The sequence below is a fragment of the Tetrao urogallus genome, assembly GCF_951394365.1.
Source record: "Tetrao urogallus genome assembly, chromosome: 14".
Classification (NCBI taxonomy): Eukaryota; Metazoa; Chordata; class Aves; order Galliformes; family Phasianidae; genus Tetrao; species Tetrao urogallus.
In genome coordinates, this window is record NC_136827.1 from 6,713,054 (window position 1) to 6,785,142 (window position 72,089).

The 72,089-nt window shown below is 37.5% G+C and overlaps 1 protein-coding gene across 1 annotated transcript; it reads right to left on the reverse strand.

The window, feature by feature from the left end:
* Positions 1–1,302: 1,302 nt before the first annotated feature.
* Positions 1,303–40,693, reverse strand: GABRA1 (gamma-aminobutyric acid type A receptor subunit alpha1; the record flags this gene model as incomplete). The annotated part of the gene is made up of 10 exons (XM_079542151.1): positions 1,303–1,611; positions 4,661–4,863; positions 7,452–7,604; positions 12,812–12,955; positions 18,137–18,219; positions 19,834–20,054; positions 25,565–25,632; positions 34,151–34,263; positions 38,074–38,161; positions 40,636–40,693. The coding sequence occupies 10 exons, from the start codon at positions 40,691–40,693 to the stop codon at positions 1,303–1,305; spliced, it is 1,440 nt and encodes a 479-aa protein (XP_079398277.1).
* Positions 40,694–72,089: the final 31,396 nt, after the last annotated feature.

The window sequence follows — 72,089 nt, forward strand, 5'->3', positions numbered from 1 at the left end:
TATACAGATGAACTTCTGTCTTAGCAAATATTTCACCATTTCTACCTACCAAATATAATCCCATACTTTAGTATTTATGCATGACCTGAGCAGACCAGTCATTAATCTAATAGTAAACATTGGATGACATTGTCAAATTGCAAGTTACTGTACACTTAACCACTTTACAAACGGAATTAAATCCAAGCACTTCCTATCTATTTTTTAGACTTTCCAATGCCAATGATTTTTTTAATCTAGGCTCTAAATATGTTTTATTGAGCGTTTAACAACATATTAAGAGCTAAGAGGTGACGTCTAAACAATGTTTTAAGAACAAAACTTTTAAAAAGTTTTTAAAAAAAAAAACAAAAAGAAAATAAGAAAAATGTACAATCTCATGCTGCATATTTACATATATTATTTAAATACTATATTTTGTCTTTCTGCTATCCATAAATTTCATCCTAAAGCTTTTTTTAATGTATCATTTTATAAAAGAATACATTCAACATATCTAGAGCTTGCAAAATTTGTGTTTTGGTTTGTTTTTTTTTTAAACTCTATAACAGTGATGAGTAAAAGCTATCTGTAAAAGCATCTGGGATTTGTTTGGATTACACAGGAGAAAGAGGGACTTGGGATCTGCACTTGATTGTGCAACTGGTTTGAAACCTAGTCTAGTAACAACTTAATGCTTAGAACAAGACTGCAGTAAGAGAGCAGATTAAAGCATTTTTCACCATTAGATCTTATGTGCTATACAGTGATGAACTGTATCTACAGCGAGTAATTTTTCTTTAACAATCATTTAATATTTTAAGTTAGGTCATTTGGAATATAGAAGGGAAAAAGGAATAGGAAAATAACTTATGGGATCCAGCAAATGGAAAGCTTTAAATCCTTGAAAAGATTATAAACAGTGACTGAAAAAGTGGTGCAGTGTAGTATGTGCAACATGGACATCAAAAAGAATATTTTCCTGCTCCTCACAATCCATTGAATAAAAATATCTTTTTCATGTACATGTACAATATATCTTGGGGACATTCAGTATTAAGCTATCTACAAATGCTTGCCTTTTTTTTTTTTTTTTTTTCCATTACTAGAACTTTCTTTCCCTTTTAAAGAATCAGTTTCCCAAAGTTACATAGCTTATATTGTTCTCTCCCTTGTATATAGGGTTCTTAAATATACAGATATATTTTACTTCTGGTTAAATGAAGAAACCTTTATGATATTCCAAATGGGAATTACTGTATGTGAAAACTGGAAGCAATTCCCAGAGCAAAAGACAAAACAGAGCTAGATGAATAAATGAGGTTATTGATGTGGAGTCGGGGCTTTTAACTGAGGCTCCCGGTTTAAATAGGTAGCCCAATAGACTAAATTAAAGATTCCAAAAAGCAGTGGGAAAGCTATTCTTGATAGTCGATCAATTTTGCTGACGCTGTTAAAAGTTTTCTTGGGTTCTGCAGGCTTTGTTTCTGGCTTAACTTCTTTGGGCTCTATCGTTGCACTTTTAGCAATGGTTGCCAGCCCAGGGTCCCTTGCAATATTAGGGGTGTAGCTTGTAGCTGCAGCTGTGTACGTGTTATTTTTCTTAATGAGAGGATCCTTCACCTTCTTTGGCTAAAGAAAGAAGAAAATATTTTATTCCTATTGGCTTCTCAATAGATAACATACTAAAAAAAGCACAATCAAATTTTGCTGTAAGTTAACTTTATTTCACAAGTTGTGACAACCCGTAAGTAAGAAGGTAATGCTGGGGTACACGACTCATGCAAAATACTTAGATGAAGACAGGGGCAGAATCACTCATCTAGATTATTTGTATCACTTAAACTGAAGTATATGATGGATAGTGAAGACTTACCCTGGTAGCTAGGCTCACTGTTAGACAAAATTATCTTTAATGGTAACGAGCAGTGATGAACCATTCATAACTCAACGTTCCCTTAATCAACTCTGCTACTTGACCAGCATAAAAACCTTAGAAGATACTGAATTTCTTAATGTAATTTTCCAATATTAAGACAAACAGTGTTTATATGATTCATTCCAACACAATTCTTACATAAAAAATATACAATAAAAATATGTAACCATGACACAAAGAAGTGTATTATTTGGAAACACACCAAACCAGTCATTTTTATACTAAGGATATACACCAGAAGCATATGAATTAAAAAGAGAAATTTTCAGTTCCTACTTGAATGTTGCAATTGGATTGTAATGGCTGAAATTACATTCTGAAGAAAGGGTCTTAAGCAGCCACATGATTTTTGCAGCCACTCATGTTGTAAAGCAGGTCTATACTGAATGTTTTTCAGTGGGAGGTGTAAAGAAAAACTACTTATCAGGAAACAAAAAGAGATAACAATGCCAACAGCTTGGAAAATCATTAGGATTCCATCATAGTATTTGCTGAGGGGGGAAGAAAAGGGAATGTTGACCATGTTGTCCTCTAGAAGGAAGATGATAATACAGATCAAGAAAAAATAGTAGGAGTGGCTTTATTGCATCATTTCACAGAATAACAAATAGAACTATCTGTTAGCAAGATGCACCTGTCCCAGAGAGGAAGTACTTTTTAAGATAGTTACAGTGCTATTTGTCATAGATTGACTATAGTTTAATAGCTAAATGGGCAAGGCCCTGGGGAGGCAGGAGGGCTTTAGTTTATAAGTAAAAAATTAAGGAGGTGAACACAAAGGTTCCTGAAGGACACCTGAGAACGTGCAGGAAAGCTGCAAAAGCATGAGGGCATGTGGGAAGAAGCGTGTTAAAGCATGACACTGAGCCCCAATCAGGAAGGAAACATGTATTGATGAAATGTTAAATTGGTTCCTTCATAGGAAAGGGATTCGGATAGTGCCTGTGGTGCAGATGCTCTTTGTTTCAAGACAATAATATTCACCGTAGCTTGAGGCTCAGGAAAAGCTTCAAAACATCTTAGAATTTCTATCTCTGCTGAGTAAGACAAACAACTGGAAAAAAAAATACTCAGAAAAGAAAAAAGATGAAGTCAGAAGGCTTTTTGGTTGCCTGTCTTTTCTCTCCTCCTGAGCAGGAGGGCTGCTGATGTGCTTGGTATGAAGCCTGTACTGTTTCCCCATCGGCAAGACGTGCTAATGAGCAGCTCTAAATCCAGCAGGTCGAAGAACCAGATTGCAGAAGTGTCAGGGGACACTCAGCCTACAGATACAAATTTCATGAGGAATCTGATCCACAGGAAGCCCTGACACCAATCAGGGGCCTGACACTTTATGTCAAATTTGAATTAATGAAATCATAACAGCCAACAGGAGCCCTAAACTTTATTAATCTGTGATGCTTTGTTCGCTGTTAGCTTGCTTTGCTTGCTTTCATGTCTGCAGATAACACGCTTTACTGGGTAGTGGCATATCTTTGTTGCCCTAAAACGAAGGCAAGAATGAAGACCCTTACCTGCTAGTGAATGTAAAATCGTACATCCTCCAATGTTTCAGACAGCATTTGAATATTGTGCTTTTACTGCTCTGGTTTGTCTTTTTTTTCTTTTTTCTTTTTTTTCTTATTTGGTATGAAAATTTAATTTTCTTTGAAATAAATAGCTGGTTATAGTTACTTATGTTAGTAGGTAGACAGTATTAAAATAGGAATAATTAATATTTAATATTTTCTATTAAAATAACTTGTTCTTTAAAAAATAGCTGTAACGTGGATAAAAGCACAGAGAAACAGAAAAGAATGACTTTCAATGGAGGTATTATCAGTAACTGAAAATATTGACCAGCAGTAACACCACTCAAATCGGTAAGTTAATTGCTTCATTTTGTTCTACGATGCTTTTATGGTTGGTTGTCACTGTGTAAATGTTCAGAGTTTATTTCTATTTTATCACTGAATGACTTGCACAACAAAAATAGAAAAAACAGTACAACAAAGAATATTTATATATCCTATCTGTACATTCCTGAGTTAAACACATATATTCGCATACCAATGAGTAACATCTGCTTCTCCAAATATTTATTCTGCTGATTCTCTAATCTGTGAATGTTCATAAGCAATTAGGCGATAAGCAATTAGGCAAGTTAAAAGTCTCTTTCAAGATCTCATAAAAAATAACCAAAATGAGCTTCCTCACAAAAGGAGCTCACATGATATTTCATAGGAAATAGGAAACTCATTCCCTGTACATCTGCAACAATTTGTTGATGCATATGTGACTTACAGACGTTCTGATCCCTACAAGGAGACAAATTGATGTCCTCCTTTGCCCTGAGGGAGATGTGGATCAGGGTTACTGACTCCTGAAACAACCTAATTTCATATATAGGATAAGAATTAAAAATAACAATATTTCTATTTTTAAAAAACAGGGAAATGATAGTAGGCAAAGGCAAGAAAAAGCCCTGCGTTGATTGATTGATTGATCATTATCATTGGCAATCCTCTTTAAGTTGAGGAGCAATGTACTCTGGAAGCTCAAATACAGCAGCCACAAGATTTTCCTCCACATATATACTAAGGCATGGACACTTTATCTTGCTCCAGCCCTACAGAGTGAATTGGCTTCCCTCAAAAAAACAAACAATCAAACAAATTATATTAAAAAAACAGCTATTAAAAATATATGGAGATAGTGTGTGACAAAATGTGAATTGTAGGAGTAGATATTAAGTGGCGTTACCTTTTCAGGAACAACACTTTTGCCATCCCATGCGTAACCTCTCTTTGTGAAGTAATTCACTGTTGCAAATTCGATGAGTGCAGAAAACACAAAGGCATAGCACACAGCTATAAACCAATCCATGGCAGTGGCATAAGCCACCTTAGGGAGTGAATTCCTCGCACTGATACTCAGCGTGGTCATTGTTAGGACAGTTGTCACTCCTGCAAAACAAACAGGTTTTGTCCTCGTATCAGCAGTTTTATTTTGCACTTCAATTCTCAACTACTATGATAGCTAGGAAACCCTCATCTGCACTCATCATTCTTACGGACCTCTCCACTTAAATTCAGTTGCTATCTCAGGATATCAGGTTTCCAATTCTGTAGAAGTTGTGGGATCTTTGAAACATCAGTTTTATACGTTTTTTTCAAGTTGTTTTAGTACAATAGTAATTTTTAAATGGGGATGTAAATTATTTTTTAAGTTTTGGACTGGATAATACTTAAAGCTTCATGGAGCATAAGGTATCATCATTGCTCTTCCTTACCCAAACTGTAAATTGCCCTAAAAATACATCGACTCACATGTGTACTTCTCCTGGTAGTTTTAATATATTTAAACATAAAACTTAAAAGCTTATTGGTTTTGTGTTTCTTAGCCTGATTATTGTTAATACTAAAATTGTTTATGAAGTATATGTTCCTTCCTAGATAAATTCTCTAAGCTTTATGTAGCATTAAATTTATTTAAATTCATACTATTGCAGATATTCCCTGATGCTCCAAAAATAGCACAGAATTTACTTAAGAACAATAAGGATGTTATCTGCATCTGCGATATCAGAGCTCCCATAGCTGATGACACTTGAGCTCCCCGTGGAGCTTTCACTGGCGGTGGTAGGGCTGTACTGAACTCACTCTGCAAAATCTGCAAGCATAGGCTGGACATTTACATCAAATCATGTGTCCACAAGTTACCTTGACAATTGCAGTATCCTGTATTGAATGTTTTTTGCAAGTTTGCTGCACTGAGTGTTAGTGAGAATGTGCAGTGGTCTAAAATAGGCCAAATAATGAACAGTGTATTTACATACTAGTGTAAAGAGCTTGAAATTCTAGTGCCTAGTGAAGAAGCAATTTCCCATCCCTGAGAGACAACCTAATCTCGTATCTGACTCAGTATTAGCAAGCTTATGTTTCTCTTGTGCAAAGCAGGATTTATAATTTATATTATCTGTGATAGTAAGTGGGCTAAAAGATGTAAGATGTACTTTTGTATGCATTTGTTCATGCGAGATATCCTGAGATGTTTTTTTACTGCCATTAGGAAGTGGAAAAATCACCTATCTTGATACGTAATGATGGAGTAAACACAACACTGTTTACTAAATAACTGTCTTCTAAAAGGAGAACTTGCAAAAGTACATGGGTTCTTGAGCTCTCAAGATAGCAGCTAGAGATCATGGAGTATTATGTATTATTCATTGTAAGACTAGGAAATGTTGTCCTCTATCTAGGGACAATGAAGTATGGCACTGCAAAATGCTGACCTGACATTTCCTTTTAAATGGCATGTGCAAAGAGAGATAAAATAGATACAACTTCAGTAGTTTTGAGTACACAGGCTCATAAAAGTCCCAGATCAATTCTCAGTGCAGTTGGTGATAAAACTTCTGAAGTAATTTTAGACATTAATTGAAATCACATTATGTAAATAAAATGTAATTATCTTGTGCTTTAACCGTTCTTCTGTAAATGCACATCCATATATCTACAAAAAGTCTTTACTTGGTTCATGAGGTCTAAGGTTATGCAAGCTGTGAATTATTTCCAGAGCCTTTGGGAAGCGAAAGTATATCTATGAAATGTGCCTGAGAAAGGTCAATAAAAACAGCTTTTGATCAAGAAGAGTTTCAGTGTCTGCATGTTTCTCAACATCAGGCCTTGTAACTCTCTCCAGCTGCGTCACTGGGAAAATTCCCTCATGCAGAGCAGGAGGGCCCATGGCATCCTTCTGCCCTAAGACAGTCAGCTTGGCTTTGTGCTCTTCTGCATCCTCCCGTCAAATGTGCTCAGGTGTCCCATCCATCCATCACAAAAAAGACTAAGTCACATCATAGAAATATCAGGTTCTATTTTCCTTTAAAGGTACGTTACTTCTTTTTTTTTCTTCTTTTTTTTCACAAAGTACTTGCCTTGGATTCTTCAGAGATTATGCTAGTTGTTTGTTTCTAATTTTAAAGTAAGTGTTTGCCAGCAGTGGTTAAAGCACTGGGGACGAACTGTATAAAGTTAGAGTCCTTCAGATTCCCTTGTTACTGCGTTCATTGAGTGCATCTATTCACTGCTGTAAGCACAATAAATCATCGCTGATTTTAACAGGAGATGTTTAGTAGCATCCTACTAAGGGGATTTTTTAGCTAAAGATGTTCAAAGAGGCTGAGGGTGTCAAGGACATCAAGTGACAAATACCATTAATTAAAACTTTCTGACAGTCCCCACCATGGATATCATGGATGTCACATGTCATCATCAGAAATGTTTCATTCATATACATACTGTTTTGGAAAAGTAGGACTGGAATAGATTGTTCAAGATATTTTCAGGTCCAATTTTACTCTTAATTTAAAAGGTTTGGAACTTGTATAGTTTTCTGGTGCATCTTCACAACGAAACATTATCTCTTGAGCCTGTACTAGTGCAGCAGACATGCTCTTCTCCAATATTACTCTGCACATATCACTTTTACCGTAAAAATTTTTACATTTGCTTGGCGTGTCATTGCCAAGGAGTTTATAAGTCTTTCTTACCAAATACAGTTCTTGCTGGAACAGATTCTCTGTTGAGCCAGAAGGACACCTGTGACAGTATCACTGTCATGATGCATGGCAGATAAGTCTGAATGACAAAGTAACCAATCTTTCTCTTCAAGTGAAAATGTGTAGTCATAACAACATATTCCCCTAAAAATAAATTAAAATAAAATTAAAAAAAAAAACAAAAAACAAAAAACTGTAAAGATTTTATAAATACAAAAATCTGGAGACTTTAAATGAAGTCACTTTTCATTATATGTACAACTCTGATTAAGCAAAAAAAAACCAACCTCAAATTATACTGGGTCAGTTCCGAAGAAAACATTTAAAGCAAATTCTGAAGTTCCACTAATAATAACAGAATTAGACAGTTCTAGGAAACACTAATTACATTTGCATCTTTTCATCTCCAGTGAGTAGTGAATGAACGTCTGCATTAATTGGAGGCTGTTTAGGCCTCTTGTGAAAGATTTCATTCCATTAGAAGCTGGAAAACTGCTGTAATATGCACATGGAAACACCATCCAAAGACGAAGTGATGACAGCAAGTCAGAAATGTTTCAAGCTTAAACTGTAATTTTTGATGTGGTTATGTTTCTATTATCAATATGTGTGCTTTATCTACTCTGAATATTAAGCACCCCTACCCTACTAAATTCAGTACCTTACTAAATTAATATTTTCTTGCCTAGTAAATGGCCGATGCAGGAATAGTATAGAATATTTTCATTACTGTTAGCGTTTAGTGCTAGAAAAACATATGATTTGTGTATTCCAGTTACATACAAAAGGCATTGTTAGCATTTATATAACTCTACAATTCTTTCTTTCCAGACGGTAGCAAATAATGCCTTATTTTCGGACTATTATTTACAACATCATTGAAAACATATTTTGAAGAACAGTATATTCCTAAAAGATTGGAAAACCTATAGCTATGACATTTCGTTCAGTGTAGATTGATTCTTTATACAATGGATGTTATCTTAGCAATGAAACAGGTGGAAATATAACTGGATGAAAACCTCTGTCTAGATTAGAGATGACGTGAAATCACCATTATTCTCTTTTAAAATACAGGCATTTGAAAAGAGACTGTTGCTCCTGAACAGTAATAGCTTAAATTGGATTGAAAAACTATGTCTAGACATTGACTGCTTATACACTGAGCATGTTAAATGCACTTTTCTTTAAAAGAAAGTCTGGAAGGACATTCATTTGAGCAATTGCTCAATGTATAATCCTGAGGAAATCTTATAGATAGGATGTGGCAATACTCCTGATCTGTTTCAATATAAAATATAAGTCAGTAGCAAATGGGCAAAAGAGAATCAATTAAAAATTAAAGGTAAAGCAAAGGCTATACAAGGAAAAAATTCTATCAAAAAAATAGAACTTTCAGAGCAACATGGTGGTTGTTGATGTGCTTTTTACCCATTGTTCTTTAATTTTCACCGAAACAACCCACAGCAATGATCGTAATCTTAGGAAGAATGCCAATCCTAGCTAGAAAAAACAGTAATTTAATTTTATCGCTATAGCTATTTTAATGCAGTCTCATATAGAATGCTTACAATGGTTTTCCAGAATTAATTCAGCAACCATAGAAGGCAAGCTAAGAATACAGAGTGAACACATTGCTCTGCTCTAAAACTTTATTTAGCTGCTTAAATTATGAACGTATTTTTAACCTCTAGAAATGAGAACGGGATTCAAAGCATGAAGGCAATTAAAAACTCCAGGATTACTCCCATCAGTTCAGTGCTACAACAGGTCTGAGTTAGAAGGCAGATAATGCCACAAGAAGTGCATGAAGCAAAGCACGGGGCTAGAATAATGCCTACAATTCAGTTAGAAATCAAAGATGTTTCTTTAGGTCCTCAAAATGCGAATGGACTTGAATCATTCAAATCAATCAGTCAAAATATTGTAGATCATTTAATGAGACTTATTTAAATAACTACAGGACATATAATTTACACATATTATACAATATGAAACCTTTGAAAGTGGCCACACAACTCCTGCGTTTACATTAACCCAATGTTCTGAACCATGTTCACATTTCAGTCTTTCCAGTGCTCTGAAACAGTTTGTGTCTGTGCTCAGCACTTTTGCTGCAGTATTTAAGCAGCCCTTAATTCTATGATGTTTCACAATTAAGAGTCAATGTTCAGATATTGTAAATTAACCTGTGTCCTTATAATGAAATGGCTGATATTCAGTAAAGTCAGATCAGACCTATTTATGTTCTTTAAGCTATTTTTAATAAACCCAGTTAATCAGCTGGGCACCTAAACTTACTGTGCATCACATTAATTTTAATGACATGCAGACATGAGGTTCGATGAGGGAAATGAGTTTACTGTAATAATACTTATCCTATCACTGTGGGTAGAAATGAGGCTTTCCTTGACATTAGTTTAAAGCAAAATATCTCTCTTCTTATGCTGTGTAACCCAAGAGAAATTAGCCCCTCTTAAGAAGTATTCTCTCAGCAGGTTTTTAGAACAAGAGGAAAAGAATATATCAATTAGTGAGTACAAACCCTGCTGTTTCTCTATGCAAAACAATGTTTTCAAGGTGGCAAAATAATTCTGTGCAAATGGGGAATTTTCCCAAGCCCTTTATGCATCTGTTCAAGCACTTGCAAATAATGTGATTTTAAAGTCCATCTGAATAGGACTTGATAGTTGAAGAGTGACAGAAACTGCACATGCAACTTAAAAATGATTGGCTCCCTGCTTAAGCAAAATGGCAGCAACAGTACTAGTTTGCTTACTGAATGCTATATTTAAGCTTGCGGAACCTGCACGTGTAAGGAAACAGAATAGATTCTTCCATTGGTGGCATGAGTGAATAAGTAGACTGAAAAAAACAGGGTTTTTTTGTTTTGTTTTGTTTTTTTTAATAGTAGAAATTGCAGATCTCTTTTCATTAAAAAATCAGGATTTTGTTCTAGATCCAGAAATGAGCATAGCAGATGGACCACTATCAAGGGAAAAAAAAAAACAAAACAAAATAGCAGTTTCATCAAATCATTTATACTTTCAATAATACCTACCTAAGGTTCTGCCGAAATTCTTGGAAAATATGTGTCTAGAATTCCAGACAATTATCAATATCTTAAAATCACTGAAGTGTTTGAAATTTCCCTTAATGAACCATAGAATCAGTTGTGTGAGAGCATCGTTTTCTCGCCTAACAGAGATGCTGAGAATTCTTAGTGAAGACTGACTTCAGCTCCTTTTGTCTTTTTGTCACATGAGTCAACCTCCATAAATCTGGAAATGGAGGGATTTCAGAGTTTTCATTACATACAGAGTGTCTTAAAACAGATGATGAGAGGATAAAGATGTGCTGGAGGATTGTGGTGAGATAGCTGCCCAGCTGTCTTAGTGGGGCAGAAGTTGACTTCTGATCCCCACCACTACTTTGGTGAAAACAAATGTCAAGAAGTACTTTTAAGACACTGACTTTTCAAACAAGTTTCTTCCGACACTTTTCTTAGTTGGTATTAACTAAAGAGAGTTGCAAATTTGGTACTAAGATTATTTATGGGCTTATTTTTAGCTTTTATCCATTGTATTCTTTATAAACCTGTTCTGCATCTAGACAATAGAATTTTATTTAGGCAAGTATTAATTATACTGCTTTTAGGATGGGAGTGGTAAAGAGTTCTATCAGGCGCAAAAATGAGACAGAATTCAATCCTGTGAAATATTATGGGCAGAAGAAATATAGTCTAGTTTTTTATTGAAGATGTAACACAAGTTTTTACATTTCTTAGGTTTGCCTTCAGTTCTGTTTAAAGATTTATTATCTGTCTTCAGAATTTACATGGTGCTTCTCGCAGTACTGAACTATATCTGGTATTGTACATTCCCAAGCTCATGAGTCTCTTCTAACTGTATTGCTGCCATGGTAATGCATCTGGTAAGCAGAGAATTGGTGGTGAATGCAAAAGGACCATGAAGGTGCCGAGGTCTGAGCGAATAGCTTCAGAACAGGAAGAACAAAGGGCTCAGGATCCGTACAGTCCCTCACAAATTAGGCTGCCTGTTCAGGAAGGGGCAGGTGGGGTGAATTAATGGCTCCACAGACATCAACAGGAACATTTCTGGATGTGCCTCGCCCAAAAGTTCTCTCTCCTTTTATTTGCCTGATGGGCAAATCGTTGCTCAATAATGGAAGTAACAAGTCTATGGAAGCAGTTCTGTTGATATTGTTCTTATGCAAAGTCCTTATTTCTGCCATTCCACTTTTAAAATTACATGTACTGAACAGAAGCTTCCAAGCAGTAACTTGAAAATTGGAGCACTGGAAATATATTATGCTTATAAGATAAATTTTATATCTTAGGTGGACTTACAAATAAATACTGACAAGCTAAATAACAAATAAATTAGACACTGATTAGGGTTAATATTACATTAATTCATTTTCTCTTAACTGTCTGCTTACTTTACGAATGACTCATTAGAAAGTTAAGTTTAGGCAGGCGTGCTTTTCTTGAGCTCTGACACAACTGCATGGGCTCTCAAAGCCATAGTTACTTGTAATGGAGTTCTTTTCTCTGGTCCATTGAACATGCAAGCCAGACAAGGCTGTGAGGTCTTGTTCATCCTCAATGCTCAGCTTATGACTGTGTTTAGATCTTTGTGCCCTTCCAAAGTAATTAAAATAAAATCGCAAGGATTATATTTTGAAATGGAAATGGCAAAGTGGAAAAAAAAAAATTAGCCAGCTTCAGAGGTATAGATATATAGCATGAAAACGTGCGTTATTTTTTTCTACCACACTTCTAGTAGTTTTAGATTTAAAGCTGGTGGCACAAGCTAAGATACACAAATCCTATGTTTGGATGTTCCAAATGTTTCTTCTTAATTCAGTGAATTTTTTTTCACCCTCTAAATACCTTCATGAGAAAGTACGTGCTTACTTTCAGCATCTTATTCCACTGTCTCCAGAACATGGTTTTTGAGGACTTACATTCTGATGCTCTTATATATAGTAAGCAGACAATATGATAAAGATATGAGGAACTTTCTGGTTAGATATATATATATATTTCTGGAAGATATGAGCACTTTCTGATTAGATTCGCCACTCTAGGAAGCTTTGCAACTGTTGAAATATTTTAACAACCAATTAAAGTAAGAAATAATCCCAGGATATGTTATCTTTTCAGAGCTGTGTTTCCCTAACCTAAAAGCCATATATTGCAATTTCTCTCTCTCTTTCATCTGTTGTTTTTTGAATTTTTCTTTTTTTGCTCTAAATTCTGCTTTGATGTTATAGATCTTCCATTAAAGCAAAACCACAACCCTTCCCAGCAAACCTTTTTCACAGACCTGTGCTGGACTGAACGATTCCAGAGTCCACAGTTTGTCCAAGCAGATCATATTGGTTCAGTCGAGAGCCATCTTCAGCCACCACCACTGACCTTGCTGGTTCTCGTGTCCATTCGTACACAACCTCTGCTCTGGTATAAGCATCTAATTTAAAACAAATACAGCACATTTCAGCCATTCACCTTCTGTTGCCATATGACTTAAACAGACCATTGTTTTGAGCAGTAGATTGAACGTTAACTTCTCTTTCACCGCCTACAGAAAACACAGTTGCTTACTGCAACATTTTGTCTATGGCAAGTATTATGCCTGTTGTGATGATCAGATAAATAGATGCTGTCAGGCAAGTTTAAGGTTCATCCTCAGTGGTACGAAGGACTTTATCTTTCTTACATTGTTCCTAACTGTATGAAATCTAAATAATCATTAAGGAGAGTTAGGCATGGAATTTCAGGGGCACTGAAAAACTCAAGTTCTTTTTGTAATTTTTATCAACTATCGAGAAAGATAAGCCTCAGTATTTTCAGTTTGTGGTGGTGTGGTGTTGCTTGAGCCACTGTAATAAACTAAGTCCACCTCAGAGTAGTTTCACAGACCTCTTTCTTAGCCTGACCAGAGCTCTCCACTTTGGCATCACCCTCTTACACTGCCTTTGCTCTATAACAGGCATAACAGATATTTCTGAGGCTGGATTTTTGGAATCTCCAATCTCAATTCATCAAGCATGTTACATAGATATTTAGTAGCATCCTACATATGCCATCCAGATGTTATGTGCTATTTTTAGTTTATTATTTATATTGTTTCAGGAATTAAACTATATACTGTTTTTTACCTCAGTCTTGCAATACTGTTCTGTCATTTTTTGTAGTCTGCGGTCTGACAGCTCTCGCTTTGAGCAGTTGGGGTGGGAGTTAGCTGTCTACATAGAGGCACTGAGTGTCGTTCTTGACACCTAGGAGTATCCAAGACATGTATGGGACTGAATGTGTGATTAGAACCTACGTAAAGCTTGCTCCCACCAGAGGCAGCTGAAAGCCAGATGGGACATCTTAGGGCATCTAAAATGCCACTATAAATGTATATTTAAATGACTGACTGACTCCTACCTCCTAGATGAGATTTTCCCCGTACATTTCAGACCTAGTAAGCAGGAAAGGGAAAGGAGGAATCTGATTCACTTGACCTCATTTGTGAGTTAATAATTTTATCTTATCAGTGTAAGAGATAACAGTAATTGAAGAGGTGGTTTTAGATGGAGCATACTGGTAAATTAATTGCATGGCATTTGATCCTGCATTACTGAAGTGCAAGGTTGCTTTTGCCCTCAGACTTCATATTCCCCAAGCACTGTAACATATGCATAGTTCTTTTGGAAGCAACTGTAAATGCAAATGTACTTATTTATAATTCTGACCTTAAAAATAATGGCCACAGTAATTACAAGGGTTTGTCTGCTATTTTAGCCAAATAAAGAAAAGGGGACTGAATCAGCTTAGAAACATTTTACTTGTTCTGGAGCACGCATGTAGTCCGTGAGAGGGGGCTGATTTCTTGAACTGCTGAGGACCACTGAGTGAGAACTCAAAGGGAAGGCAGTACACTCACCAGGGCTGGAAATGGGCCCTATCCTGCCCAGTGGCTGCCATCCAGCCATGTTCGGTTCACCATTTTCACCACGGATGGTGTGTTCCCCCTCCTATCTTCAGGATCCAGTTGACATATTGCATAAGTAGCAGCATATTCTTTTTTTCCTTTCATTATTGCTTTGCAGAGTTGCCTTCGTTTTATACTGACAATCAGATTTTTGTGGAAAGAATTGAGAACAATCAGATTTTTGTGGAAAGAGTTGAGGACAGCAGCTGCCTTTCTGATTTTGTTACGCCAACATATGGCTTTTTGTTGTTCCAGAAGCCTCTTTAGCATTTGTCACATTGAATTTACATTGGAATAACCTCTAGCTTAAGCTGCTATTTTGGCAAATCATTTTAGCCTTGGAGCTGGGTCAAGCATTTACTGGCCTCTACAGTACAGGCAGAGTCCATGGGAGATGTGGCACTCCTTCACTATTAGGCTTCTCTGAATCCAGTTCCAACAAGAGATGGGTAACAGTGGAGGACATGGAAAAACTCTTATCCAATTTAATTCAAAACAAATACTGCTGGGCTGAGCAAACACTACCTTGGGGAGCTACTAAGTCTAGTATTGCAATTTGCACATAAAAAGTGGCTTTCATTACAATTAAAGGTCTTTTTCAGTAAATTCTTCAGTCCATTAAGATTAATTTCATGAATTACTTTAGTTGTCTGAAGGGAATCTCCCAAATGTATTGGAAGGTGGCTCTCACTGAAAAAGCAGCAATTAAGTTTAAGATAAAATATATTCTATTTGTAAGAGTAAATTTATTCTCTTTTCATATGTACAGCTATGAGACCTGTTTCCATAACTTGTCCAAGTCTAGCCACTTGTCCAGTGAGAGAGACTTCTATTTATGAATAACCAAATATTGAGACAGAAATACTTTATAATCTGGTAATTATGCTATATAATCTAATGAGACGGATGGGGGAGGTCCAGATTTAAGGTTCTGTTTTGGATAGTGGATTCCTCCGCAGTGTTTGCAGTACAAGCATGCTGCAGAACACACTACCCCGCATTATAAGCTCCTTTAAAATTATTAGGAGAATACAGTTTCCCTGAAAATGCTTTGATCTTGTCTCACAACACTTCCCAGCATTTGGAAGCACTTGCTTTGTTAGCTCCCGTTTGGGACAGCTGGTATGGTAATAGCCAGTTTGTGTTCAAAAAGGAAAAAATACTGCAAATAGTTTGTGCAATAAAATAGCCCACACTCTGAGACTGGAATACTAATTATCATCGATGAATTTAGGGTAATTAAGTGATATTTCAATTAGAAATAACACTCACTGATTGTCCTTTAGTTTTAGTTCAGAGTATCCTTTAGTTAATTTAAGGGAAATAATATATATTATGATAATAAAAATGTATTGTAGAATAAAATGGAAACAAATTTAGATACAAATGATATTCAGAACTACAAGCACATATTTTTGCTGTCCTGTTTTCACCTTGTGATTCCAGAACTGTATTTGCATCCGTATTATCCATCCTTTGCATAATTTCTTTATCTCTTCATCATTTAATCAAGGCAAGATCCCTATAATCTGGAAAACCACGCACTCATTGAGCCAAGAGTACTCTAATCTGGGACACACTGAGCCAAAAATAGCTGAGTATAGGAAAAGAATGGAAACTATTGTTCACACTTTAGTGTCTGATGTTAGAGGCTGCGGCTAAATGATACACAGATATGCTGACAGACATCAAGTATATAAAAATTCAGTCTGCTAGTTCACATTTGTTCAAAAACTGTTGATGGTTTAGCTTTCTATCAGAAGGTTTTATGCATGCTTATCCATCTTTCTGTCTTCCAGATCCAGCATACATTCAATCTGCATTTCAAAAGAAATTCAGTCCCGTGACTGCTTCTAGTATAAGTGGGATCCCAGGTGATCCCAAATGCACAGATATGCTGTTATTGATCACAGATCCATTGCAGCTATCTATATATAATTCAGACTACGACTTCTTTTCCCCTTTCTGATTTACAGGAAACTTCAAAAGGTTTATTGTAATTGCTGTAAGAAAGGTTGACATTCAAGTACTAAGCTATTCCTGTCAGTTATACTTCAAGTTTGTATAAGATTCTATTCTGTAAATTGTATCTAGGAGGCTAGTAGCTCTTTAAAGAGAAAACACCAGTGCTTTCTCATAGTAAGCACAGAGGTAGCCAGTCTAAAGTAAATCATCATCCTGTCTGGGACCATGTGAAGAATGAATTGGGTGTTTTGTTTGCTGGCTTCTAAAATAGATCAAGTCACTAAGTACCCATTATCAGTGAAACGACCCATTTCTACTAGAAAAAAATTGCCACTGAGAAAACAATTTGTACAATATTGTATTTTCCACACATTTTATCTTCCTAGTTTGTGTTGAACTGAGTGAAATAAAGCAGATCTTCACTTTTTTTTCCCCTTTCAGAATTTAAGCAGGGGTTGAAAGTAGGTCACTTCAAAAGTAATGCCTCCTTTTTATTTCCATGGAAACTACAACAGATACAAAGACCACAATAACGCTATTTGATAGAGCAAATTCTCAACTATAAAACAATGTTTTTCAATGTAGTTGCTACCATTAGCTATCCATTTATGCCAGTGATGAACAAAAGCCTACTTGCTTTGCTCATAAAGACCTGCACCTGTGCAAGTGACCCACTGACACTGTTGCCACTGCTGACATGCTGCCTCACTGTGCTCACATCACTATTTGGTCTCCAACAACATTCAGCAAGTGTCAGTGAACATCAGTGGGTACCATTTATTCTGCATGGAGGAATTCACTGACACAACTTTGCTTCATACATGCTTCCATGTCAGATGCCATTTTGTCAGACTGCCCCTGTGCTGCCATCTGTCACATGGCAACAAAATGGAATGGAAGGTTTGTAGGAAGGTTCAACCTCTGCTGCCATCTCACCAACATCTATCTCTGACATTTCAGGTGAATGAAGTAAAAGAGGAAGCATTACTTTCAGAGCAGACCCCTTATTTAATTTCTGGTAATAACAAGTTTAGTAAACTTTTAACCATCAGCGTCATGTGGGCTGCTACTCCAATTCAGTTTTGGGGGAGAAATTCTCAAGTTATCTGAAGTGCTGTCAGCTATTACTCTGATTTCAATTATATTATGTTTTGTTTAGTGCATTCTCTAATGTAAGGTTAAATCTGTTGCAAATTGCAATCTCTCTTTGGAATTTTGTGACATTTTCCACTTTGAGAAATGCTGCATGACTGAAATATGAATGGTATTGTAATCTTAGATGAAATTTTGTTCTAAACATACAAAATCATGGTAGGAAAATTATTTTTACCTATACCAGTTGAGTTATTCACCGTCTGTATTACTTATCTTTAAAACTGACTTTGTGACTTTAAAAAAACAATAAAAAAGTAACCCTAATATTAACAACATCTTGTGTGTGACAAGCTACTTCCCTAGAAGTTAAGGATGATACCATTTTTCTCCTTTGTGAATGTCCAGGCATGATACTGGAACGTGTTTAAGGCACTTCTATGTCTTATTCACTATATTATGAATTATTCATTTTATGAAATACAAACATATGTAAGAATGAGACTACTGTTAAAAGTACCCAAAATTAAAACCTTGACGTTTATTCAGTTGTGCAGTATGCCTATAGAGTGGCCTCAGAATGGAGAAATCTCAATTTAAAAATAAACTTACAGCTTCCAAATTTCAAGGGGCAAGCATGCACATCCATAGGAAAGTCTTCTAAATGCATTGGACATTCTGCTCTCACAGTCAATCTATAACGGATCAATGAGCAAAAAGACATATTTATTGTACTTTCATAGAAATAGTAAATAGACTTCTATTAAGAGGCATAAAATAGTCTATCATCTGTTATGCGATTAATAAGCAGCTAGAGCAGGACCTGAATGGCCTGTCTCAGAATGCAGATAGACCTTTGTAAACACAGCAGTGAATCTGACTGCTCTTTACCATGTCTCATTGTACAGCAGAGACAGGCTTATACTTTTAACTTGGTATAAGGAGTAAAATCTCAGAAACGAAAATTGTTTCCATGCTGCCATCACAAAATTGTCCAGTTTCGGGTGTTGAAACATTTGTTGAAATCATTTTGTTGCTACTAGCAACATGTTGCTTAGTATGAGAAATTAAATAAACTAAAAACATTTCCTCAAACTATCACATATCACACACAAGTCAGCAAGGAATGGACTGCAATACTTGAATGCCAGGCAAAAGATTGCATTAAGACACTTAGAAATATGAGGAAATAGAAATTGTTATGGTCAAAAAAGAGATGTGAACAGTGTGCTACCAAGGTAGTGTTCTTGGGAATTAATTCCTGAACAAGCATTGTGCCAGAAAAGAAAAAATGACCTAGACTTGTATAAGTACCAATCAACCAGATTGTACCCTAGCCTTGGCAGTCTTGAAAGATGTTTCAGAACAAACTGAACATATTTGGTAAGCTCTCAAATGTCTGGAGACTTTATTTTCTCCAAATACTTGTACTCTTTTAAAAATATTTTTAGAATTGTTAAAGGAAAGCTCACTGTTCACCTACTTACTCAACTACCCATCTTGACTTCCAGACAAAAGTGTCACATAAATATAGCTATGTAGAGACAACGTGTTATTTCTTTCATTGCTCAGTTCATGGTTCTTTTCAATTCAGAACACTTCCACCGCTGTGCATCATCATCGTTTTGAAATAACGACCTCTGCTTACAACTGATTAGCTCAAGTTATTATTGTTGTAGAAAGAATAATATATTAACAATAAGAATGATCCCAGAACAAAAAAAAAACACAAGCAAAACCAAGCAAACAAAAAACAAAACAAAACAAACCCACAAACATTTCAAATGCTTTAGTGAAATGTTCTTTTTTTTACAAATAGAATAATAAATTTTTAGATTCTCAGAATCCCAAAAAGCACAAAAAATTACAGTGTGTTCAAGGTGACATCAGATGGGGCTTTGGACAACTTTGTTTTGAGGAAGATGTCCCGGAGCATGATGTGGAATTAAGTGATGTCTAAGGTACCTTTGAACCTAACTATTCTGTAATTCTACTTTGCTGGTGGAATCCTTGAAACCAACTCAAAATTAAGGTCCTCTGCAAACTGATTGTTTCTTGACTCTCTTGGCCTTCTACCTTCTCAAAATCAGGTATTAAGAAATGTGCAGCATGTGTAAAGGTAGCACAGCGGAAGGAAAACAAAACACTTGCAAATGCCTTTTTGTCCGTCATTCCTGGACATGTCATGGAAAAGATTATTAAACAAGAATCAAATAATCCCCAAAAAGGAACCTGCTTCCTGTTTGGAAAATAACTTTACCTACTTAAATTGTCAAACTAAATGAAAGATAAAATATTTCAGGGCTCACCTCATTGTGTACAGCAGTGTCCCATCCTCCGTAATTCGCAATAATTTATTTGGCATCGTCATATTATGAGCCACTGACTTCTTTCCATTGTGGAAAAAGGTATCAGGTGTCCAAATTTTGCTGGCCATTAAATTGTTTAACCGGAGAACAGTCATAGGTCCCTTGAATTTTAATCTCTCATCTTTCCAGCTTTGGCGGAAAAATACATCTATAGTGTATTCCTACACCAATTCAGAAGAGAAAAGGTAATACTGCCATGTGTTGCAACACAGGAATTTGAAAATTATAATTTTACTGTTCCCTTAAAGCAAGACTATTAATGAAATTAGTAATTATCAGAACATTTATTCTCTAAATTACTTACAATGTATCTGAAGCTGGTTATTTAGCAGCTACAACATCATTACTGTACTGAACAGAGTAAATGTTAGGAAGAATGGCATATGAAAAGTTAGAAAGAATTGAAGATATAAGATATAGGAAATAACATAATCGGCCCCTTTCTCCTTTTACTTTTACCTTTCATAGAACTGTAATTTGAACCTGCAGACACTGAACCATTGTGCATAGCACAGGAAGAATTTGTCTCTTTGAATAAAACAAGGCTGGTGAGACAGGATCTTATCAGAGCCTTTTGTTCTACGTGCCTCTTTAGCACGAACATGCAGTCAACTTATGAAAAGTTCATGGTGAATGAACCACATAATTTTAGTGGTCTGGTTTATGGGACGTGAAATGGCTCAGAGTCTAAATTATTGCACTAGAGAGAGAACAAGATGAGGACAACTTTGGACCAAGAGTTATAGTGTGGGGCAATGGGGAAGAGATGTATTGGCTGAGTACAGTGTATACAGGGAGAATCAAAATAACCAACACTCATTATGAAATTGAAGACTGACTTCATACAAATTTCCTTTTTTTAGGAATTAAGAGGCAGAGGGTGAAGTTAGAAAACATATGTTGGTGCTTTCTAAATAAAATACAGAATAGTTTCACACTGGATGGGAGAAAATATGGAAAAGTCTTGCGGATGCAGTATACTGTAATATTTACATGGGGAAATACCCAATCCCAAAGTGAAGTGCTATATGGGATTACCCTGGCCCTTCCATCATTCTTGATTATGATTTTGTGATAAATGTCAAAAGCAGCCATCCAAACACTGTTCAAATTACCCTGAATGATAATCTTTTGGCCGAGAAATGGAACCTTTTCTGAGATCTCCTGCCAATGATTGATGGCAAATCCTGAAGGCAAATGTTTCTGGCACACAGTGCTACAAGTAAAAGAGCTTCCCCAAGGAATATATTAGTAAAGAGAAACATTGCGGAGTGAACATTTAAAATCTTTCTCTTGCAGCCTCCTTTAGACTTCTGGTTTTTATTGAAAAAATGGCAGCATTGTACAACATAAGCAACTGTGAGCTGTGTATTACTTATGCAACTATCAGCAAGTATCGATGGTGATAGTCTTGTGGCATTTTTTTCCTGTTTTCAGGGCTCAAAACACCTAAATAAGTTTATTATGGACAATAAAAGGTAGTTCCAGGGGATGATCTTTGTTGTTGTTGTTGTTTTCATCCGAGACCTGTGAATCACGTTGATGCATATTTAATTGCAAAGATAATAGCATTTTCACTTTCTTAATCACATGCTCAGTGTGCTGCTGGAGACTGGATTTGTTCAGCTCCAGTGACAGCAGTTGTGCACTTTTAGCCACATCTTCCTTCAAAACCCTGCTGGATCAGAGCCTCAGGTTGAATCCTGTGCAAGATATTGTCCCAAATGTGTAGAAGAGTAGAAAATGTAGGAGGTATAAAAGGCAGTAAAATACTGTATTTCCTTAGCTCCAAGGACTTCTTCTTACATGCATGGGAAGAGTAAAAGACGTGCCCAGATGGGGATCCCACTTCAGTGTGCATTTAAGCCATTCATTTTCTCTTGCAACTGCAAAAGGTGGGAGGTGGTGCAGGTTTAGAGAAGTGAGTATGGGTATTCCCTTTATGTGAGCATAGTATTCTGATGTTGAAAGAACAAAGAGTCTGGAAGGTTTGGTAAAGGAATCTGACAGCAGAAAACAAGATTCAGTTAAAAAGGAGCTGACAGATCTTGCCTGGCATAAACTGCATCATTCTCTATCCCAGGCTGCTGCGCCATAAACCATTTTGGCTGAGCTGTCTTACCCCCTTAGCTTTCACTACCTGCTTCAACATGTACAATAATTCTCCTCAAATGAATCCCGACAGACAGCTGATCTTTAAGATCAAGTCATCAGATAACTCTTACTCTGATTATAGCTTTCTTCCACCATAGAGCACCATCAGAAGAAACTGTGTTCTATAGCACTGTTTTATGTGCAAGTGGGTGAGCAAGATAAAATTCAGTATAAATTTTCCACAGAGGAGAGTCTTCTATCCTTAGCATGCAAGCGAAGAAAGAAGATTCCTATTTGCACTTTGCCAATGAATTGTGTAGTACTGAATATTTACAGTACTTTGTCCTAAATGAGAGATTCAGGGAGGAAATCTTTAGTACTTTATACATTCTCTAAGCCACTCATCTGTTCTCTCTCCCTGGAAATTGTTTATGTACAAGGTAGACCACAACATGGTCTGTATTGTACTAGGTGATATATAGGAAGGTACAAAGGCAGAAATTTTTTCCCAAAAAGCATACAGTAGAGAAGCAGTGGGAATGAAGGCTTACTGGGAAAACTGTGTTGTTGGCTTATTTTTGTGTTTGTTTGTTTTTTTTTAATGAACAAAATTACTGTAAATGCTTCTTATTCCAGACAATATATATACATATATAAATTTCAAAAAAAATGACACTTATGTGAGAATAAGCAGTTATCTGCTTATTAGTTCAATCCACCATCTGAAAGATCGTGCCTCAAGATCTGTGAGGTTCTTCCAAGATTAGATGTTTTTATTTCCAAAGGTGTTTTTCTCCTGTTTAACTTTATTCACAGGTTTAAGATGGAGAGAAGGCATTCTTTTTATAGAATAACAGGTTATGTCTATGCTGTTCTTAAAAGAGTGTCTTGAGAGTGGGTAGGAACACCATGTTCTGCCTGATATATCAACCTACTATCTATATAACTGCCTCACTGGATTCCTGCAAACAGATGGTCTAGGTATGCTGGTGTCTCACTGTGGCTGTAGTTTTATAACATATGGCGTCAGCTGGAATAGCTCATTCCCAGCCTCAAGCCATCAGTCTAGGCTCAGACAGCAGTGCACCATCCCCTTGGCATGCCAGTACAGATGCCTGTGAGACCCTCCTGTGACCAGATCCCATAACCCAGTCAACGCTGACTGTCATTCTGCTCACTGGAGCAAATTTGGGGTAGCTCTCAAAAGATAGTGTCCACAGTCAACTTGTAGCATGCACAGAAGGCTTTGCATTAAATGTGATATAAATCTGAATTTATATTCAGATAAGCTCTTCATTTGATCTTTCCCTTTATGTTTTTCTCTCATTTTCACACATTTCCTTAAGCAGAAGAGTTAGCATAAGTAGGCTGTACACACATTACTTTCTATGCGAGGTGAGTAGGAGTATTACACTAAATCCTTTTCTGTGGTCTCTTGCTTTTCAAAATCTGTGAACACCTGCCTGTCTGCTTTTTGGCAGTGATTGGTTATGCTATAATCATGCAGCTATACTGAGGTCAATTTATTTGTTTCCAAGTATACTTATTTGTAATTTTGAAAGTAGATTATTTTTGACTTCAATATTTTATCCCAGAAACCCAAATCCTATGCAAATATTAGTTTTCCCAGGAACATCAAATTAGCTTTACCTTCTAGTCAATAATGAAATCATCTGAAACTATTAACTGTAAGTACACAATGAAGTCCAGACACACTATTCCCAAATAATATAGAAGGATCACTGGTTGCTCTAAATTTATGTCTGCGAGTAGGAAAGCATCGGTGCCTGTTTATTAACTTGCTGCTCCTTAATTGAATTTCCTAGTAAATCTGACTCAACAGATGATACAGTACGTTGGTCAGGTAACTCTAACAAGTGTTACCTTGTGTTTTCACCAGCATGTATCTAGTACTCTTTTTATTCTCACCTCCTCCAAGCATCTGTGTCCACTCTAATACTTCAAAGGAGTTTAATTTTCAGGAATTTTTAACTATCTACCTCCCAGAAAGACAGATCTCTAAAAAAATCAAGCAACTGCCTTCACAAGCTACAGCTGCTGCAATTTTAATTCAACGCTAAAAATTAAGTGTGAATTAGACCCATGACTGTGTCTGAAGTTTTCATTTAGTTTCATGGTTGGTTATCTATTTCCAGACAGAACTGGAAAAGCAAAAATTGCTCATTCAATCACCAGAGCAAAAAGTTTAGATGTCAGAAGCAATTTTTAATTAAAAAAAAAACCCTCACATTTTAATGTATAATTTAGACCAATATCTACGAATTGTATTTCAAAACATTTAAAAAAAAAGTGCAGGAGTAATTTATTGAATTTTTCTGAATTCTTCTTCATGGTATAGTACTTAGACACAGTACTCCATACATGAACTGAGGAGACAAGTCATCAGTGTGACTGTTTCCCTGGATTGCCCTTTGATTTCAGGACTTCCTAGCAGAAGCTGGAAATAGTCCAAGCTTTTCTTTCTCATGTAAATGTGATGGTGTGAGTTGGAAATACAGTTTTGATTGTAGTTTTATAAATAGTGTCATCCAGGCAGTCAGGAAAATGGTGGCTTTGCATAAAGCTCTTTTATGAAAATAAAGTAGTTTAGAAGAGTTACTTGCTCTGTAGTTCTGGTGTTTAAGGCCCATCTACATTTTCAGTTTTGATTAAACAAATGACAATTTTGATGAGATAAATTGAACTTCCTATGATATTTTTTCCACATGTTCTTATTTTTTCTTTCTTCTGTGGATGCTTCTAGTTAAATGCAGGCAGTAACAAGACTGAATTTTCTTTCTTTTCCCCCCCATTTAAATTAATGAGGATGTTTTCAGCATTCATCTTTATACAGGATCCAACAGATACTAGTAATTGCAAACCAGGCTTTCCCTGTCAATAGCAATGAAGATCTCATTTATATGCTTAATTTAAAGTACTTTATCCATATTTTTACACATTTTTTTTTATCTCTTAAGACCAGGGATCGCAACATCTTCATTCAGTTTTCTGAACTTCTGAATCCCCTGCAGTTATCTGGCAATTTGATTTTCATATTCACGCCATAAAGAAGTGACACTAATTCTCTCATTAATCTTCTCTTCTCTTTCAGCAGCCAAGTTCGAAGAAACTCACTTCCCATTGATCAGTAGCTTTTAATATAAAAATACAGGTTAGAGTGTATGGATGTCACATTGTAAGCACAAGTGTTAATTGCATTTTAAGATTATGATCTTTCTCAGCAAATTGGATCAGTGATGTGCCAGCAAGGACCTGAGCAATCATTCTCAGAAGAGTACTGATCCAAACCTTAATGCATTTCATAATATATTAGGTAGCAAATATAAGGTCTGTTAAAATACATTATTAAAGTCATCGAGGATGCTAATTTCAGGGCACTTAAATGCAGTCACAGCTAACAGGAATCACTGCACATAAATGCTGACAGCGTTTTGGAATCAAGTGCTCAAAAAAAAAACCAAAACAGTAATAAATAAGTTATTGCTTACATCCTCCATCCTTCAAATTAAAAAGACAAGAGAAAATGAATGCTCTAGAAATATAGGCCATCACTTACCATATCATGGTCTGAAACAGGCCCAAAGCTGGTGACGAAGATGTCAGTCTTCACTTCAGTTACACGCTCTGATGAAGCAGGAAATTAGGACAGTGAGTGTCTATCAACAGTCTTCATTAGATCTAACCATTACCAATTCTCACAATAAATAGAAAAATTATTGGCTTTGATTAGCAATTCTAAAATTGGTCTACAATACAGTCCTGATAATTTATTGCTTCTCAATGTAATTTCACAGTGAATATTGTCAGCAATATTTTTTTTTGTTGTCATGTTTCCATGGGACTTTTTGAGACATGACTTGTACTGAAACAGCAGACATAGTTCTGCTGTTGTAGAAATCCTGTCACTCTTTGACTATTAAAGGTTTTTGTCTGACAATACAGATAGTGCCAGGTATTTTACACTTTACTCTTAAAAGTCTTATTGGGTACCCAGTGCTGCTAGGCAAGCTGATTGAAGGTCTCTAATAATTAACCCCAGGCTTATGAATTATGCATTTAGTGCTGAGACACAGAAACATAGAAAAAAGAGAGAGATAAAATACATTCTAGTGTATAAAAAAGTAAAGATTTTTATTTATTTTTTGCATGAGATGGCTTCATTAGTCCTGATTATGAGAAAACAAAACAAGTTAAAACTTATCCAAATGAACATAATCTCAACCTCTCTACTATATCTTTTTTATGTCTGTCAGATTTCCACACAGAACCAAACATTTGGCTTATGGGGATGCACTGTTTAAAGTTCCTTTAAGAAATTCACAAACTGCATCTCTCTCCTTCCTCTCCCTGCCCCCTGTACTCAGACTACCAGTCACTTCTGAGCATCCTGGTATTTTCTAGGATACACATCAGAAAATGCTCACCCAGGATGGCAAGTATCAAAATAACTCTCTTGAGTTAAATATAGTTGCAGGGAATAACACCACCTGAAGGCACACATCCTAACAGTGTTGAGTGGGGGTAACCCCATCAGCTCTCAGAACTCAGAGTGATCTGAGAATATTTACTATTTACTATGAGCACTATAGAAACCAGTGTGGGTTAGGTTTTTTTTTTGTTTGTTTTTGTTGTGTTTTTTTGTTTGTTTGTTTTAGGAATTTCAAATGTGGAAGGAGATATGCATTTCTCAAATAACTTCCAAATAAAATAAATAATGTGTGAAATCTGCTACACTAATTTTAAAGAGGCTAAAAGAAAAGTACATGTACAGAAAGTAAAGGTCATGCAGCGAAGCAAAAACTGACTAAGAAGTCATAAGACTAAGAAACATATATAGATCTATAACATCTATATATTATTACTTAAATATTGTAAAATTAGATGAAAGTAATTAATAGAATCCTCTGATTTGAAAAACATTTCAGATGTGTTTTCTTGTTGGTGGTGGTTTTTTCATTGTTTTTGTTCTTTTTTTTTTTTTTGCATCTGGGAACAAACAAGATTAATTGAAGTTCTTACACAAAGAAAAGTGAAATATGTTTAAAAACAATATACACTTTCATGTATAACCCAAAAATTCTAATGAGAATCAGTGTTCTACAGTGTACATAGGGTTTTCAGTTGCATTCTGAAAGTTCTACAACTTGTCAATATATATGTTTAATAGTTTTAGTAAAAAACTTTGTACAAAAAAATGCCTCTTGTTGTAAGATAGCAATAATCTGAATGTAAAATTGCTTCTCATTCTACCATCGTTTCTGTAATGCACTGAATGACCCTTGTATTCTGTTAGAAAATCAGTTCAAAAATCAGGAAGTAGGAAATCTGTAGCGCTCGTTGGAAAAACTGAAGGATGAAATTTCTAGTTTATTATTTGTGATTACAGAAAGTAAAGTACTGTGATGTAGCTGAGTTGCTTAATGGTGGTTCTTTTGGTTCTTTGAATCTGACAAAACCATTGGATAGGTGCAATTTCCTACTTGGCTCTCCAGTGAAATGAAGGCATGACCTTATCACTGTTTACAAGCTTTTCAACTGACTCAGAGAAATTTAAGGATTCTTTTGACATCTAATTGACTCTTGTCTTAAAGAAATCCACGGTGAGAATTTAATCTTCTATTACGGGAAGAAGCATATGGTTATCCAGAAAGTACTTGGCTTGGAAGAAGAGTGCTCTCTCCTTCAGCTCATCACTTTCACAAAGTTCAAGAGGTGAAATCTATGGTCTGGTATGAAACAGCCAGCTGAAAAAGAAGACATAGTTTTCACAAGGTCCAGTAAGACACTCATGAGTACACTTTTTAAGTTACAGATGTTTTATCGTCTTTTCTTGAGACTGAGAGTCTACTATCATCATAAGATCTGTTAGCTTTCTGTATATTGAAAAGCGAATCTCAAACAACCCTTTAAAAGATCCTTCATTCTGACTTGCCATTTCTCCATCTCCTTTCTACTGAGGCATTCCCACAAGTGTCATTAGGAAACAGAAGATGCTGGAAGCTCTTCAGAATCAGCCCCAAGGGATTCATTCTTAATAATATAAACTCAGAGATTTAGGAGACATATGGTCATGGTGTAGAGGTTAAAGTTCAAGGAAATGATTTTGGGGAAACAAAATGGAAACTAAAGGCTTCCAAATTAAGATGGAAAGTTTTTGAGAAAATAAATAGAAAATTAATGGTGCTTTTCATTTCCATACTGCAGCAAAGATAATTTAAGTGACACAAAACTCATAATTTAAATTAAATTTTCTAATTAAATAGAAAAATTTGATTCTGAAATCACAACAGACTGTTACCATCATACCAGTTAGACTTTTACAGACCATCTAATCACTGTCCTCCTCAAATCCAAAAAAAAACCACTGTGCACATCATCAGATGATTAGTTTTTCCTTTGATATGTACCACATTTTCAAGAGGAGTGAGAAAAATGTGGAAATGTGTATGAAGACATAAATTAGCCCTTCCAAATCTATGTGGAAGTTCTGAAATTTTTGTTTACTGTTTTACTAAATAGATGATTCAGCTGTGCTGTGTTTAGAGCTTCAAACGTTGTGAGTCACTCCTGCACAGAAGATGCGTTTACTGTATGCATACAGTTAGGATGTTTATTTAGAATCAAGGTTAACCATGTTCTGTTTAGAGCTTGAATATCATGGGAAGGCTAAACTGTGCTTCAAATGCTCAGAATGCACTGAGATTTGTTTCAAGAACTTCAAATCCTGATCTATATTCAAAATCTTTACAATGTCCCTAAGAACTAGAGAAAATTCTAAGCTATTGAACAAAACAAGTTCAGGCCAGGAGCTCATCTTACTGCTGAGGATAAATCCATCGATTGTGAATACATTGGCCATGTCTCTTGACTATAACATCTTTTTCCTGAACCAGGAATTGATAAGATATCTGTAGATCGTGTAATTCCATTAAAAAATAATAATAAAATAAAAAGTAAATTATTAGTGACCAACTAGCTTTACATTATGTTTAATGATGTACACTGTAAGGTCCAACTGGTTATTGATCAGCAAAGTGACTACTGTGTTTAACATGTAGGCACCAGAACACAACATCAAGCAATAAACTAGTTTATATCAGAGAGAAATTATTTTGATCCAGATATGCCTACGAAAGCATCAGTCAGTGTAAACTACTGTCATTGCTTACAACCACTGTGTTTTGGTAATGATGCTAGGATAAATGCTTTAAATTAATACGTAAAAACAATAAGTGTTTTGATTTAAATTCCCAGGGAGGTTATTATTTCTAGAATTGTGACTGGATTACAAATTGAGAACAGAATAAGGAATATAGATTGATTTTAACAGCATGAAATAAGCCCATTTATCATCAAAAACTATACATTAACTATTTCCCTTTCTCACCTGCTGGTATATGAACACAAGGCTTATCAGAATTACTCATTTTCGTATTTTAAATTAATTTCCTCATTTTTGATTCTGCACCTGCTCCCCCTGCATGTCTTGTTTAAGTGTGTGCTATAATTATTAAAATGGAGAAGAGTCTTCCTGTGGTTTTGAATGAAAGGGAATTAGATGCCTGTATGGTGTAAACTGCTCCTACTGAAGAAAAAACTGCACATGGACTTCAAAAGTAGATACCAAAATGGAGAACAATGGCCTGTCCTGACATTGCTCAGCCATAGTCCACGCTGCTATGAAGGCAGCTACGCCATCACATGCTAACTCTCCCCACAGCAGTTAAAAGCTCAAAGCTGCCTCCACAGAGTCACAGAATCACAGAATGGCCAGGTTTGGAAGGGACCTCAAGTATCATGAATCTCCAACCCACCTGCCACATGCAGGGCCACCAACCTCTACATTTAATACTAGACCAGGCTGCCCAGCGCCCCATCCAACTGGCCTTGAACACCTCTAGGGATGGGGCATCCACAACCTCTCTGGGCAGCCTATGCCAGCACCTCACCACTCTCACAGTGAAGAACGTCCCTGCTGTTGTATCAAAGCTATTTTCCTAAGGTCTTCTCTGTCTTTTTACAACTGTCCTTACATCAGTTATCTACAGAGTTGGAAACAAAACAAAATAAACCCTTTAAGTTCTTAGAGGGTGAAGTATAGTATCTGATGCTTCTTCATTACGGGATTATGAGTAAGCTTCAGTATAGGTCTCTCTTTTCATTTAAAATAGAAATAAATAAAGTTTAACTAAATTTTCATTGCATATACAGACTAGAACCATATTTTCACGAAATTATAAATTAGTTTAGATGTGAGCTTAAATTAAACAATTTCCACTGGGACCACGATCACCAAAAGGTCAGTTTATCATATATTTATAGGCAGTGTTCTAGAAAAGCTGAATTTTAAAGCCTATTTAGCATAATACTGTCAAGTTTATTCTCTGTCATTTTAAATATAAGCACTTTGTGGAAGTAATGAATTGCCTGAGATGGACCAACATTCCACTTAGGGACAGTCACACTCAGTGTTGATATCCATCACAAAAGACAGATAACAAATATCCCTTACTGATAACATTATAAAAATATAATTCTGTTCAATACTAAAGTAGTATTTGTGATCTATTTGGGATGCTCTAATGGCCACTCAACCCAACAATAAAAGCAAATTCAATTTAGGGAGATGTTATCTGACCTGCTTGATCAAACCTCTTCTTAGTTCTATATTAATCCATCTTCGCACTACAAAATCCCTCTCAAAGGGATAAGCAGCATTTGCAGTTGTTCTAAATTAAGAGGTCACAGACCACCTGATATCATTTAGTTTTATAGAGGAGATGTGTACACCACTAAGATGATAGTTTAAAAAAATTCTGTAGCTACACCTGATATCATGTTATTGAATCTCAAGCACCGGGTGCAAACAACTTGCCCTGTGAAAGCTCTCTCTACCCTGTGGCCCTCCATGCCTGCCATGGTAGTAAGCTAGGACTTGTATGTATTCTCCACATGAATACATCCCAGAACAAAAGTCAATGTGATATTCATTTATTCACAAAACTTACTTTTGTATCATTTCTTACTGCTTTTCCATTCTTTTAAACTCTCACCATAGATACAGAATTTTACTACGGGAGGTCACCAAACATTGACTTCAGTTTTCCTCCTTATAGAACACCTTCAGATTACTGTCTGATTCTTTCTTTTGTTCAGCACTGTGCATTGGAAAAGGGAGCAACATCTTTTTCACTCCTAGTACTAGGATGCATTCAGTTCACACAGAAAATTAAGCTTTTACCTAAGTGACTTCACTTTTTATTTTTTCTCTTAATGTCTGCCATGATTCCCTCCTTTTCAGATTCAACACATTACTCTGTACAATCCCTCCATCTTCCTTTTTGTAGATGAGTATCCTCTTGTAGAGTTAATAGGGGTCCTCTAGTGTGATTCAGAACATTTTTAGATTCATTTTTAAAGTCCTATTTTCCAAGCAGAAATAACTGTAAATATAGTTATCTGTCCACGTTTATGGATGGATGCTAAGGATGCTGTTTCCTAGTGACGTCTGACTAAATGACTGTGCCCACATATGGAGGCAGTGAACATCTAAATAACACAATTTATATCAATGATTATTGATAACAGGTGGAAATTTGTCAGTGCATAACGAAATGCTGTGTTTTTCCTTTAAAGAAAAATGAGATTAATTTTAGCCACAATGCCATTCTTTAAAATAATACACATATTCAGTTATTCAGCAGTTTAGCCCAATGGGTCCCGTAATCCATATTTTTATATTCTTTCTAAGGATAAGTAATTTGTTCTTTGTTTAATGGCAGAATGCTCAGAGCTATTCACTTTATTTCAGGTATGGTCTTACTAAGTAATCTGACAACTAATAGTATTTAATGCCTTATTCTCTGAAAAGCATATGCATTTCTTCATTTTCATTTTGAGGTGATACCGCAAAAGTAAATGTTAAAAAAGGGAGGCTTTAAAATTAATCAGGCACTGACTCCACACGTGCTGAAAGAGCGGTTCAAAATTAGTCAGAAATTCATTCTCTTTTTTGTTTCTGTTCATGTACGTAATTCAGTTTCCCATATATTTGGAATATGTATACGTGTAGTACATAAGGAGAGGTCTTAGAGGGATGAGCAGAGAGCTTCCTGCAATTTGGCCCTTTCTTAGGAGAAAGTAACCGTACCATGCATTGTTTTACTTCATTTACTCTTTCTTAGAAGACACAGAAAAAAAGAAAGTGCAAACATTTTGAATTTCCAGTAGTGGATCAAACTGTAATGGAAGGCTGTTGAACATCTGCCTCCAAAAACCAAGCTGTACTGATACATAAATTTGCACTTCTTGCTGGATATTTCTATGTCTGGAACATGTCAGAATATATTCCCCCAAATTATCTAAATGAAATACATCATAATTACATCATCTCAAGTTTCCTAGGCACAATGTTTTGAAAAGCTGAACTTCCAGCTGAATTCCAGCATAAACCCTTTATTATAAATTGGCATTATAATTAAAACTACTGGCCTATATGTATGTCTCTAGTTTGTGGAATAAAATCATGTCTTTTGAATCAAGCATTTTAAACATGAATCTACTGCACAGAATTTCATCTGATGTGGGATTCTCAAAAGGTCTTGATACACTTAGTTCTAGTGTTCTACACTGAGGAATAGAAGAGCAAATTTAAATTTACTGAGAGGTACTGACATCACAAATGTACACTGTATTAAGTAAAAGGCAAATTGTAGTCTTACAGGTCTTTGGCCTGGGTCTACGCAGACCTTGTGACCAATCTCTGGATTGCAATCCAGAGGAGAGAAATTCCTTTCTGTGGGTCTCCTTTTGTTTACCCTTCCAGTAACTGTAAAATGAATCCTAACAGCCACAAAACTCACAAGAAATCATCATGTTCTCAGATTTTTCTTGTAGACGTGTACCAGACTTTACACAGTTTGCAGAGTTTCGTTTATTTACTGCCTTCTGTGCTGTGTTTATTTACTGTGATATAGTAGCTTACTGAATTCTACAGTTGCATTAATCAAAGATTAAAGACCATTTGTTTCTCTACTAATCCAAAGGTTTACAAGCAAATAAGCAAAAGTACCGGTAGATAAGTGATTCTTATTTTGTTTTATATTATCTGGAACTGCACACAAAAATTTACAAACCAACCCATTTTTGAATGTTTTTTCCTAATAGACCCTTTATAAACAGAATTTTATCTCTGTATCTATGTCATTCTTTTAAGTCAGAGAAGTCAAACCATGGAAGAAGCAGGCTCACAATGCAAGAGCTATTGCAAGATGCTAGCCTTGAGTCACAGAATAATATTAATTTTAATTATCTTTCCTTTCATCCACAGCAGATGACATAAGAATTCTTAGTGCAGTGTGCCCTGTTTTTCTTACAGGGTGGTTCTGCTGAGAACTGGTATATGAAATCGGTTAAGTAAAACTTTGTGGGGTGGGTGTGTTGCTTTGTTTTTGTTTTGCTGGGGAGGAAAAGTGGCACAGTTAGAATCTCTACCTTTATCAACCTTTTAAGACCCAGTTTTCGGATCATGTCTCTGACGAACAAATCAGAGAGTCAACGCAGGGATGCTGATAAGGAGTAGGCTTTGTAAGAATATTTTTATAAAGATGTAATTGCTGTATGGCTTTATAACTTTTTATGGATTCAGCCCTGAGAGCAGAAGAAAGACATTTTTACTAACTTGCAAAGACAAAATGTTACAGAAACAAATCCTGACATACCCAATGGAGAAAAAATGTTATAAACTTCTCTGAGACATTTATATGACTAAGGTTAATTGATGTTTTCTGTTTTAAAACCAGATCCTCTTACTCTTAGTCAGTGGGATTTTTGCATGTTTGCATGTGCTGTTTAGGTCTGATTCATAAATTTTTGCCATTTGTCAGGTCACATCTTTTATTCTTCCCACATTCAAAATTTTAATAGATATTCAGAGGTCTAGAATTGTCAATAATTTTCTTTCTTCAAGCAAAAATGTGTGAAAACTGAGTATGTGGAAGACAGCACAGCATTTTTGAAAAAAACATATTACATATCAACATTTATATATATATTTATAAATTGAAGGAAAACACGTTTATATTGGAAAAATAACATTGTTTTAATTGTTTTTTTCTCTAACGCTTTGAAAATTTTAACACACCTCCCAGTCCTGGTCTCAGGCGGTTGTCATAACCGTCCAGCAGGCGATCCAGTATCCTGGTAAATACTGTGGTGTTGTCTTTAAGTTCATCTTGCGATGAGGTTTGTCCATAGCTGAAATACACAACAGTTAAAACTGAAATACAGCTATCAGGAACCTTACAAAGCAATAATTCCAAAATGTGTCTAATCCTGATTATTCTGATTTATGGCCATAAAATCTCCTCCAGAAAATTGCAATATAGGGTTCTTTCATTTAAACGTTTTATTTTTAAATTGTACATTTTTAGTGAAATCTGAGAAAACCAGTGCCTTTCCATGAAGGGTGAGGTGAGCAAATATAACTTCAATTCCTCAATGCTTATCTCATTATTCAGTAATCTTTATAATACTCCAACATGTTTTCAGTAAAAGGCTCATTTGTGTTACAACAGATAATGAAGGAATTGCATGCTAAGAAAGACAAAGTGATTTGCATAAAAAAAAGTGAGAGCACTGATATTTAAGAACTGAAAATAAATGTTAAAAAAACATAATCAAGATCCCACCAAGACTAAATAAGTAAATCATATGAGGGTATACTACCACAAATCTGTAAATAATCGTGCTTTACTTCCTGTTTTCTTCTAGCGGCTGCATTCAGAGGAATGTCTCCCATTTTTCCTTACAGATGGAACCACTTCTTGCGAAGCAGATCTGTCCTATCTCTAAAGCTTTGCTTACAGATTCTGAATGTATTACTCTAACTCAGCCAAAGGTCCTGAAATTTTGCTTGAATAAGGACAGAATTAAGCTCTTTGATCTCAGCTACCAAAATCTTACTTCCATCATTACAAATCAGAATGAAGTCCTTGGGCTTAGTGGTTTCTGTCTGCTGTAAAAGGCATCAGAATTGACTTTTTTCTTAAATCTGAAACCTTTCCAATCATAGATAATTCCCTTAATCATAGATTACAGTTGTCTTAAAGCCAAGCCCAGTACCATTTTTTCATTCATTGCTGGGAGGACTTCCACTGTAAACATGTGTAGTCATCATGACTGAAATACAAAACACTGCTTTGCAGAACATCACTTTCTCATGCTTGATACTGAACTGGATCAACAGTGCAGTACCAGAAACATCTGTAGAGCTCAGCTACAGCCACAGCCGTGACTCTTTGAGCAGTTTGCTATCTGTACAACCCTGGTGGTACATGGCTCTCAGTGCTCTGACAGTCGCTTCTGCTCTAACCAGCAAAGGCCGTCTTGCAAGGAATATTACCAATATGCAAAACAAGCTGATCCCCTTAAAGTAGCTGCAAAATTATTATCTAGCAACGCATCCTTTTTAAGTCAAACATTCTTGTATATCTGACATAGATATTCCACTTGTATCAAACAGAAAGGAGGAGGAGAGGTTGTCTGAGTATGGATGCTCTGCAAATGCTTCCAAGCTATTTCGCAGTTCAGATTTGAATAAGTATCACTGCATATTTGAACAAGTTTTAGATCTGACATTCACAGCATTGTTTTACTTCACTCGTATGTGACTTGTAGAGAACAGTTTTCAAGGTACTTCAATGCATATACATCACTGTTCCTAATGAAGAAGAAAAAATCTCAAACAGCCTTTTAAAAATGCTAGCAATACTATGCATTTCTTCTAGTCACATCATACAATTTCACTTAATACAGATTAGGTTGATTTGTATTTATTTTTCATACCCACAGTTGCATTGTAAGATGCTAATATGCTTTTCTTTTCTTTTTCCTATATGTCACTAAATAACAAGTTCTCCTGCTGTCTCCTTTGAGCAGTATCTTGTAAAGCATTTTTTCTTGTATGTCTTATGTAGAACTGCAATACAGGAATGTTCACTGGATTACATTCTCTATTAACACTCATTGTCATTAAACAAGCTGCTGCACATACATCTCTCAAGGATAGCAGAAGGTCATCAGAATTAAGGTGGCAAAAGGATATCAAAAGACTTCAGAAATTCTAGGGGTAAATAACTGAGTATGTTTGCAGAAGCACTGTCAGAAAGATGGACTATAGAGGCAGCACAGTCTGAGCAGATGCAATACAACACAGCATTTCCACCCTGGCTGTTGCATCTGTCAGTACCCTCACCTGTTCTTTCCACCATTTTTTCAGAGGTAAAGAGCACCATTAGGGCTGGTTTTAATGGACACATCGTCACAACAGGAAGAATCTGAACATTTGTGTACATATCAAGCACACTGCAGCTCCACAGGGGCTGTGATATTTCAGTCAAAACTCCCATGTTAAAGCAGCCCCAGTGCTGTGCTGGATTTTGTGTTTTGTTTTGTTTTTCATGAAAAATGATATGGAAGGACTGTGTGCTTCTGCATCACAAACATTTTGTCTGACAATTGTTTTTTTTCTTAAAGAATTAACAGCACTCCAGAAGAAAAGGCAAGGGAAGTTACTATGACAAAATGGCTCTAAAAACAGATGCAATTTATGTAGAATATGTACATTTGTGGGAAAAGTGACTGTATGTGACTGTGGTTTCATATTAAGCCACAGTATAATAAAACACTGTGCACTAACTCCATCTACAGGTCATTATAATACTGACACACCATATAATTTTTAAACACTAGTCCAATGCATTTTAATTCTCGCATTAGGAATGCACGTGCGTATGTTATAGACAGAACACACATGAACATCCACATGTAGATGTACACATACTGATATAACAACTCAACACATTTTACAAGATTACCTAGGCAGGCCAGGTGTAGGACTTCAGGAACACTTGAAAACCTCATGTTTCTTAATATGTGATCAAAACAAAGGCGTTTCTTCTAAAACATCACACTTATTCTATACGTTAAAGGAATCAACTGCTTTTATTTCTGATTTTTTTTTAAAGAGAAAACAGTTGTGCAGATGAACCTTTGTCCTTTTGCACACTTCAGTCTATTGAAATTCGTCAAGGTACCAGAAGGTAAGCTCATCTAGAGCTGCTTATATGTGAGAAGACTCTGTGGACATCCAGGCGCAAATGAATCTTATAGGAATCACTTTCAACACAGCAAAACTGAAGCTGCTGCTGGGTCATGAGGCAGCACTACTGACAATACACAGATATTTCCAAAATACAGAAATGTATCTTCCAGTCTTCATAACTCCTTTTACTCATTCTTGAATGTCATAGCCTTCAGTATACTCTACCTTACAGTTTTTAGTTAACATACTTGCTGTTGGATAATATACCACTACTAATTGTTCTGAATGCTGTTTTTAGATCAAAACTTTTACATGCATTCCATAAAAATTCAATGTAACATTGTCTTTCAAATAGTTCAGCTGTCAGGTTTGAGCTTGCCTATTCCTTACCCAAGCAGTCCCACTTCACCAAGGAGGTCTGCTTTGGAGTCACAGGTACAGGTACTGACTTAGAACACAATCCTGACCCAACAAAAAATGACTTCTATTCCCTTTTCCCCTGGGGATAAAATGGGAGAAGGAGCTACGAGGCTGGGAGCATTCCAGCAGCACCCACAGGAGAAAAAGTTATGAGCAAGCACTCAAATTAAAAATAAAAATCAAAACAAAGCACATTAATTACAGGTGTTTTTTTTTTTTTCTCTAAGAAAGTTTTACTCTCGAGCAGTCATTCTGTAAGAATATAAAAGACTGGATAGGTGTTTAAAACTCACTTTGCCTTTAGCTTGTTTTAGATAGGCTTTGCTTTGTTTTATTCACAATACTGCTAAAAAATATATATTGTTATGCAAACAAATTGCAGTTTTCTTTCAATCTTCTCTTAGTTAGATTTATCTGGGATTTGAATAGGGATTAACTTTCCTCAATACACTGAGCAGTAGTGCAGCCCATGCAATATTACACTGCCGCATTAAATTCAAGGTTCCCAAAACATGTCGATGCATTCAAAAACATCTCCTCACCTTCTTTCAGTCAGTGCATTCAGCAGCAGGCTCCAGGCCCAGAGGCAGTCGCAAAGAACGAGGAGTCTCTTCATGGTGGGCTCTGAAACTGAAAGGAAAATAATCGTCAGTGCCCTCTACATTAAAGCAGGTACTATGGGAAGAAGCCATCCCATGCAGGCGACTTTTGCAGAATCATTTGGTGTCAGACAGTGACCTCACAATACCAGCGCTCGTGTCATTCAGCCCAAGGGGGGCCTTGGCCATTTTGTTTTCCTTCCCCTTTTGCACATAGAAGCTTGGAGAGGAACATATGTTGCACTCGGGGTTTGTTCTTGTTTGCATTATTCTTGAACTTCAACAAAAGTAATTATGAGTTCAAGCTGCTGTCCCCAAACTCTGAGACAGTCCTTACTCCATTCTTTCCTGACAAGGCACCTCCTAACATTTCCAGGTAAGCAAGTGTAATTCTCTCGTTCGACCTAAGCCAGCCTGAGCCCTCCCAAGGCTCCTGTAAGGTGTCAGTGTGTATCTGTGCACCACAGGAAAGCAGTGCTTCCCCCACAGACTCTGCTTTGCTTTGGTGTGGCAGCAGCAACTTTCTTCTCTGGCTGAGACTCCTCTCCTCTTCCCTGAAATATTTGTTTCACAGGAGTATCATCATCAGACTCTGACTCTGTGATCTCCTGCTACGTATGCACAGTAATATTTTTGTCAGGCTAAAGGACACAACTCACAATGAAACCATGTTTTGACATCCTACACACCATCTCCTAAGTCCCTAGCAGGCTCTGATTGCTGCTGGAAAGTGGTTTTGCATCAGAACCTTTTCCTCACTTCCAAATATTTCCTGTCCTCTCTCCAGAGTGAGTTATTCTCACTTTACCTTCGAGTAAAAAGTAACACAACCAGATTGTTTCTTTTGCTTTCCAATGAGCCATAAAACACAAAGTTGGCTGACATTTGTGGAATCGGTGTTCTAGATTCAACTGATTGCCCAGGAGATGCTGCAGGTTCCCCTTGCATACCTAGTGCACTGGAATCCAGTTGATTTTTACCATCCATTACATTAAATAAACAAAATCTGGAGCCCATCTTTTCCCCAGTAATGGAGTTTTTAAACTGCCTGAGAAAACAAAGCACTATGCCTAGAAATGCTCTTGTATCTTTAAATACAGCTATCCCAATTCACTGCACACCCTCAGGGACAATTTAAATCAATAAAATATCATTACAAAGCCGCATGTAAGCAGCGAGATATAATTAATGCGTTTATAGACAAATGATCGGCAGATAAGCATTTAGTGGGGCCGAGCTAATCTGACTGGGTGGAAAGGAGCCCGATGGAAGGCAGGGAGGAAGATTTTCAGGGACGAGATTACATCTGAACTTGCTCTGGGATCAGCCCCCTCATAGATGGAGAGGCAACATCTTTGGCTTCCAAAATCGCCTCTCCCAGTCCCGCCAACTTCTGCCTCTGCAAAAGGCTTCTCCGGCTGAGGAAGGGAAAGTGAATTATTTGGAACTATCTTGATCTGTTGAGCTCCACGCTCGCTCCCCCCAAGCCCTTCACACCATTCCCTCCTACAACAAATCCAGAAAGGCGCTATAAATCCTAGAGGAGGAAAGTTTCTGACAGCTGGAAAAGCCAAACGGTGTAGACTTTGAGGGAGCGCAGGACAGCAGCATCCCCTGCCCCCTGGCCTCCCCAGGCTCACACCGCTGGGCACCAGCTCTGCTTTCCCCGTTCAAAATGGGAGAAGGAGCCACGCGGCTGCGAGCATTTCAGCAGCGCCCACTGGAAAAAAAAAAAAAAAAAAGAAAAAGAAAAAAAAAAAAGGGGGGGGGGGGAGAAAAAAAATGCATTTTGATGCATTTTGACCCCCCAGTGACAGATTTGCACGGCTCCGAGGCGCAAATCTGGACTTGTTTTCCTCCTGGCATTTCAACTTTGTATTTCCCCCTCGCCCTGAGCGAGCCACCCCTCCCACCGCCTCCCTGGGAGCAAAATAAATAAATAACAAACCCCCCCAAACCCATCCACCTTTTCCAAGTAGAAACCCGACCACGCTAAAAAGGTAAATAAACGAAAGAAATGTGAAAACGCCCCTCGATCGCTGCGGATTTTCGAGCTGGAGGGGGTAGGAAAAACCCACCCCGACCCGGCGGTACCTGCGGGGAGAGCAGAGCTGAGCAGAGCAGAGCTGAGCAGCCGCCTGCGCGCCGGGACGCGGTGCCCGCAGCCGGCAGCACCCGGAGCGGTGCGGGTGTGCGCGGTGTGCGTGTGCGGTGCGGCTGTGTGTGTGTGTGTGTGTGTGTGTGTGTGTGTGTGTGTGTGTGTGCGCGGTGCGTGCCAGCAGCCGCCCTTACCGGAGCCCCTCGGGCGCGGGTCCGCGGCGCCGCTGCCCGGCTGTGCCGCCGCTGCGCTCCCGCCCGCGGCGCGGAGGCTGCGCGGCTCCGGCCCCGCCGCTCACTCCGCCTCGGCCATCGCCCGCCGCCGCCGCTCCGATCCTCCGGGCTGGGAGCCCGAATTTCTATTCCGATATTCCGACCGTCGCTATACAACAAAAGCTTTCTCTTTACCAAGACAGTAGTAATACGTCCCAGGGTAAACCGGATGTGAAATAGGCTGTGACTTCATGCCAGAGAGATTTTATTTTAGAAAGGAAGGTGGTACCAAGCTCTCATCTAGAGACCAATCCGCCCATTTTTTATATGCAGCACAATTTAACTTCCAGCGCTCTCGCCCTAATCCCTTTCTCTCTGGCTGCAGCCTCAAATCCTTCTACAATCTGCAGCGTTATTATTTTTAGGGGGGGCGGCACGGCCGGGGGGGGGGGAGGGCTGGGAATCTTTGGACACTCTCCGTCTACAAACCGCTCTATTTTGAGGGTTAAAATTAAAAATACAACCGACTTGCGTTAGCGTTCAACCTTTGATCAAATATTTAATCGCGGCACACATATGAATGAAGGGTAGCGGGAACGGAGAGGATGCAGCACTCGGCGTGTGCGCCTGTAGAGCCGGGGTACCCCCAGGGACGGGGCGGGAGCGGGGTACGCAGCCAGGCGGGGACAGAGCTGCTGTGCGATCCCAGCGAAGCGCGGGTCGCGTGCGTTTGGGACCAGAGCCGTGGGAAATGGGCTCTGTGAGCGGCGCTCCCCGCGTTCCCACGCCTTTTACCGGCGGATACCCACGGAGCGGCCCCGGGGCTCGGATCTGCCGGCGGCTGCGCCCGGACCCCCAGCCCCGCTCGTCCCGGTCCGCGGTCGCGGCGGGAGGGACGCCCCCGACCCTCCCCCTCCTCCCGGCCACGCGTGTCACCGGGAGCGCCGCGCGGAGCTGTCGGCTCTTCGACCCGCAGCCGTTGGCCGTTCCTCGGGTGGGAGCGAACGGGGAGAGCTCGGCGGGTGCCGGCACTTGTGCGGGGAAGCGAGGGGAAAGTTGGGTGCAGCAGGTACAGAGAGCCGCCGCTCACCTGCCGGCCGCAGGTTGCTGTAGCTCAGCGCACCTTTCCGCCGCTCCCAGCCCTCTGCAGAAGTGGCAGACGCTGCTAACTGCCGTGAACGTGGTCAGCTGCCTTAGCTCTTTTCAAAGACCATACGAACTCCTCTGTGCCTGTTCCTTACGAAGCACTACCAGCGTTCCTGGGAAGGAAAGAATCCTTGTATCACATGCACCTACTGGATCTTAAATACTGTTCACTTTCCTTCTTTCCTTCTTAATGCCATCACCAATCCATTTTCTGTTCCTTCCTATGGTGTTGCTCCAAGAGAGGTCAAAATGCATATATTTTGTCAGAGATGAGTTGGCATCCTCTGTTACAGCTCATGCATTTATTGCAAGCTTTACCCAGTTTTTAAAAATCAAATATTTCTCATTCTTCCTATCCTCACAAAAAACATGGTACTTTTGGCTTTGTAACAGCATGAGAAGGATTTGATTTAACCCAACAAAGCAATGACATTCATAGCTAAGGCTGGCAATAACTTCCAAGGTGGCGGTCATTTTGGATAAGTGCCTGACTTATAACACTGCAATTATTTCCCTAAACACAAGGAAAGCAGAATTGTTGTTTATCAAAGTCCCTCAGGGCACCAGGTACACATAGTCCTTACGATCAGCATTAAATGGCCAAGTTATTTTAAAGAGACCTGTGGACTTCTTGCTTTGTTTCTTGGCGTCTCCAATGTAGTTCATCATAGTTTGATTCAAGGTTGTTAACAGTGCACAGGGAAGTGGGGAACAAGAAAACCTGGTGACTTCTCAAGGGGATTTTAAGTCATGACTTTACAAATCATGAGCATTCAGATGCTTTCTTAGTGGCTAGAACTATTTCCAAACATGCAACATGTTTGCTAACATAATTTTCTATGTTTTTATTCATGTCATGAAGTATCAGGGTTTTGTTTAAGCGACAAGTGTGCTGAGGTCCTCAGAGTTTGCAAAAACAGTGTGAGGTATTTTTATTGAAGTATATAGAAGTCGTGTACTGAAAAACCTTTGATATCCCTTGCCCTGTCACTAAGGCATTAATTATTAATTAACAATGACCTTGTGAGTGTAGACACACACATTTAAACTATCTTTTTGATGAAAACTGTAAGCTTGCATCAATAAATAAATAAATGCTCAGCATAACTGCACTATTTCATTTCCCCTTCATTTCTTATGGACGTATGAATTCTATGTACATTCACTGTGTGTGTGTGTCTGTAAATAGGTGGCTAGAGAGACAGACGAACAGATGGAGTGAAAAGTGAATAGTTCGTGTACCTCTGTGCCATGTACAAGCTGAAGTAGTTTCAGAGCCAATGGCACATGACCTTGCATCCCATGTTTCCCCTCTTGATTTATTTTAATTGGTATCTAAACAATGGCAACGGTTTCTATTTTAGCAGAGTGCCAAGGGTTATAGTAACGTGTCAAAGGTCGCACAGCATGTTCTGCCTCCGTGGACATGAGTGCTGCATGCCAAAGGATAATACGCATTTCGGAGTTCTCCCTTGGTGAAAATATTGACCTAAAATTGGAAGTGGCTCATTCTCTCTCTAATTCTCATCTGCTCGGAAAGTAGGACAAAACTATTTTTCCTCCATGGCTGAGCTTCCTGTCCATCAGTGCTCACACATAACCCAGATTTTCTCTTTTCTTTTCAAGGGCTGTTATCACAGTTACCATGCCATTCCATAGTAAATGCTAAAACTACTTGGATTTAATCAAACAAATAGGCTGTTTTGAGATGAATTGTGGTAACAAAATAACTGGGTTTTAAGAAAAAAAAAGTATGTAAAAGAAAATGTCTAGTCTTTTAAAGACAAATGTAATTTGTTTTTACCAGCAGGAATATTATTTCTAAGAACAAGTGGTTTTTGGAAGACACATCTGTTGCAATTCTTATTCTCTTTCCTTCCCAAACACCACTAAGAGTAATACATTTATCAATGGGTTTCAGGCACCGTACTTAAAAAAATATCTTTGAAAATTTCCAGCTATGTACAGATATATAGGAATGTTTCTATTAGCTGTGAGTGATGTGATTTTGTTCTTCACTGAATTGGTCAAATGAGAAAGGAAAGATTCATTTGGATTCAGTGTTTCCATGTAACTCAATATAAGCTGATGTGCGTCTCACTGCAGGATTTTGTAGTTCCATTTGGAAAAAGAAGAGGTCAAGATCTCTTTCTTTTCCGGACAGATTTAAGACTCTGGAAAGTTCTCAAAAAGACTCTACGATGTCTTTCATGTTACAAGATAGTGTGAAGCTAAATCCATTGAAAACGATGTTATTAAATCTAAACAGTCAGCCAAAACTAACTTGGCACTGCTACTACATGTGATGCTTTGAGCCCTAATGTTAATGCAAGTGATTACTAGCTCTGTTGTTAAAGCAGTTGAATCCTATTTTGGTAGAATACATGAATTAAGTCAAATTAAAATTGGCATAGATAAAGATTTTATAGTAGCGAAAAAGTTTTAAGTCTTTAACTCCTAACATACTGCTATCTTTTCCTTTTGAATTTCCAGTAAACACTACTTGAAATTGGCCCTACTACTGAAGTGCCTACATCCTCCTTCTTTGCTCGTGCAGGGCATGTATGCAAATCACCAAGGCAGAATTTTGTTTGTCTTTAGTTCATTGTTAATACTGTCCTGCTTTGTGTGTGCAAAATATACGTATGTTCTGTTTTAGCTTATGAGCCTGTATAAAACAGCTGAAGTTCCACAGCAGAATGCTTTGACACAAAGTGTCCTGAATAGCCGAGGGATTTGAATAAAGCAAATGAAACTCAGAGATTTACTGGCATACAGCAGATCAGATGAAGAATTAAAACTGAAAGCCCATCTGCTCCAGAGCTTTGAACTCTGTTATTTACAAGTCTTGCTTGTGTGATTAAATAGAAATATTTTGTCTAATATATGATTTGAATTTGGTTTCTAGTTCGTTGTGTTTCAGAAATATATCAAAGAATATCTATTGCTCCTTCAGTAGTCATAAAAAAATTGTTGCTGAACTTTTTTTTAATTATTAATTTACAGCCATGGTAAAGAAAACAGGACGCGTCATTGCCAGCTAGTGTTTGTACAAAACACACTTGATGATTTCAATTAAACATCACCCTTATTATGCCCCTTTTAGCTCACAGTAGGATTCTATCTATCGTCTCTTTCCTTTTCAAAAAATGAGTAGAAAGAGAAGAACTTCCAGGGAAATAAAGATGAGAATCTTCAGAACCAAGTTGCGCTACTTTCAAAGAGTCCATCTGAGATACAACGCCCATTAAAGAAATATGAATGGTGTTTCTAGATCTGTGTTGAAAATTGGAAGTGGCACTTCTTTGAATCCATTATCTATTAAAAATGGAATAAAGATGTAAGATAGTTGACGCCCAGAAACTGAGAGATGATGTTTGTCTCTTGAATTTGAAGTCCCCAGATGTGGTATTTCACACAGGAAGCCCAGTTACTGACTATTTTTTCAGACATTCTAATCCACTGAGACAGACACTAAACATCACCACGAAATTCAACCGTAAAGTCAGGAATGAAAGATCCTTTCCTAGACAGTAGGATTTCTTGTCTGACATCAGAAAGGAAGAATGGGATAATCATCTGTTTTCTAAAGCAAACAAACAAGCAACAACATCCACTGGGGAATTAATGAGAGCCATCAAAAAGAATAAAGGTCAAAATCAGAGAGCTTGCAGGGATTACAAAAGCTTGGTAAATCCAGTGGTGCTCATGGATGAGATCTTTTTCAGGGAGCTTTCCCCACAACAGCTGGATTTATCTGTACTGGAATATGAACACCATATGTGTTCATTCCCTGTGCTGTAACTCAGTGCTTCTGGTGAGGTGAACTATTCGCTGTACGTCTACAACCCCCCAAAGCTTTCATCGCACTTTCAGTATAAATGTAGCAAACCTACGTCAAGACATCTCTCCCACAGAGGAAGGAGTGCAGTCTTGTCAATCTACTGTGGGTATCATTCAGTTGCACTTCAGCAATGAGTGGTTTTGTGACTCATTGACCTTTTTGCTCAACATTTGCAAGGACATGTTTGGTACTCAAACCTTGGAATTATGCCTGGTGGTTTGGTATATGAACGGGCAGTTCATATTCCTATGGACTCATGCACTGTACATTGCACTGCACTTTTGTATTGACTTAAGGAATAAAATGGATTCATATTTTAGATTTCTACTAAAATTAGATAAGGTAAAATCTAATTAAACAGAAGAACTTCAGAGTTCTTTTTTCTTTTAAGAATTTGTCTAGAGATAAATAATTTAGTGCATTAATAGAGTTTTGCTACTTATTATTTACTCATAAGGAAGATGACTGAATATGTAAAAAAATATTTGCAGAGATAAGAAACAGTAAAATACATTCCTAAATTTAGAAAAAAAAAATATCCGGAAAAACTCAGTTCACCATTTTCCTAATACATAAATTTGCCTTTGATTGAAATAAAACATGCAGAGTTAAAATAACAGCCTGAATTTAGAGATATGCTTAAAATGTGCTCAAATCCATGCCAAACACTTAAGAATGCAGTTAATGCCAATAGGTCATAAGAATTCTTAAACCTAAATGCATGATACTGGGATAAATTTTGCTGCTTTGCGCTTTGGAAGCCAAATACCCTGCTGACTTCTTAGGTGACCTTGGACACATTTAATTCCTCTCCCTGTCTTGCTGCTTTTATCTGAAATGACAACATTGCAACTTGTGAAGTTTTAATTAGCCAAAATTCTTGTAGATTTCAGTGGGATTTTTTCAGTGTGTCTAGTAGCAAAATGAAGCTTTCTTGCAAATATGTTTAGAGAGCACAAAAAAGTTTATAAAGAGAATATAATGCATGCGTTAGCTTGTCAGATGCTGGTTTCCACCGTCTAGAAACCCACTGTGTTTGATTCACCCATTCCTTTACTCCACTGAGGCTCTACAGATGACTTTATCTTCCAGCAGAACACACCATGTGCTTCCTGACCTCTGCTGTTGTAAGGTGATATCTGTGCTTAATGGCAATATGCAGTCAAAACACTCTTGCATGCACTGTTGTGACTTCGAGTTGGAAACCTCCTGCAGGAGCAATAGAGCAAACATTTAAGTGATATTTAGAATTTCGGATTTCATTTTTATGTGACCTGCTTAGTGCCAAAATTTCAAACTTAGTCAAGCATCACAAATATAGATGGGGGTTGTGCTGGGACAGCCATTAACAAACTTATGTCATTGTAACATTGTGCTTTCGTGCTCAGTTTTGCACTCTGTCTTTTCTAAAGTACGTATCCAAATGATAGTAGCACTGCTTCCCTGCATTTCCCTTATATTTTATAATTATTCATGTTTATTTTTATATCTATGGAGAATTGTGCAGACAAAAACATGATAACTGCCATGTGAGGCTGATTGAAGGCCCAGGTGTTGGCAGCAGCCATTTACCAGTAGTGTGAAAAGGGAAGGCTGTAGGCAGCTCTTCTCTGGCTCAAGTCTCCTATTTTCTATGTAGTTGGTTTCAAGGTGAGTTCTTTCTCATTAATTTGGTTTATTCTGTTTTCTTATTGCTTTTTTGTTTGTTTGTATTCTTGTAGGTTAGAACGTGGAGATATATATATATATAATTTTTTTGGAGAGCCCTCCACCCATAGGCAGAACTTAAGTTTTTATGTAAGCTAGGGTGCTGCTTGGTGAACTTAGCACTTTTTTAATTGTTTTAATATTGTCTGTTTCACTCCTGTAAATATATCCTGGAATGGTTAAGTTTATAAGCCAGTATTTGCAATATGAATTTGTTTTTATAATAGACTGTATATGTGGTTACTTTAGGAAAACACTGTTTTCATTCATGTGCTGCTGAAATAATTTCTGGGCTATAGAAACAAACAAAAAAAAAATCAAGATTTTTTTTTTTCTTTTTCAAGGTCATTGTCAATGTTAGAATTGAAACTGTTTTAATAAATAAAAGAAACTGTGCTTTATTTTCCTAAGAGAAAGCTATAGCAATACCACTTAAAGGCCTTTGGAAATCCAAGCTAATCCAAGTGATATTTCAGAATGAAACTAATAAGTTCTGAGGTTGACTATGGTAAACAGCTCCATAGGTGTGAGGATCAGTTCCCCCAGAAGACAGACTGGCACAGCTGTGCTCAGTTCAGCTGGGTTGTTGCAGCAGCTGTGGATCTGGTCCTTGCCTGTATCAGTTTAAATGACTCTGTTTAAGCAAATGAAGCAATTGCTATAAAGACCTAGCCCTGTTCAGGTAATGTGTGGAAAGGCAGTTCATTTAATTGGAAGGTATTTTTAACTTTTATAGTATTTACTTTCTTCTTTCGTTAAAATGTTAATATTTATCTAATCTTCTGGTATGGATATTGATGTGTGCTCTTAACTCTTCTGAGGTTCTGTATACCACTATTAATTTGTCTTTGCTTCAGAGTTCAGCCAGTACCTCTTTAGTGGTTCTGTAAAAAGAAGCATCAACTCTTTCTCCTTTAATGCCACCAATCAAGGTAAAATATTAGAGCAATGTTGAGGGCAAGAGTCATAGTTGTGAAGTCTTCACTCATGTCAATTCTGATGCGGAGAATGTGTCTCTGTATCTTCATAAGTAATTCAGTACCTGGTTGTAGAACTACCTTCCCAATTACCACTGTGTGCCGTTACTGGAGGGAATGAGAGGGCACAATATTAACAGGGTCAGGCTGTGAGCAAAAAAAATTTATTGTTGGCAAACTTTCACAGTTGCTGAGAAAACCGTCTGATTCTCGTATCATGACAAAGGAGTGAGAAAAGGAGTCAGATTTAAAAGTAAAACTCTGCTTTGCAGGTCGTTAGAGGCAGAGTTCATCTCGCATATCCTCAGCCATGACTAATTAATTAGATTTCATCGACAGTGATGACTCAGTTTATTTATTTCTTTTATTTTGAGATTGTTGGAATGAAATGAAACACTTTTTTATAAAGTTGTATCACTTACTAATGACTACAGAGGAATCTGAGAAGTGCAATTCCAAATTTCTAGGTGGTTATTTGATGAGATGCTATCTGAACTGAATTAAATGTAAAATCTGTTATTTAGTTATAATTCATCAGAACATCAATGCAATGGAATTCAGATGGCTTTAAAACTCTTGTTGAAGTTGCTGAAAGATTTGAAAGCCTCAGTAAGCGCTCAGTTTCAGCATTAAGGGTAGCAGACGAGTGCTTATTCTCCTATGAGATACCTTAAGTGGCTCAGGAGTCTTCTTTCCATTTCTTCAGGTATATTTTTCTGTACATGACAATTATTTAAAAGTCAAATGTGACCTCTAAGTCTGTGGGTAATTATATACAGAGCACAGAAGTGTCTAGCCCTCCAAAACGCTGTGGTTCTCGTTGTTTTTTTAATAAGATGAGCAATTGAGATTCCACAATATGTTGCTGTACAATACCAACAAAAATTTAGTTACACAAGTGTCATGATTCTTCTCTTCTTGTAAAGTCAGGTCTATAGAATACTGCTGCTGTTTTGTAACAGTTCTAGAGTTCTTTTCCGCAGTTTATTTATATCTAATCAGTTGAGAGTTCAAGGTAAAATAAAGAGTAATATCCAGCAGAACAATATTTTGATGCTGGGCCAGGTATGCTGCTGTGACTCTATCCTCTGTGTTTTATTTTCAGGGGAAGGGGAGGAACATTGACATATGAGGTCACTTGCCAACAGTCAAAATATTTTCTTTATAGAAAAATAGGTGCAGTGTTATTTACTAACTTACATAATTTTAGCAAGAAAATGAGAAGCCTAAATGTTGGAGTGGTTGAATTCTATATCGTAAAGCAATTGACATAAGATGCATTTGTCCTATCAGTGCTGTGCAGCAAAATCTTTAATTACTGTGCAGTGGTGTCATGAGCTTCTCATCTGCCAGGGATGCGAATAGCCTCGTGACTGCACAACTGCTGGTAATGCATTGTTAAAACAGCGATTTGCTCTGATCGCTGAGGTGTGTCAACGTGTTTCAAGGCATAAAGTTAAGTCCCTCTCTGAGAACGGTGATGCAGCTGCACAGGTGGGAAGCAGTCCACCCTGTGGCTGCTGGTAGAACTGCTGTGTGAACCTTGCAGTAGTTACTGGAACTTCCTAAAGATTGCATCCCTGGCAGGCAGCAACTGGAATGGGCTTAGCCTTGGATTCCCCCTACTCCCCATCAAGAAGTGAAATGGAAGGAAGAAGAAACTGAAGTCAAAAAGTTCATTAGGAGAAAAAAAAAAAATAAATATTTGGTGTTTATGTCCATAATTCTGTATATAACCTATTCTATGTCTTCCTACTGTTTGTTTTTTTCTTCAAAGAACAAAATATGAATGCTTCCCCAAACCACCAGTTTTCTAATGAACTTTTTATTCTTTTGTCGTCTTTGTTGTTCTTGATGTTGATTAATATAGATGGAGAAAGAAAGATCAGCTGTAAGCAACTCAAGCAATTTTCCCTGCTTTGGATATAGGTTCTTCTTAGATGATCATTTCTGCCACCTAATGCTAAAACTTCTTTTCCACAAATACTTTGTTTTATACACGCAGAGGAATTTGGATTTTTCCATTAGGACTTGAAGGTTTTTATTTCCTAGGTACTGTAACAAGAACGGATAATGTAGGAATTATTACAGTGTGAATGCTGAATAATGCTTAAAAAAATAATATACTTCAGAAGCAAACTTTGAGAGACTTGATTATGTGAGAGAGCTGCTGGTTAGTGTGAAGTAGCAGGTATCAAAAGTTCAGAATTCCAAGCTTATTTATATATTTAATTTATAAAATTTCAAGTTTTAGTGTCTTTAGTGAAGGGAACAGATGCTGTCTTAGAACTATTAGCCTATTTTTTTCTTTTGCAAGTATTGAGTTATTAAAAATATTATACAAGAATGGAAAACAACACATATACCAAATGTTGTAAAGTGAACAATGTTGCTCCCAACAATGAGCAGAGAAAAATACTGATCGGAAAAAATCTGTGTGATGAAATGAAATTTTAACTTAGATTATCTTCCAAACAAATAGTTTTTAATATTAGGAAAAGATTATTTTTTTTTATATTAGGTGAATGTATGCTTTTATTTCAGAATACCAAGTTAAAGCCTTTAGAGCAACATCACTGAAAGAAAAGCTATTTAAAGGGCCACTGAAATGAAAAATGACTGACAATATGGAGCAGTGCAGGAAAGACCTCATTAATTTTTTAATAGGTGAGAGAAATATGAAACCTAAAGCTTTCAGAGGGCAATAGTCAGCCAGTGTAACAAGGAATTTGTTAAAAGAACTGTCTTTCACCTATAACACAGCAACTGCGGCAGCTGAAACCCAAGGTACTGTGAAGAAATGTGAGATATGTTTAAAAAATATCTCATCCTTATGTAATTCATGTTACCAAATTTAGCATGAAACACGAAGGTGCACAAAGATAGTGTCCTGATATTGAGTAGTAAGCAAATACTTATTTGATAGCAATAATTATATAATTAAGATAAGAATTAAACATCAACAACAGATGATGTTGCATCTCTCATAGAGTAAGAACAGCTTGGAAGGCTTTTTATATGCAGTAATTTGGAAACTGTACTTTGCAATAGGTAGGGAAGCCTGCACTAAGTACCCAGACCCAGGTATTTTAGATAACGATGTTTAATCTGTATTAAAAGTTAGGAAGAAAAGAAAAATCACAGGAGAATTAAATTTTTGTAACTGATAATTTGCTGGACTTTCCATTGCTATGCAAAACAAGACAGCTTAGACATTCACATGACATGGGTCAGGTAATGGGAATGTACAATAGGCAAAATCCTTTCATCTTGATTTAGCACAAGCTAACTACCACTGAAATTTTAAGTCACTCAAAGCTGTGACTATCACTTTGACATCCTTTTGATCTGCCTGTGTATCATACAACCGATGTATATCTTATTTCTTAATAATCTGTAGGATTTTCTAGTGCAGTGTATGAGTAACTCTGCTCTTTGTATTGGGCTGGAAAGAAGTTTTCATGCCCTGCATCTTGGCAGGATGCTTTATCTTAGGTTTGGGGTTGGTTGGGTTATTTGTTTTTTGTTTTTGCCTTACCAAATGGCAAAACCCGTCTGTGCAAGTGGGTTTATTTTGACAAAGAAGGACACTTGCCGTAACAATTGTGGAAATAACCTTTTGACAGCTGAGAGTACGTGCTTTAGCTTCTTCTGTTTTAAAGCATGCAATCATAAGACAAGAACTTGCCAATTTAAAAATGTTATAGAAAAACACGTACCAAGGAAAAGGAAGACAATGCTTTTACGCATGAAGTGGGGATGTATGGCAGCAGCTGGAGAACCAAGGTCAAGCACAGCATTGAGGTTGTTTCTTTGAAAAATATAGGTAGCTGTGATCTGAGAAATAACACAGGAATCTAACAACAGTGTCTAAGGACCATTGGTTAACAGGTGCACTTTTGAATTAAGCTGAACTAAGACAACATCTAACCAGCAAAACTTCTTATGTTTGTTACATCTTGATGTAACAAACAGAACTGCAAGTCAAAACTATTAAACAATGCCAAATTTGTATTAAGAAAAGACCTGCAGCACTGTTAGCAAGTCTGATCTTCGACTTTGTGTCCATCATCTTCATAAGGCATAATGTTTGTTATATTCATCTACAGAAACTGTACAAAAAGTGTTAGCATTATGTAACTGTTATATATGCACTATATTCTCAGTGTTTAATCTCTCAGCACCATTCTTCAACTATTAATACATTCAGTTAATTAGCTTTTCATAGAGGGATGGATATCTAGTAACTGTATGCCACAAATTAATTGCAGGAGCAGTTGAATATTCCAAACGTTTGTATTATGACTCTTTTCATCAGCTCACTTTTCAATAGGTTACTTGGAAATAGAACTATTCAGAAAATCATGAGTAAATCAAGGTTTCTGAAAGTCAGTGTTAAATGTTAGTGTATGCTTAGCCGTCACAAAGGATCGAGACTTTATCCATGGGTTTTATGATGCAACTAGGATTGCTTTTATTTCATGTCTTTGGTAACTCAGGGTCTTTCTAAATCAAAGCCCAGGGAGCTCAGTAAATTCTATCATAGAATCTCAGAATGGCTTAAGTTGGAAGGGACTTTACAACCCATACTTACAAATATGGTTACCTCTTCCCATCAGGACCAGGAAATTACCTGACATTAAGATCCTAATGCGTGAGATCCCGCTAATAAAGTTCTAGTAAGTCAGTAGTCAGGACTAAAGTATGGGAGCCAACAGGAAACATGGAACTTCATTTCTATTCCAGCACCTTCCCAATTTATACCTAGAGGTGAATGATGTTGCTTGACCTTCATTTTTTTTTTTTTTTTTAATTGCCTTAAGTTTTCACGTGGTATTTGTATTTCTATCAAGTTTAGGGAAAAACCTTGATATAATTGAAAGTATTGATAGCCAATAACTGATTAACATGTCAGGATAGAAAACTGGCATGGATTGATAAGCTTCTTTGTGTGTATTATTTTTTGATAGATTTCATTAACAAGAACTGTATTCTAAAGATAATATGGATGAGATTTCAGTAGGAAGGAAGTAATGTCAACTCTCTGCCCTTTATAAAATATGAGGACATGACATTTGTTTGATATTATTCTTCAATGAGATTGACCCATTGCCTACAAAAAAAAAAAAAAAAAAAAAAAAACACTGAGAAAAGAGAAGACACCTCTGCAAATTGGAACTTTGTTGTATCTGGATCTGGAATTACATATTCAGGGTTCACTGTGTGAAGTCTGAAGAAGTATGTCCTTAGTATTAACATACTTGGAGATGCAAAAGAAGTTTTAATAGTGGACAAGTGTTGCACAGCTACGTGTTAAAGCTGTGTGCTGGAGCTTCTCCATCTGTTAATCAGAAAGATCTAAGTGGTGAACTTGAAATACTCTCCCAGGTCACTTACCAGTTTAAGTCTGAAAGCTGTATTTTATTTGAAATTTGGCAATGATAAACAGAACCTGAGAACAGAATGTTTTGATACAATTAAATATATGGTTCCTGGTTTAACTTTATTATTGTTTTCTATAAAGTAAACTATAGAGTTTTTGGTGTTCTGTGCTTGCTTCTGTATGTGACTTCAAGGAATCTCTTAATATTAGGCTTTTGTGGAAAATGTCATTCTCTGTGGGGTTCTTCTCTTTTTAACTGGCATGTTTAGACATGTTCAGAGGGAAACACTTTTCTAGCCATATGGTAAGACTCAGATGAATAAAAAATACGATGCTTAGAGATGAGCACCAAATTTCTTAATTTTTTTGTCAGTGGATGCCTCAGCTGTATGGCCTATGTCAGTGGTCTTCCTGAGAACAGACTTGTGAAATTTACAGTGGTTTCACAACTCCATAGGTCTTGAAGACTTTCCAGCCAATTCTATCACCAACACAACTGAAACCAAGAGGAACAATATTCATTGGTATCTAGGCTGACAGTTTTGGATGACTTATTTAGCTTTCTTTGAAACAAAGTTAGGTGAGATAATGTGTGAGGGTGCTGCAATGCAGATTAATTCTGAGGTGCAGCTGGTATTCATAACCAAGATCCTGGGGAAAAAAGAATTTCCTGTTAAAGGAGACATCTGTTTACAAATAAGTTTAAATTTTTAAGTCTTGTCAGACTTGTAATAAAGAGTTCTTGTGTACTTTCACTAAATAAACTGCAGAAGTAGTAGTGGGTTTCATTGTGATTGTATAAAAGGCTATCAAAAGTTGCTTATAGTTATACCTTAAACAGACTATCAAGATTGTATCTTAACTGAAGCTGTATGCCATGCTGTACACAGCAAGCAATTAAAAATATACATTCGAGTTCTGTGCACATAGAAAAAAGTCCTATTTCTAGGGGGTTAAATTAACATAACAAAAGGCAATTTTGCACATATATCTCCTCCTCGACTAAAACCCTGGTCTTTTTTTTTTTTTTTTTTTTTTAACACTTAAAATTGAATGACCTTTTACATAAACATTTATTTACAGCAACAGAGCATGACAATAATAAATGGAAAACAACCTCTAAGGTATCAGACTTACATATTTGTAGGAAAAATTGCTCAGATTGGGGTTTGCTCTTGAGAAGCAGTAGAGGCTTTAATGAAACACTTTGTTTAAAACACTTCTCCATTATCTCTGAATTAGGTTTTTATGAGTATTACTAAAATGTCACAGAATTGTATGTTAATTACTCAATTCTTTATGTGATATTGCCCACATTAAAAACTGTGTGTGTAGATTATGACACCCAAGTGATCTGTGGTCTGTCTATCTAGTTCTTGGACGTGCCGGTTTGTTAGTTGATAGTTTTTTCCAGGATGGTAGCAGAATAAATTCTCTGGAGTCCCAGCTAGTTTTTGAATAGTAGAAGAAATAACACGTTTAGAAGAATGCATAATCAAAAGGAGGAGAGGTCAGTAAAGATGGTGGGTTTTTACTGCTTTTTTTTTTTTCTTCTTAAATTTGAATACTGAAGGGCATTCCTAAAGTACAGTGAAATGTGATTAAGTTCTATGAAAATGAATACATTCTGTTGCCTGAGTAATATTACTCAAAAATAAAAGAAACATTTTTCTGATAGCAGTGTCATTGGTTTAATCACGCAATTAAAGATGATGAAATGCATATGTATTTTTTTCAGGATGAGATGCAAATGATATAATAAAAGGAGAGATTGAAATTGAGCTGCTTATAATTAAAACAAAACAGAAGTATTTGAGTGCTTCTCAATTTTAGTCAATGGCCAGGTAGAAGTGTTAATTTGGATATGAAATGCTTATTGCTTGATTCTGTGATTATAGAGTGTGATAATTAAAGGCTGATGAATGATTTATCAGTTCTCTTAAAATATATATCGTCACTTTCGGTTCTCTTCTACTCTTGTTCGCTTGCTGAGCTAACTATAGATCTAAAGGTTTAGGGGGGGTGCCAGAGATGGTATTGTCTATATTTATTGCATTTAAAAGGAGATATCAGTTGGTATTTTAAAGAGTAGATTCCATTAAGCTGCTTTTCTTTTCCTTTCTATTCTCATTCCTATTTTCTGTTTAGCATAATCAAGGATAAGCACCTATGAGTAGTGGAGCAGACACCTGCGATGTCTCAGTGTTTTCTGGTCTGTTCTGGGACAGTAAGGCAAGTCCTGGGGCAGAAGGACCAAACCTCCTCCTGTACCTCTTTCTTGGTGACTTTATGGCAAATAAATGGCTATTTCTGCTGGGATTTAGTTGCTCAAATGTGTTCTATCATTAAATGAAACCAGAATCTGTTGTGGTACTGTACATTCAGGATGTCATTTAGAATGTCACTATTTGTTCTTTGAAGCAGTCGTGGACTGGAAGCATGGCAGGATATCTATACATAGGTATGTGTATACACGTGTGTAAGGTACATATATATGTTGTTCTGCCATTTTTATATTATTAATTCAAAGCAAAAGAATGTGGTTATCTGACCTGTGGCCATGAATATCGAATAATAAAAATAAGATTATTAGGAATGTGTACTAATTGTATCCATAGGTCAGTTTTTCCTCTTTTAAAAATAGAGAATGTCTTCTCTGCGGAACCTTTGGTCTGTGGTGTCATGTATAAGCATCAGATCACCTATATCTTCTGTAACAATTTTGAGATAGTGGAATATATCTGCTCCCAGGACTTACTTTTGCCAGTAGCATACAAAGCCTGCTTAAAGTCAGGGGTGATAGTTCTGCTGCCATTGCTTCTATGAAGTGCAGACATGGGATGACCAGTCTCTAGCAAGGCCTTTCCTCTGTGAGAATGCTGAGGGACTGGATGCAAACTCACTGGAAACAGGAGAGAGGGTCTGAAAATGTTCTGGTCCTATATACTGTTCGCAGAGAAGGAATTACAGGGAATCTATTTTGCTGAGAACTGCTTTATTTTTATCGTAAGGGGAAGGCAAAGCCACTTAGCAGACAAACTTGCACAGAATGCCCTTGCTGGAAATGTTTATGCTTTTTCATAAAGGGATGCTGTGCATGCTAATATGTCAGTGTACTGCTCAGCTGCTGGAGCTGGGAAAGCAGAAAAGTAAAGACCTTGTAGGGAGGTTATCCCCCTATGGGAACATCTCCTTTGAAAATACCTGCCATTTTGGGCCACCTGATACATTCTGAAAGCGAAAAATTTTCTCTTCAGAAGTCTTTCCATAAGCCCCAGGGAGAAGTTATTTCTAGCAGGGATGATTAAGCAGTATCCAGAGAGGGGTGAACTCCATCAGAAATGGGAAAATCAATCCTACCTTCAATTTGGTAGTGGTATTTTAACAAAGGGCTTCTGAGAGCCCCAGAGAGAGCCTTCTGGCAGAGGTGGTGTAAGAGCTGGACTGGAGGGTACTTGTGTAGCTAATGCCTGCTCACGCCAGTACGGAAATTTCTGCTTCTCCCCACTGTTAGTAAGGTATTTAAATTCACTTGGCAATCTGAGCACATGAGTTTTTTGAAAGAGGTTTACTGCTGAAGGTTATGCTGTGCTTTGCAGTCAGTCATAGTTTTTTTTTTTTTGAGTGTTAAAGTGTTCTGGATGTTGAAACTACAATTAATTTCTACTGACCACAGTCCACTAGAAAATGTGAACTGGATTCTTCTTTTTAGAGGGACAGAAAGATTGCTGAAGTTGTTTAAGGCTATTCTGTTAGTCAGCTCAGCAGGAAAAATACTGCATATGTGTATATATGTATATATATGTGTGTGTGTGTGTGTGTATATAAAATACCAATTATTTCTTACCTTCACTGTTCTTTAAATTTTGAATGTGAAAAAAGCCTCTGTTCTCCAATCTCAGTTCTCAAAGTGTTTCCGCATGAAAGGTGAGATAATGAAATTATGGTACGTTTTGTTATGGTACTGTTCTAAGATGGAAGGCATTGCACCAAGCATGTTTGTATAATGCTTCTGATAATTGATAGTTAATTGATTTGTCCGCTTCTGGGTTGTACTCATCCTGTACAGCAGCCACCTGATCTCCCTTGAAATACATGAAACAAAGAGAACAGAAAACAGTTTCCACATTACCCTCTGGAAAGCAAGTATTACTATTAAAGTTAGTTTGAGTTTTATTTAAGACTTACGAATTTTTGGGAGGAGCACTTGTGTTTGCTCTGATAGATTATCAGTAATCTGTATCGGATGGGTGGTAGCCAGGTAGTCAGTATCTATGTGGAATCTCAAACTGGAAAGTCAGTCACCTCTAAGAGTAAAACTTCCTTTTGAAGATGGGGATGTTAATTATTAATCACTCTTAGTCACTGTCTTCTGGAGTTTCTGTAAGTTTTTCTTTGTTTATATACATTTTTGACTGATTAACCATTTTTTAAAATTCTTCTCAGTCATAAATAGAGAGAGACAGCTGCTGATTAAAGTGGAATTTATCAAGCTCAGGGCAGGCTCTTTTAACAAAGCAGTTTAAGGAATTGAGAAATAACAGGAACAGTTGTGCTTAGAGATGTTTGAAATACAGTTCAGAGGTTTTTGGTTTTCTCCTCCTCAGTTTTGGGTACATGTACTGAAGACTGAAAATTTCCAAGCCGAGTATGTTTTCCTGTTTTCTTCTTTCTGATTAAAGGAACTGAAGATAAACGAAAGGTAATTTCTTACACTACATCCATTTATTTTAGGGTCCTGTTCTTCAGTTTGAAAACGTTGTTCTCCCCAGCAAGCAGTCCTTTCCCTCTCACCAAAAATGGCAGCACTGATTTCTTCCACTAGCTACAGTGCCATGGTGGGCTATGGGTGACCACAAAAACCGTCTCCAGGTAGCTGAAGATAAGCTGAGGGAATGCTGATGACAACAGACTTGTTCAGCTCTCTCTTTCCTTTGTGTTGAAGTGCTATGGTACATTCCCACAGTCTAGTTCTCAACTTCACTAGTATGGTTTTCAAACAGTGAAAACATTGAATTCTTCTGATCTGTGGCTGGTGCTTGACTTGTGTCTTTCTGTAGGAACTTAGTCCACATGAGAGAACCCTACACCTTTTTGGTTTTATGCCTTGTAAATTTTTTGACATATAACGCTACTTAATCTCCCCTGTCAGACCATGGTTTCTTCAGGTTTGATGCAATTCAGTACCTGATGGCTGGCATGGACATGTGCTCGTACAGAGTCAAAAGATTGAAAGTAATAATTTTCCATTATTCTATGTCTTTGATTTTGAATATTCTGCATGGCACTTAAGATTGATGTTTTATTCCACTATGATTTTCAAAGTCAAGTGGCTGGCTTTCTCACTGTCTGTAAGCACCCCTGTTAAGAGACTTGGTGAAAGATTTAGTTACTCATTTTTGTAAGAACTACAAGGACAGCATCAGACAAGGTTGTGTTGAATTAAATTGTGAAAGTTGGGGTGAAGTCAGATACTGAACTGATCCAAACATTTCTTATGCATTTGTAAACTGTAGGGAAGGGGTTGTCACTGGAGACAGAATCACAGAAAAGAATAGCTTCTAATCCTTAGCTGGATGTAAGAGTTGGGCTTTTGATTGTGCTTTGAGGATTCAGATGAGTTGACTGAAATTCTTCAAAAAATCTAAGACATAAATATCCCATGACTCTGAGTTAAATCAGCATAACAAGCAACAGTGGTCAGTAGTAAACATTTAGAAAAGTGGCTACTGTTCAAATCACTCTTGCTATAAATCTGTTAAACTGTCTGCTCTGTATTTATTACGTGCAGTGGCATAGAGTGGCACAGCAAGCAGTCGTCTTTTTACTGCATGAGACCTTCATTTGCTTTGAATGTTAAATCATTTCAGAATAAATAGAAACTGAAATGACTGAAGTGAATGTAGTCTGCTAAAGAGTTTTGCACTAATGATTTCTACAAAGGGAATTCAGACTTGATAAAAAGTATGTAAACAGTAAGAAGCAATTCTTAAGCCCTCTGAAATCGATTGAAGCCTTTCTATCTCTGAAATTCATGTATGTTTGATTTAGAAAAGCACCTTCTCTACAGTGGAATGCTCACAGAAATTTCAAAAACAGTGAAGCAATTCGTTTCCTTAGTTTGGGTTTGCTGAGGCTATGTAAAATAAAAAATCAAAAATAAAATGCAAGATATACCTAAGCAATGAGCTGGAAAGGAGAAGGGTCTTTCATGGCACCAAACAAACCAAAGAGAGAGAGCTTTCAAATCTCCCAATGAATCTTAGTATTTGATAGTCTCATAACAAAGTCATAAAAGAATACTAAATTTGCCATGTCATCTTAGTCTACATAGTCTTTTATCTAACTCATGGTAATATTTCACTTGATTGAGAAGTGAATAAATATTTAAATAAATATGGGTTGTCACGCTGAACCATTCAAGCAAAGAAAGGATTGTCTTTCCTCACTCTTGCAAGGGGCCATCCTATCTCTTTATGCCTAAACTTGTAATATTTTTCAAGATTCTTGTACTGTGTTTCTAGGAATGTCAGTGAGGACAAAATTGCAAACCCATAGCATGCAATGCATGATATAACAGATTTGAGAATGGTACTTCTTAAATTTAATTACAAAATACTTAGTTTTTCTTAACTGCCCTAGATGAATACAGGATATAGGCCAGGCAAGGAAAAGGCACTCTTTGGGGAACAATTTTTTCATTAATTTTCCCTCAAAGAACATTAATCTTTAAAGTGGAAGGGTACTATTTGATTAAAACATCCGTACAACAGCATATTTCTCCCCATCTTACAGGCTCCTTAGTGTAGAGCTTTTGTTTGTGACAGATTCTGAAGCGTGTCATACATAAGAGAAAGAAAATAAAGGCATAAGAGGAATGTGCTTGTTCTTGGGAGAAACTAGTTACTACAAATACAGCTAAAGTTGCTAGCTCAATGTAAGATAATTCTTTAGGCAGAAAGAAGCCTTTTTCACTGATAGTAGAAATAAGCAGAAAAAAAGAATGGTGGAAACTGTCCAGTAATCCTCCTTTTTCAAAAATGGTTGCTAAAGTAGTTATTCTGGGTCTATTCTATTACTTCTACTTCTTTTACTTCTTGCAAATGCTGTAGCTTCAGATGTGCACTAGACAATGACTGCAAACTGAACGATAGGGGGAAAATTCCTACTTGACACGAAAGTGCTGAGCTACAGCCATAAGAACAAATGTTCTTGTGAATCAAGTCAGATGATGGGGGGAAAGATTTAATTTTTTTAATTTTTTTTCTTAATGGCAAGAGATTATAGAAGTAGAAAGGAATTGGAGAAAACAAATAGACTTGCCCAAGGCAAGCTTTTATTAGCATTTTGTGTCTTACTACAAATCAGTATTGCTAATGGTTCATGAAGAAGTGATTGAAGTACTTCCCCAATGCTTCCTACTTCTACAGGAGAAATTTACTTCTACAAGAGGCTTTCATGGAGCTAATGGTCATGCCTTTCAAAATGCCTACCACTCATAGCTGACAGGGAAGGTTAAGTTAGCACGCAGTCCATTTGCAGAGCTGTGGTGACTTAAAGCATTTGAGGATAGGAGCACGTAAATTGTGGATTTGTTTCTATTGTACACTACTTAACAAAATAATTGAAATCTAGACTATCCTTTTCACAACAAATGTTTAGTTGTTTGTTTTTTTTTTTTTTTTTTTTTTTACTGATACACCAATTTTAGCCAGTGAATGTAGAAGGTCCCAAATGTTATACTTGCCACTTTTTTAACGTAAGATATTACGTAATGTATTTGTCTTTTATGTCCTTGGAAGAGGAGTTCTTGTTCGTTGTTTACACAAAACAGAAATACACAATTCTCTGACAATGAGAATCTGACTAATCAGGATGGCATTTGCAGAAGTAATCACTGATTACAGAAGGATGTGCAAAGGCTGAGCTCAAACTCCAGAGTTATTACACAATATCACCACAGACAGGAAACACAAAGGGAATTTTCCTAAGTAGTGTGGCTTCTCTTCTAGTTTTTGTGAAGATCTATGTAGGCTTGACTCTTTTCACCCCATAGTTTTGCTCTGACAAGTTAGCTGATTTTCCCCTACTGTTTCTTATCCATGGATGCCACTTGGAGGTTCAGGCTGGTAATCTAACGACTGCTGAATACAGCTAGAAGCTGAAGTTTTCCCCTAAGCAAATCAATGCTGCAGCAATATGCAAAATGCAACAACAGACTTAGAGTTCTCTTATCTGCTCATATTTGCACAAGTTCAGAAGTTGTCAGCCAAATGCCTCTTGGCTACTGATTATTTCCCCTTTTTCCTTCATATAAGCAAAATTAGCAGAGGATAAAATCCACTGATGTTTGACATGTGAAACATCTCAAGGAGCATAGAGTTTAAATCCTCTTTTTCCTTGTTTGGGGGGATGCTCAGATTCGCAGTACTAGAAACATGCTTGTGGATGTGGTTCCAAACTACCAGTTATTCCCATTTCAGACTGAGTACAAAAGCTCTGAGTATTAACCTCATTAGGTTTATTTTTGGTAGCAGTAAGAAACTTTAGGAATACAGTAGTATACTCAGTCAGACTTACAGAGAAGACCAAATACTGGGCCATTTCTAACGTATACAGAAATATGATCAGAACTTAGGCCATATCTAATATCTGTCTTTAAAAGGCAGCAATGGAATTAAGACTTGTTCCCCAGCTGAGAATTTTGGTAGAATAAGATATCTAATATGAGATGCTTTTGCATGAATGTATACTAGCAGAAAATTCAACACCTTTAAGATGTGACCTAGGAAAGATGATCAGGATAGTTCAATTCCTTACCTTTACTGTGTGACCCTAACATAATTGATGTAATCTATCATGGCTTGTTTTATCCACCTCTACAGTGGATGCCAAACTGAACCAAACTTCAGAACAATATTAACTCATGAGAGTTCTGCTTTTTCTCCACTTTTCCCGAGTCTCTTAAAGTGATTCCCTTCCATCAGGTAGTAACTATTGTGTGGTAGTGAAAGAGTACAGAAAAGTCCATTTTTATCTATTCTGTTGCTTTTTTTGCCTTTTATGGGGTTTATTAGAAATCCCTTTCTTTTTTCTGTGTCTAGCAAGTATTAAGACTGTACTGCTGAAGAGCAGTAAGCAAGTGCAAGTGATTGTATTGATTCAGCACATCAAAATGTTAATAACTGGAGGTGTTTTACAGCAAAGATTTCTTTTTAAGAATCTGGTATTCCAAATCTCCAGTATCATTGCAGTAAAAAAAAAAAAAAAAAAAAAAAAAAACCTGAATAATTTGCATAGCAACTGTTGCTAAGAAAAAAAACTGCAGCCTAAACCAAAATTCTGATAAATTCAAATCCTATCAGCATTTCCAGCAGCTGGAGAAGACTAAATATACATAGTTCAAATGGCTGGCTTCCTCCAGCAATAGTATTTTTAGATGCTTCAAAGAAAAATAATGATTCAGAGCACACAAATAATTCCTGCTATATATAATCTCAAGGGGGATGGGAGAATTGGCTGATCAAGGCAACACAGCATCTAAGTTTCAGATATGAATTATGCCCATGGCAGATAACATGTTTGAGATAACATGCATTTGCTGTAGGTAACTAATTCTTCTGTTTTTTCCATGCTTAACCCCCATTCTTTCCTGGAATCCAATTGGTGAAGTGGATGCTTTCCCAATGGTCTCTGAATCAAAGCATAAACTCTGCCAGATTTATGAAGCTCACCATGGTGAGAGGTGATCCCATCTCACAATATGAGGCAATGGATAACCTCTCTTTCCTTCCTACAAGCCACTTCTACATGAATTTGCTTTGCAAGTCTTTGAAGAACTAGCATATCTCCCTAAAGATTTCCCCTAGTGGAATGTATTCGGGGAAGGATCTCTCCGTAGTGTCTGGAATAAAATAATGAAAAGTTAATTAAAAAAACACAGATTTTTTTTCCCTTTAGAAAACTATAAGTAAATAAAATGAAGATAGTGTTTAGTACACTGGTAAAATCACATGTTGACTCAAAGGAAAGGCTAGATTGGCATACATGTCAACAACAATGAATTCAAATCTGAAATTATCCCCTCTTTCAGTAAAGACTTTCTGAAATCCTCAGCATTTCTATCATGCACGAGGTCTAGGGTTAGTGTGTAGACTGGACTTTGTGAGTAGATGACATCAAGCAGACACTGGTGCATCTCTTTACCCCTCTGCAGGTCTGTCACCACAGTTACGGACCACTATCCTCTTATCCCATCATGAAAGACCACTCTGAGAAGAGCCTTAGTTTTCTTCTCCAATTTGTTCTCTGCATTTCTGAATGAAAGGCCTTTTCCCTGGAGGCAGCTCTTTATTTCACAGATGAAATAATTCCTCAACCAGAGAATCTCATAGGACAAAAGTCAGATAGATAACTTGGTTGAATCCTAGAAGTCAGACTTCTTTGGTGTGATGCATGTAGATTTGCTTCTACAGTTTCCACTTAAAAATGGTAAGACTGTCCTCAGGGCCAGCGTGTGTGTGTTTGTGGGCCTGCCAGGGGTTTTGCATTCTCCTCTAATTTGAGTGTGATAGCTGATTTGGGGCACACTTGTCCCAGGTCTCTTCTCCTAGGTGTACTTTGGGGAATATTTTCATTAAGAACTACGTGAGAACATACTGGAGAGAATAGAAGTAAAGGAATAAATTGAAAAATAATATCGTTGTGGCCATCTATTGGAAGATTTTACATCTCTAGATTCTTGAAAAGATAGGGCTATGATTTAATAAGTATTATTTTCTGGCAAGTTTGTTGCTCTTGGGTGCTTTTTTTTTTTTAAAAAAAAAAAAGTAGAAAGCTCTGTGTGTACATAGGAATCTTCAGCTGTGGACTGTAATTAAATCATATTTATTTCTCTTTTTAGGAATAAAGTCTGAGGTGCTTAACCTAAGCACAATTTTTAAGCACTAAGTACAGTTTTTCTTGGTGCTACGAAGGAGTACTTTCCAAATAGTCTAGAAGCTGGGAATTTAGGAAAAACGTGCTACGTTCTGAACTCCAGTCATGTATTCATATGCTATGACATTATTTATAGGGTTAAAAGATTTATGATGCTTTTTCCAAGTATTTCTGGAGTGTGGTTTTCATTAGTTAGAAGAACCTTATTACATCAAAATACCACTTACCACATTTAGAACACTAAATGTGAGTGTATCTGCTGTCTTTCTTTACTTTCCCTTTAGATAAGCCAGATTTGTCAGCAGGATGGCAGCACGTGCTGAACCAATCCATTCAAGATCTGTTGTCAACTGCTGACAAAGTGGGAGCAGCTCTACCTTTGCTTAATGTCAGTTTCCTTCACCCCACCCTTAAGTAAACACCTCTGATCCTAACTAACTGCAGTAAGATAGCAGTCAGGTGGCAGAACTTTGTGGGCTGTGCTCTTCAGTCCTGCAAGCAAAAGCAACTAGTAACTAAGAGCTAAGTTTTAGGAAACTGAAAATGAAGGTAATAATTTTATCCTTGGCAAGATAAATTATCTGAGAAAATGATAGTGGGTATACTATTCTAAAGTGTAGTGTAATATTAATAGGGAGGAATGGGAATAGTTTAATGCTCTTTTCTTAATACATTTTAACATTGTTCTCCTGGATATATACACATACACATACACATACACATACACATACACATACACATACACATACACATACACATACACATACACATACACATACACATACACATACACATACACATACACATACACATACACATACACATACACATACACATACACATACACATACACATACACATACACATACACATACACATACACATACACATACACATACACATACACATACACATACACATACACACATATATACACATACACATACACATACACACATATATACACATACACATACACATACACACATATATACACATACACATACACATATACACATACACATACACATATACACATACACATACACATATATACATATATACACATACACATATATACATATATACACATACACATATATACATATACATATATATATATACATATATACACATACACATATACATATACATATATATATATACATATATACACATACACATACACATACACATACACATACACATACACATACACATACACATACACATACACATACACATACACATACACATACACATACATATACATATATATATATACATATACACATATGCATATATATATACACACACACACACACCCTTTCTACCATAAGAATTTATTTTCTTTTATTTCACACCCTTCTGGAAAAGACTGGAGAAGCTGAAATATAAATAATAACATATTAAGTAAGCTCTCACTGCATTTTCTGGATATTCAAAATGCCTGTCTTTTCTGAAAGGAATGTTTTGACATTTTGCAGTGCAAACAAGGTCGTAATGTCATGCAAATTAACTTCTGGATTGGAGAGGTCTCCCATTCATACACTCATTATGCTTCTTTTTCATGGATGCTGGTGACTTCAAAGCATTTAGAAACAATGTTTTATTGCAGTAGCAATACAGTGAACTGATAGATGTGCAATATATCCCACAAAAACATTGCGTATAAAATGTTAACATAAATTTGACAACTTATGCTTATGAAAATCAATGGGAATACTTTGGGCTTAGTAGTTCACAAGAAGTTATTTTAACAGATGTTATTTTGAGATATCTGTCTGAAATGAAATAATGCAACATTGTTGTGGTACTAAGTAATAAGGCAGAAAATGCTCTACAATGATGCATAGATATCAATTTTGTAATCAAAGCTGCAGGAAGAAAAACATCAAATTTGGCTTTTTGGTTTATAAAGAGAAATAGAAACTTCATATAAATTTGAGATGCCTTGGAGTTGCTACGTCTCCTATAAATAAGCAGAGAATAGTATGCTGAACAAATACTGATTTACACAGGTAATACCCCATGTAAAAACTTAGTCTGGGGAAACTTTGAGTTCTGAACATCCTTCTCACTTTTTACCTGAACACCATTAGACTTGATGTGTGTGGGCCATAATTTAAGAGAGGAGTGTGTTATTTGAATAGGTCTCATAATTGTCAGGGCCATTCTAAGCCACAGTTTACGATAAGCAGAATCTGGTTTTAGCGTTTGAGGAATGTCTGCACAAGTGAATGTCTCAAAACTGGGAGATTTGTCCTGATTATGCCTGCTCTGCTTTCCCAATACCTGTAGAGAACATATACATTTAAAATAGTAATAATAATTGCTTTGGAAAACAATAATTCTTGTGGGAAAGCATCCCACCATCTTCCAACATTGAATTCAAAAGTAGGATCAGAGGAGCTGCTGTGTATTTATTTCTTGAAAAACTATTTCCTAACTAATCAAGTATACTTAATAGCAGGATAAAATTCCTAAATTTTGGTGACCTAACACAGGTGTTGCATAGATTAACATTTCCATTATTAAAGTTGTGAGAAATCAAATTTCTTACGCTTAGAGGTACTTGGAAATATTTCTGTAGAACTGAGCAATAGTTCCGCTCATTTCATTAGGCAAAAGTTTTCACATTCTGGATTAGTGTTCCAGGCTTTCGTATTATGAATTGAAATTCTGATAAGGAACAGACAACACCTGCTTTGGGAGGAAAAGATTTAAAATAAATAAATAAATAAATAAAAATCAGTATGATATAACCATACTGTCTAGAACAGACTGATCACCCAATTTCACTGTAAAGAGCAAGAAATGGATTGCTCTGTCTAAGGAAATGGAAATTCTGAACAATTCCTTTTACTGATTTTTGTCATATAGTGTCACTAAACACACCCAAATAGCACAGGACAACTGTATTTTCTAACTGTGTTTCTGACAGTATGAGCAAACTGCTAGATTTCTCCTAGCCTTTCTATTAACAAATATAGTCTTCATGGAAATTATAATCTTCTAGTGTTAGAAAAATACTTTATTGCCTGTGTACTAAATGCATGATGGTGATAAAAGCCTAAAGCAGTTTACTCTAGAGAAGTCATAATGAATGTTTCTGACATAAAGGGAGTAATTTACTGCTGACCCAGTGGCAGGTTGTGACTTGTTTCAAGCTCCAATTAGAAAAGTCTATTAAAAATGTGGAGGTTTGAAAAATGGCTTCCTATATTGTATGAGATGGAACTGTGAAAGCAGCAGACTTTGTAACGTGAGAAGATGAAAATAGCAAGAGTGCATACATTTGCCAAATGTTAAAAGTCTGAAAATTAGAAAAATAAGAGAAGATAGGAATGAACAAGAAGGAGAAAAACCAACTCTACTGAATCTCTGTCTTACTCTAGTATGAAACAATTGCAGTGTTTCTCTGTCTGTCTTTTTCCAGTTTTCTTGATGCTGGGGACAGCCAGAGCATACAAATATATTTGTTCTAACTGAAACTGTAGTTTAGTCATGAGTCCTACCTCTGAGTGGTCTGAGAGATGAGCTGATGGAAAAGAGCTTATAAATTGGCTGCTGAAGAAGCTTTCAACTAGATGAGGCTGTTTTTGAATACTGATGAAATAGGTTTAGAATAGGGATGAAAAATAGGTGATTACAGATGAAGTGTTGGAGTAGATGAAGTGGGAGTTTGGAGCACAGAGGTGCTGCTGACACCACACCAGGGTTCTTTGGTTCCCTGTGGCTGGGTCTGGTGGCTTATGGGGGTGTCAACGGTTTATGGGCTGGTCCGGCCCAGTTCCGTGACCAGCAGGGCGGAGGGATCTGCGGATCCGCGCCTCTGGGAAAGGGGAAGCAGGGGACCCCAAAATACTTGAAAACAACAGCACTAATCTGAGGTGGAACAAATGATTTTACTAAATATAGTATTAGTAAAATACAATGAGAGAGAGAGAGAGAGAATCTGTTTGAATTGTATAGACCTCACCACAATGCTGGGGTGAGAAGTGCAGTCCAGTTGAGTGACTGAAGTACAGACGGCAAAGTGCAGATGGCGAAGCGCAGGCAGCGAAGCGCAGATAGCGAAGCGCAGACAGCGAAGCGCAGGCGAAGAAGAAGGATCAGGTGACCTTGCATGGAGTTATATCCCCTTGCTGACCGCAAAGCCTCCTGGGGAAATGCAGTTCTTCTCCGTCGGACGAACATTCGGCAGATATCAAACCCCACCCCCAGTGCATTACATGATGTTATGGTGTGGAATACTGATGACCAAAAATCATAAAACCATGACATTCCACCCCTTATTCTACATCACTACATCATGCTTAACACATGGGATTACAGACTGCACTCCCCCAACATCAAATTCCCTTGTGGTACACACTGAACATCCCCGTTTTTCTGCATCACCCACCAGGTGGACCCAGGTCCCTGGGCAAAGACAGTTCCGCGAAGAGGTTTGCCCTTCCCAGAAGCAGGAAAAACCCAAACTGCTTTTCCTAACATGTTCTTTACATGTACTACAGGGACCTTATCTCCCTCTACAATATGTAGGGAGCTGGATTGGGTAGGACCATCTCGACTGATTGATCCTCTGGTGTTAACCAGCCAGGTGGCTTCTGCCAAATGCTTCTCCCAGTGTTTAAATGTTCCGCCACCCATTGCTTTCAACATGGTTTTTAACAACCCGTTGTAGCGTTCGATCTTACCAGAGGCTGGTGCATGATAGGGGATATGATAAATCCACTCGATGCCATGTTCTCTGGCCCAAGTATCCACAAGTGAATTTTTAAAATGAGTCCCATTATCTGACTCAATTCTTTCCGGGGTGCCATGTCGCCACAGGATTTGCCTCTCCAGACCTAATATGGTGTTTCGGGCGGTAGCATGGGGTACTGCATATGTTTCGAGCCACCCGGTTGTTGCCTCCACCATGGTGAGCACATAATGCTTACCACTGCGAGATCGTGGCAAAGTGATATAATCAACCTGCCATGCCTCCCCATATTTGTACTTTTGCCATCGCCCTTCCTCCCAGAGAGGTTTCATCCTCTTAGCTTGTTTAATTGTGGCGCATGTATCACAGTCATGAATGATTTGTACAATGGCATCCATAGTTAAGTCCACCCCTCGGTCTCTGGCCCATTTGTATGTTGCGTCTCTCCCTTGATGACCTGAGGTCTCATGGGCCCACCGAGCTAAAAATAACTCACCCTTGTTCTGCCAGTCCAGGTCTATTTGAGCCACCTCAATTCTGGCAGCTTGGTCTACCTGATGGTTATTTCGCTGATCTTCAGTAGCTCTACTCTTGGGCACATGAGCATCTACATGACGCACCTTTATAACCATATTTTTTGTTCGGGTAGCAATATCTTTCCATAGGTCAGCAGCCCAAATAGGCTTGCCCTTTCTTTGCCAATTATTTTGCTCCCACTGCTGTAACCACCCCCATAAGGCATTTGCTACCATCCATGAATCAGTGTAGAGATAGAGCATTGGCCACCTCTCCCGTTCAGCGACATCTAAGGCCAGTTGGACAGCCTTTACCTCTGCAAATTGGCTTGATTCTCCTTTCCCTTCGGTGGCCTCTGCAACTTGTCGTGTGGGGCTCCACACAGCAGATTTCCATCTGCGATGCTTTCCCACAATACGACACGATCCATCTGTGAACAGGGCATATTTCTTTTCATTCTCTGGTAATTCATTGTATGGTGGGGCTTCTTTAGCACGAGATACATCTTCTGCTGGTGGTGTTCCAAACTTTTTACCTTCAGGCCAGTCCATGATGACTTCTAGGATTCCTGGACGGCTGAGGTTCCCCATCCGTGCTCGTTGTGTAATCAGTGCAACCCACTTACTCCAAGTGGCATCAGTAGCATGATGGGTGGAAGGAACCTTTCCCTTGAACATCCAGTTCAGCACTGGCAGTCGAGGTGCCAGAAGGAGCTGTGTTTCAGTACCGACTACTTCGGAAGCAGCCCGAACCCCTTCATACGCAGCTAAGATCTCCTTTTCAGTTGGAGTGTAGCCCTCCTCCGACCCCCTGTAGGCTCGACTCCAGAATCCCAAGGGTCGGCCTCGGGTCTCTCCTAAGGCTCTTTGCCACAAACTCCAAGTGGGGCCTTTCTCTCCAGCAGCAGTGTAGAGGATGTTCTTCACATCCTGTTCCATCCGTACTGGCCCCAGGGCCACAGCACGGGCTATCTCTTGTTTAATCTGCTCAAAAGCCTGCTGCTGCTCAGGACCCCACACAAAATCATTCTTCTTCCGTGTCACCTGATAAAGTGGGCTTACAATGAGGCTGTAGTTTGGAACATGCATTCTCCAAAAACCCACTACACCCAGAAACGATTGTGTCTCTTTCTTATTAGTGGGGGGAGACATGGCAGTGATTTTGTTGATCACATCTGTCGGGATGTGACGACGGCCATCTTGCCACTTTATGCCTAGGAACTGAATCTCCTGGGCAGGTCCTTTCACTTTGCTTCGCTTAATAGCAAAACCAGCACGGAGAAGGATCTGGATTATTTGCTCTCCTTTCTCAAAAACTTCCTTTGCTGTGTTGCCCCACACAATGATGTCATCAATGTACTGTAAGTGCTCAGGAGCACCTCCCTGTTCCAGTGCAGCTTGGATCAACCCATGGCAAATGGTTGGACTATGTTTCCACCCCTGGGGCAAACGGTTCCAGGTATACTGAATGCCCCTCCATGTGAAAGCAAACTGTGGCCTACATTCTTTGGCCAAAGGAATGGAGAAAAAGGCGTTAGCAATGTCAATGGTGGCATACCACTTAGCTGCTTTTGACTCCAGTTCGTATTGGAGTTCTAACATATCTGGCACAGCAGCACTCAATGAGGGTGTAACTTCATTCAGGCCACGGTAGTCCACCGTCAGCCTCCATTCTCCACTGGCTTTACGCACTGGCCATATGGGGCTGTTAAAAGGCGAGTGAGTTTTGCTGATCACTCCCTGATTCTCTAATTGATGAATTAACTTCTGAATGGGGAGCAAGGAATCCCTGTTGGTGCGATACTGCCGTCTGTGCACCGTTTTTGTAGCTATCGGTACCTGTTGCTCTTCCACTTGTAGCAACCCCACAACAGATGGATCTTCTGATAGGCCAGGCAAAACAGATAACTGCTTAACACCTGTGTCTACAGCAGCTATTCCAAAGGCCCATTGATACCCTTTGGGATCCTTAAAATATCCCCTTCTGAGGTAATCAATACCAAGTATACATGGAGCCTCTGGGCCAGTCACAATAGGGTGCTTTTGCCAGTCTCTACCAGTGAGGCTGATTTCGGCCTCCAACATAGTCAGTTCTTGGGAACCTCCTGTCACCCCATGAATATAAATTGATTCTGTCCCTTGGTGACTCGAGGGCATTAGAGTGCACTGTGCACCAGTATCCACCAGGGCCCTATATTTTAGTGATTCTGATGTGCCAGGCCATCTAATCCACACAGTCCAATAAACTCTATTATCCCTTTCCCCCCCCTGGCTGGGGGCAGGGCCCCTCTATTTGTTACCTCCGTTGTCTGCAGCAACTGGAGCAATCACCTTTCTGGAGAAGTTCACCTTGGTGGTTGATTTGTCTTGTAATTCTTTTACCCGTGCTTGAAGTGCTGGAGTAGGTTGCTTATGCCACTTCTTCATA